Raw genomic sequence first — 60,948 nt, 5'->3', positions numbered from 1 at the left:
GGTTCTCAAACCTGGCCTACGGCAATAGACTTGGGAGCATTGGGATAAGCGGCAGAGACCAGCGGCCGCGACCCGGACTGCAGCGGCTAGGTGAGTATTACTTTCTTTTTTCTCTCTACCTAGCTGGGACTGATTTTCGGGGTAGGGCTTCTATTGCAAGTCCTCAGCCCGAAAATCGGCGAGCGGTTAACGCTGCCGAAAACGCTGCATCAAGTGCTGCCGCGTTTTCAGCAGTGCTAAAACAGCTGCCCATTCATTTCAATGGGCGACACAGGGCTGAAAACGCCCAAAAATGGAACTTGCATTGCTGTCAAAGCGCAGCGTTGGAAGGCGCTGCGTTTTCAGCCCTGTGTGAGCAGCCCCATTGAAATGAATGGGAGTGTTGTACAGCGTTTAGCGCTGGGCTGAAAAGGCAGCGTTAAATGCTGTACAAAACGCCCTGTGTGAGGGAGGCCTTAGCTTGTATAAAGGGCTTATTCAGACAGGCGTATATCGGCCGGGTTTTCACGCCTGTATGATATATGCTGTCCCTCTCTGCAAGGGAGGAGGCAAGCCTGGCCAGGAGCTAGTGCACTAAGCTCCCACCCCCTATCCGCCCATGTTTACAATGGGAACTTAGCTCCGCCTCTGTCGCGCCCCTCCCATTGCAAGCAGTGGCGAGGGGTGGGGAGAGGGCGGAGATGGAGCGGGAGCTTAGTTCACTAGCTTCGGGCCAGGCCCGCCTCCTCCCCTTGCTGAATAAGCCCTAAAGTCCGTTGAAATACTGATTTACTGATTCTACCAGGTGCAAATTTTTTATCCAAGGACCCAACAGAAGGAAGTTGATTTCCTAAGCCTGGCAAGATCACCATTGTATGAAGGGACAGAAGGTGAGGATTCACTATGAAAAACTGTAACCTCCGTGACTCACAATTCATCCACCCAAAGCTCTGGCAGTTGCCATTCACTTATCTCTTATCTCTCTTATCAGAGGAGGAGACATAAGGGACAGGTTTATAATGTGTAAAACATTTTATTACTTTATTAAGTGCACTCAACATTGAACTTCTCTGCCAAAGGCTAAATGGAAAATCCATTTGATGATAGGTTTTTGGCGTGACCTGAGCACGGCTAAACCTCTACTGGAATGCATAACTTTGAGAAGGGAGATGACAGCTTCGTCTTCCCATTGTGTAAGCTTATTTCAATATCAGTGGAATAGCATTTGCCATATATTAAACATGCACAGGGAACGCCTTGCGTAGCCAAAATTGTAATCTTTTTGGAGGTGTTGTCCGGATGCAGGAGCGGATTAAAGACAAAGCACACGTTGCAATATAACTGTCTTGACTTGGCGGCTGAGTCAGCGGTATGGTCACTTTAACTTGGTTCACAGTTTAAGAACGTTGTAATAGTTGCAAATTCTTTGGTAAACATTTCTACGTAGATTCTGGATTCTTGGTAACATTGGCTTAATGGCCTTTATAGGGACTAATACAGTTTCTTACTACTTTGTACTCGCACAGTCTCTTGGTAAATTAGTAATAATTTTTTCCAATGCTTATGGTATACTCTCGACTTCACCTCCCATGCGGGATACCTCACCGTCACTGTATACTTATAGTCACAGATTATTGATAGTCTCTATGTATAGTCAGTCTCTTTACTTACCTCGCGGGCCTTGCACAACTCCGTGTACTCTCAACACATCTTCAACTGGTTCTCACTCAGAATCTGTACAATGCACATCCCTCTCTCTGGCTCAGCACATTAGCTATTGTACATTAATTTAAGTCCTTCAATCAGGGCACACTTCCTCTAGGCGGGGTGCTTCAGGGACCTTCTCGCGGTTCACACATTCAGGTTGTAGAAGGTATTCCAGGGCTCCACTTGTAGCACATGCTTACATGCAGCACCCAACTTCTGCTCTAACCTTGCACACCTCTTGCACACCCAGCACACGCAGTAAACCCTGAACATACTTGTGTGCCTCACCCTATGTCTTATACTATATTTAGACTCCATTTTTGTCTCTTGCAGCCATTTATAAACTTTGAAATAACCTTTTTTCCCGAGCAGAGAGCCAAAATGAAGACATCATGTTTACTGTGTAGGTTTAGCATTTTTGGTTGTGTAACAGGACACAGCTGTGGCCATGAGTTTTGCTTTCTGCCTTGTGACAGTGTATACGCCAGTTAGTTTCTGTCACAAGGATTAAGAAATAAATACGTAGGCATATGTGTTAGTATAGTATAAAGCTTGTATCCTCTCAAAGCGAAGACAAAAGCTCTTTATGACAAGTCTGGGGATGCCCTACCTGCCGATCTAATTTCCTGGAAAAGATTTCTCTGTCTTGGCGCCGTTGAAACAAGCTTCCCGACAGTTGTTATAAAAGTCAAATATTGCTGCTTCCTAGTGATGTAATGTAAGATAGATAATGATGTGATGTAAGTTGCCATCTTTGCCCATTGTATATACATAGTGCTGTGATGTAAGTTTATCCTTTGTATATGAATAATTTGCAAAAGAAGGACAACTATTCACTATGCTCCATTATCCCTTTATTTTGAATAAACTATTATTGCTAAATCTTCCATAATATAATGTCTTACTCTCATTACAGCCGTATCCAAACCTAAGTCTTAGGCCACTTTCACACAGCCGACAAAAATCGCACGATTTTCTCGCGATACGACAGTGTTACAAATCGCATGTATGTCGAGCTCATGCTTTCCAATGGGTTCCTCCACATTTGCAATGTTTTCTCTAAAACATTGCGATTTTTTTGTAGCCCCTATTCCCCCTGGAGCATTTGTTTGTGTTGCATTGCACTGCACGAAAGAGTAGCTTTCATGCGATGCGACTTTAACAATAGAATGCTCTAACCTAATTTTTCGGTATTTTCAGGAGGGAAGGGGGGTGAGTTTTGAAATATAAGCCCTACCCCAAAATAACAGGCGCGGTCCAGGTCCTCCCGCTGGTCTGCTTCACTCCGGCACATTTGCTTACAGTCCTCAGCCCATCGCCTCCTAGTTACGGGGTTCATAAACCCCGGTCCAGGAAGCGATGGCTCTGTTTGTTTTCCGAGCGCCGTGGCTCAGCTAATCAATGCAGCGCTTGATAAATCAATCCCATGGCTGTGATTGGTTCATCATGCGCTGCATTGATTGGCTGAGCCACGGCGCTCGAGAACCAATCAGAGCCAATGCTTCAAAGAGGTGGGATATATGAACTCCATAACCAGGAAGCGATGTACTGAGGACTGCAAGCAAGTGTTCTGGAGAGAAGGAGACCAGTGGGAGGACCCGGACTGTGCCTGTTAGGTAATGTACTGTGTTTTTTTTTTTAGGTAATGCAGCTAGGGGTTATTTTTTGGGTTAGGCTTATATTGCAAGCCCCCCAGAAAATACAGAAAAATTAAGGTAGGTCTTAGGTTTGGGGTAGGTCCTATTTTGGGGGAAAATAAGACCAACCCCAAAATCGCATAACTTTGCCCACGAGAAAATCTCTGTCGCTCGTGTGAAAGAGGCCTCACTCCATGCGGCAAAACAGGTGCATTTATAGGAGCAAGTGCAATATCGGTCTGAAAAACTCAAACTGATATTGCACTTGCAGATCCACGATTTTTAATGCAAGTGAAATGCATTTTGCAAAAAAAACCCCATTATTGCCTTCAGAAGCAATAAAATGAATTGCATCACACTTGCATTAGATTGCATTTACATGAGAGTTCAATGCTTTTCTTCTCTCATAAGGAATAATGGGTTATTCTTGAACAGAATTGCAAAAAATAGGGCATGCTGCAAGAGAAAAATCACACATGCATCTCGCAACATACAGAAATCGTAAATGAAAATCGCATACGCAAATGCAACCTTGGGGCTAATTCACACAGCATATTGTCGCTGCGTATTACGCACGCGTATATCCCGTGTGTAACACCTGGTGAATGGAGGCAATAAAAGTCAATGAACTTTCATTCTTCCATTCACATTGGCCTGTGGACACTGTGTATCACTACACAGGTGAAATAAATCACAGCATGCTCTATTTCTCCGTGTGTCATATGCAACCCTTGAATGGAATGTGTATGAAACGCTGTCAATATGCATGCATTAAAGGGCCTTATTTAGTACAAGAATAATGCTTTTATCCCTCACTCCTATACCTCTTTTAATGCACCCCAAAACTTTTTGGGGTGCCTTCACAGCGGCTGACTGGCATTGGTTGCTCCAACTGAGTCTACAGTCAACTAGTACCACCAGGTCTTTTCCCTAGCTGTACCCTATTTATTTAGTGTATATTGGTGATACCCGTTTCTCCTGCCCATGTGCATAACCTTACATTTATCGATGTTTTAACTTCATTTGCCATTTTTCTGCCCAAGACCCCAGTTTATCTAGGTCCATTTGCAGCCATACATTGTCCTCCGTTAATTATTTAGTATCATCTGCATATATCGATACTTTACTATGCAGTCCCTCTATCAGGTCATTGATAAATATATTGAACAGAATAGAGACTAATTACTGAACCCTGTAGCACTCCACTAGTGACAGTGGCCCAATTAGAGTGTTGTTGTTGTAAGCCGTTTAGTCGTTCTTGACCCTGAGAGACCCTAAAGGCGAGCTCCCTCTATGTTTTTTGGTTTTGCTTCTTTCAGTTGTGTGATATCCATGCCAGTATCAGCTTTGATAGTATCAGCCATCATGTCCTTTGCTGACCAGGTCTTATTTTGCCACTGATCTGGCCAAGCATTACAGATTTTTCTAGCGACTCTGCCAGCATTACATGGCCAAAATCTGTGAGCCTGAGTCTGGTAATCTTGTCTCTGTGAGCCTGAGCCCGGTCTTCTTGCCCTCCAGTGATATATCTGGTCTTCTACGATTCAGGACTTCTCTGTTTGTTACTCTCGCCGTCCAGGTTATACACAGCAGCTTTCACCAGCACCACAGCTCAAACGCATCAATCCTCCTTCTATCAGCTTTTTTGACACTCCAGCTTTCCCATCCATACATTGCTCTGGGAAAAACGGTGGTTTGCACTATCCTGCGTTTAGTTACTATGCCTATATCCCCACTTTTCCAGATTTTGTCCACGTTTTGCATTGCGCTTTGCACCAATGCTATTCTACATTTTATCTCTGGCATTCTATGACTTCATTGTCGATTATGATTTAAATTTGTCCATTTTTGCAGATGTCATAATTTTAGTCTTCTTAAGGCCGCCTGCACACGGGCGGAAATCCCGCGGCGGTATTTCCCGCGGGATTTCCGCCACTGAAAGGTTGCATAGGAGTGCATTACAATACGCACTCCTATGCAGACGGCCGCAGTTTGGCCGCGCGAAATCTCGCGCGGCAAACAAACCGCGGCATGTCCTATTTTTGTGCGGGGGACGCACTCACCCGGCCGCCGGCTCTGGTCTGCGCATGCGCCGGCTGCACGGCAGCCGGCACATGAAAGAGCCGGGGCCGCCAGGCGCGGGTGAGTACGCGCTCGTCCCTGCAGGCTCTCGGGTCGGGTCCCGCGGCGAGAATTCTCGCCCGCTCGTCTGCAGGCGGCCTTAAGTCCAGGTAGAAACCCATTTTTTTCACTTTCAGTTTTAATCTTACATATCAGCTACTTCAGACCAGCTTCTGTTTCTGCAAACAGAGTTGTCTCATCTGCATAACGGAGCTTGTTGATGTTTCTTCCACCTATTTTCACCCTGGTTTCAATATATCTAGGTCCATTTTACACATGATGACTTCCGCATATAGGTTAAACAAGAAGGATGAGAGGATGCAGGCCTGTCGGATGCCTTTGTCAATCCCAAACCAATCTGTGTCCTCATACTGTGTTCTCATAGTGGCTTCTTGTTTGGTATAAAGTGATTTTATCAGTTGATTAGATGTGCCGATATGCTCAGCTCTTGTAGGGCTTGCCATAGCTTGTCATGGTCAACGCAGTCAAAGGCCTTGATGTAGTCGATGAAGCACATGTAGATATTCTTTTGATATTCTCGAGCTTCTTCCATGATCCATTGCAGGTTTGCAGTATGGTCGCGGGTACCGCGTCCTCGCCGGAATCCTGCCTGCGTATCATGGAGCGTCGCTTCAACTACTGATCTCAGTCTTTCCTGTATAATTTTGAGAAGGATCTTGCTTGCATGCGGAATGAGGACTATTGTTCGGTAGTTGGAGCAATTCTGGGAGTCGCACTTCTTTGGCAAAGGAAAAGTCTATTGTAGGCCTGCCACACACAAACCTCACATAAACAGAGGTGGGAGGTGTAATTATACACTTATTCCATGCAGGCTTACTAGCATAATTCTTATTTATTCAATCCATTCTTTGCATTTTCTGCCGCAACGTTTCGACTGCTTGCCACAGTCTTTATCAAGCAATACAGGAAAACGCATACAGCTGATGTATAAATAGTGAAAAGTACCCTCTTAATAAACCAATCACCAACACCCACATAAAACAGACAAATAAATCGGCAACTTCATTGGGACAGAGGGATGAAGACAGATCTTTTCCAGTCCTGTGGCCATTGTGTGGATGGCCATACTGCCTGACACAACGCTGGGATTGTTTTCACTAGTACTGGCAGCAGTAGCTCTGCCGCTATGTTATCTATGCCTGGTGCTTTATTTGAGGCTAGTTGTTTCATTGCCATAACCACTTCTGACTCCATAATGGAGGCTCCAAGTCCACAGGCTCTACGTCATACAATGGTCCAGGTATGTGGTTGCAGTCATATAGTTCATCTGAGTATTTCCTCCACCAACCCTTGATATTCTGTTGGTCATTCAGTTCCTTCCAATTTTTTGCCTTTGATTGTGCTGTTGTGTGCCATGAAGGTTTTCGGGCCATCTTGAGCTCTGAGAATAGGCCTCGCATACGGCCTTTTATGGCTTCTACTTCGAGTTGTTTGCAACACTCATTCCAGTCCATTTCCTTGTCTTTCCTTGCCGCTCGCTGAAAATCGGCATTTAGTTGCCAAATTTCGTCTTAGTTGCCGGCTGCCTTTGCTGCTCTCTTTTTATCAGCTATTCTGAGGGTTTGTTCGGACAACTAATAGCGTAGTTTTTCCTGCTTCTTATATGTGAGATGCTTCCTTGCTTTTTCCATAACTGTGGACTGTATATCACGCCATAGTTTCTCTGAATGCTTTTCTGTTGTGTCAAGCAGTGTGAATTGGTTTGCTACCTCCAGTGTATGATTGGGGGATTTTAGAAGTGTCGAATTTTCTCAATGCAGCGCCTTTTTAAACGTTATGCAATTTAATCTTGATCTTAGCTGCAAGGAGTTCATGATCAGTGCTGCAGTCGGCACCAGAAAAGGTTTTTATTGCAATGGCTGAACTTCGCCAACGATGATTACACAGGATGTAATCAATCTGATTTCGATGGAGGCCATTGGGAGATGTCCACATGGACAGTCAGTGTTTGGGTTGCATAAATCATGTGTTTGCTATCCTCAGCCGATTTTCTTGGCAGAACTGTACCAGGTGATTACCGGCTTCATTTCTATCTACAAGCCCAAATCTTCCTGTGATGGTTGCTTCTGGCTGGCTGCCAACTTTAGAATTGAAGTTGCCCATAATGTAAAGGATGTCCTTCTTTGGTACTTCGTTTAGAGTTTTCTGGACGTTGGCATAAAAATCTTCAATGGTTTCCTCATCAGCATCAGTTGTTGGGGCATAGACCTATAAGATTGAGATGTTCACTGGCTTAACACGTATGCACGTATTATCTGCTTGTTTGTAATAAAATGGGAGTGAGAAAAAAAAATGGTTCAAGGCGCAACAACACCCTGTTTGTAATAAAGGCTGCTCCATTCCTCTTGATTTCCTCATGTCTGGCATAGTGCAACGTGAAGTCATCGGACTTAAAATATCCATTACCTGTCCAGTGCAATTCCCAAGAATATCAATGTTAAATCTTGTAAATTCACATTTCACAATGTCCAATTTCCCCAGACGCATGCCACGCACATTCCATGTTGCGATTATGTGAGCTTTGGTACAGCGCAGTCCTTTTTTTTCATTATGAGGTGCATCAGCAGCTGGGCTTCCCAAGGGGTTTCCCCCACTTGCGTCATGAGGAAAACCCTGACTACTTGTACAAAGACCTTGCTCTTCCCTAATAGCACTTAGAGAATCCTTTGGCCTGGGGGCCTACCATCGAATACCATATCTGAATCACTTGAGATCTCTTTATAGAGTTTCCAAGGCAAAGTTTTTACAGGGCAAGTCGCCTGGTCTTTCCCTTACCCTCCCCATTTATCCTTGGGACCAGCGTATAGGCATAACTCCTCCATGGCTGGGTATCAGATTTTGAACCATTAATGACCACCCTCTGCTTTCTATTTCTGAGCCAGTTCTTTACCCAGCTGCACACGTTTTCACTTAGACTGAGCTGTCTCATTTTACATATTAACCTATTATGCGGCGTGCGTGATAAAAGCTTAGAAAAATCCAGATATACAAGATCAATAGACTCTCCCAGGTCCAGCCTAGAACTTATTTTGTTGTAGAAGCTTATCAAGTTGGTCTGACATGATCGACCCCTCATGAACCCGTGCTGATGAGGAGTTATACCATTGTTTTCCTTAAGGTATTCCAGGAAGGCATTTCCTAGAAACCCCTTGAATATTTTTCCAATTATTGAAGTGAGACTTACCGGCCTGTAGTTACCAGGCTCTCTTCTTGACCCCTTTTTGTATAGTGTAACCACATTGGCAATGCGCCAATCCAGTGATACAACCCCGGTCTTAAGAAATAGCGGTCTATCACGTCACTTAGTTGCCTTGGAACCCTTGTGTGTATTCCACCTGAGCTGTTGTGCCGATTTGTCGATTTTAATCTTTTTTAGCTGTCTCCTGCGTTAGGCAGGTGATATATAGTGGGGGTTCATTTTATCTCCTTGCATCTCGTGTGACATTTCTTTTTCTCTCCTGAATATACTTGAGAAAAAACTATTTAATAGATTCGCCTTCCCCCATCATCTTCTATGCTTTCTCCTGCACTATTTGTTATAAAGGGCCAGTGCTTTCAGTGCAAATCTTTTTACCGTTTATATAATTGAAAAATAGCTTAAGGTTATTTTTGCTCTCTTTGGCAATCAGTCTCTTTGCCTCCTCCTTGGCAGTTTTTATCTTTTCCTTACATGCTTTCAGTGCTTCTTCACTGCATTCTTGTTTTAGTAATTTAAATGCTTTCTTTTTTTCACTTACTATCTTCCTTACAGTCGTGTTGAGCCACATTGGTTTCCTCTTATTCGTAGTTCTTTAATTTTTGTAGGGTATGAACTGCTCACATGAGGTATTTAGGATATTTTTAAACTTCTCCCATTTGTCACCTGTACTGTTATTTTTGAGGACACTGTCCGATTTAATGTTGCCGAGAGGAATTCTGAGCTGATCAAATTTTGCTTTGCTAAAGTTTAGTTATTTTGTCGCTCCCTGATAAGGCTTCCCTATTCAATGACAAATGGAAATTAACTATATTGTGGTCAGTATTTCCCAAGTGTCCCTCAACCTGCACCCCCATGATTTGTCCGGTCTATTAGTTAATAATAAGTCCAGAATGGCCCTCCCTCTAGTTGGCTCCCACACAAGTTGGGTAAGGTAGTTATCTCTAATTATTCTCAAGAATTTATCACCCTTGTGAGTTTTGCAGGTTTCACCTTTCCATATTATATCTGGATAATTAAAGTCCCACATAATAACTACTTTATTTCGGTTTGACACCTCTTCTATTTGTGTTAGTAATAAGTTTTCAGTTTCTTCCGTTATTTATGTTGCCTATAAAACCCCTATCAGAATTTTATTTGTCTTTCCTCCCTGCATTTCTACCCATAAAGATTACGTATGTTCATCTCCTACACCTGTATCTTCTCGTAGTCTCAGCATTAAGTAGGATTGCGGAATAAGTTGGCGCTATACAAATAAAGATTATTATTATTATTATTTACCATAAAGACATACTCCTCCCCCTTTCCGGTTTCCATGGTCTCTTCTGAAGAGATTGTAGCCCTGTAAATTCACCGCCCAGTCGCATTCTTCATCAAGCCATGTTTTCGTTATGCCTACTATATTGTAGTTTTCTTCAGACATTCTCGCTTCAAGCTCACACACTTTACTGATCAGACTTCTTGCAATCATTGTCATACGGTTTATATGGTTGTTGTAATTTGTTTTTATTATGCTACTTATGGTCCTATTAGCTCTGTCAGTTCTATCTGTACTAACATGAATACTTCTGTGAGGATTCCGCCTCCAACACAATGGCAGAAATCCACAGCAAAGCACTTTACTATGGATCCACACACGGATTTAGCCTTTGGGAATGGGAAAAACCGGGGTGCAGAATTTCCAATGTGGATCTGCACCAAGAAGTGACATGTGACTTCTTTTTTCATGCTGCAGATTTCAAATACATGTTGTGAGGACAGTGAGGCGAATTCCCAATCAAATGAATGGAGTGCAGATTGGACACGGAATTAGTATCAAAATCTGCTGTGCAAACAGATCTTCAGAATCTATTCAGACGGCAGAATCCAACACAAATGTTTCCATGTGGATTTGCGGCCAAAATGTGTGGCAGAAATCCTTAGCTGAGTTGCAGATTTCTGCCGCAGCTTTGCAAATGCATGTCCGAGGATCCACACGTGCATTTAACCTTTTTCAATGGACAAATTCATGTGCAGAATTCCCGATGCACATTTAACACATGAACAGTGACAAGAAGTGCGATGTCACTTCTTTTATTTTCCGCAATGCATATTTGAATTCTTTGGTGGAAAATACTATGTCACAATGGGAGTCGGCTGTTAGTACATTACCATTACTACCTTACTAACTACTGAATTAAGCACCATGTACAGAGATCAAAGATTGCCAATGCCACTTACTGCTCCAGTTCGCATGATCACTGATTGCCAGGCAGCTGCTGAGTTTTAAACAATGCCAGTCAGGAGACTGTTTCTGAAATCAGCAATAAAAAAAATCATGTTAATATTAAATTACTAAAAACTAGAGATGAGCGAGCGTACTCGGATAAGCACTACTCGCTCGAGTAATTGGCTTTATCCGAGTATCGCTGTGCTCGGGGCTAAAGATTCGGGTGCCGGCACGGAGCGGGGAGCTGCAGGGGAGAGCGGGGAGGAACGGAGGGGAGATCTTTCTCTCCTTCTCTCCCGCCCGCTCCCCCCTGCTCCCCGCTGCGACTCCCCTGTCAGCCGCAGCGGCACCCGAATCTTTAGACCCGAGCACAGCGATACTCGGATAAAGCCAATTACTCGAGCGAGTAGTGCTTATCCGAGTTCGCTCGCTAATCTCTACTAAAAACCCTTCCTTTTATTCCTGTCTCAGAGATGCATAGAATTATCATCCAAGTACATATCACAAATAATAAAGCACATCAATAGAAAAAAAAATCATATAAAATAAATTGACATAAAAGAAATAAATAAAAACAAAGAACACGACAAAGAAGCCACAGTTGCAGCCCTGTCCCCAAACTCCCCAAACTACACAACTCCTATATGAAAATAACAGCAATGAAAAAGGTCACAATTAAAAATGTATTTTAGTGTACGACTGAAACACAATTATAGAAAATGAAAAAGAGGTACTGTTAGGGTGTGCTGATGAGATCTGTTGTACTACATGGGTTATCAGCAGCCTAGCCCCACAGGTACGGGTTGATTAAGCTGGCTGGGTGGGAATTTCTCCAGCCAACCAATCCCCCAGGTCTGTTGTATATACCAGCTCCTCTGCTAGAGGCTTTGCTCTGTTTGTTCAGTTTGTTCTGTGTGAACAGTGTCATGTTCCTACATGTCTGTGCATGTGCCAGACGTGTGGTGTTAATAGTACTGTCCAGGGTGCATGGTGTTCTGTGTTGTATGCAAATGCCTGGCGTGTTGGTGTGAACTGCGTTCAGCCCTGCTGTGTTACGTTTGTCATCTAGGATTAGCTATGTACCTAGGTTCCAGTGTAGGGCCGTCCCTGTCGGAACGATGGCCTCGCATGCAGGCAGGTACCATGTGAAAGTTGTCTCGTTAGAGTAAGGACCCACGAGACAGCGAGGACCCTTGAAGTGGGCTCGCGGGCTTAAGTATCTTGACCAAAATTTGAACTAATACTTCATACATCCTATAGTTATTCCATCTGACTAAGTGTGCACATATGCAGGTGAGTTTTTGAGCATTTGTTAGTCTTGATTTATGTCTGTTTCTTAGTTATGTCCACTGTTTTCAAGTTCTGCTGGAGATTCGTCAGTTCGTGAGTGTGAATGACATAACACTTATATTGATTATCTATCTTTATGTTCAATTTACATGGGACAAGCTTTCGGGCAAACTATGTCCGGCAAGCCCGTCCCAGTGATGCTCGCTCCTGCGCTGTTACACCGGAGTGAGTATTGCTGGCATTGCTAAGTGTGACGCTGGTATGGAGGCGGGGCAGGCCGGTTCCCCCCACCCGCCGCCTCCATTCACAGTAAGCAAGACAGTCGTTCAAAAATGAACGACTGCTGTTAACACTGAACGGCGCATCATTCAGTTTTCTGCATGCAGAAACAGTATGACTGAACAAATATCGTTCAGTTGTTCAGTCATTGCATGCATTTATTCGTTCAAATTTCCGAGAAAAACTACAGGAATTTGAACAATTCTTAACAGTAATCATCCTGCGTAAATGGACCACCAGGAAAGGTCATCAATATCAGATCGGTGTGTGGCCCACTCCCAGCGCTCTTGCCAATCAGCTGTTTGAAGTGGCAGCGTCCTGGACCTATGATGTCATGCTCTTTGGTCACATGGCCTCTCTACAGCTTAGTCCTATTCAAGTGGGTGAGATTGAGCTGCTATACCAGATACAACTAATTTGAAATGCACAGTGCTGTGCCTGGCATGCAATGAAGTGTCTGCAGTGCTCGCGTAAAGACTGTGGCCCCTTCAAACATTTGATTGGTACGGGTGCTGGATGTCAGAGCCTCAGTTATCTGATACTGATGACTTCTCCTAAGTATAAGTCATCAATTTAATGGAATATTCACATTTTTTTCGTGCAATCCCCTATCTACAGTATAGGGCATAACTGGGACCAGCACCGATCCAGAGATATCTCCACCCAGTACGTTTCTTAATTTTGAAAGCGGTGGCTATGAATGCGCACCACCACTCCATTTACTTCAATGGGAACTGTTGGCTCTAGCAGTCCCATTCACATCAATAAAACACCACAGTCAAAATTTAGGACTGAGCTGGAAAATAGGGGATAACTTGCTGAGAAGGCGATGCCCCTTTTAACACCAGAAAACCCCTTTAAAGTCCCTAATCAGAAATGGATTTACTTCCCAGTTATCCGACAACATAAAGGCACACTGCTCAGAATTCATGTCTTGCTTCTTAAGCTGAGATAAGGGTATGATATACAAGTATATCTCCTGATACCCTCATACACATGCAGGCTGGGCTTGGCAATGCTGGTATGTGTTCTGAATATGGAGTAAACTGCCAGGCAGCTAATGTGTAGGCTTATCTCCATGTGAACAAAAGGATGGGACATATTGAAATCCAAAGGCCTTTTCTTCCCAAACATCTGCCCTCAGGGTAGAATTGGCAGGCCTCCTCCATACACATTAGATTGTGTATACATCTGATTTGTATGGTCAGCTTTAGTGTCCGGAGCATATAAAGAAATAGAAAAGATGAGAGTGAAACCTGAGCCACTCACGAGTCTAGCCGCCAACCACAAAATGTAATCAGATAATTGAGTGTGAACTTCTCCCTGACCTTCATGCAGGCCAGAAATAAGCAGAGGACTCTGCAGCAATCATTACCGTCACTTTCTTGTCCACCCTCAGGAAGTTACAGTGGCTATTTTTACCTGATCACAAGTGACTCAAGGTCTTTGTAGGCCGTCACCTCACATGCTGCACATGGAGGACAACTGTGATTATCTGTCAGGTTCCCACACAGAGATATTTTGTTAACCCGTGAAGCTGTAGGTAATTGTCGATTTTTACAGAATTAGGCTAGGGCCACGCTACAACTTTGGCTGTGGCAAGGGTCATGCGACCAAAGATCATTGCAAAGATCATTGCAGTCATTGAAGTCAATGGGGCCACAGTGACTGCTACGCACAGATCACAAAGAAATCTGCTAAAGCTGCAATAGTTTTGTAAAAAACACTATTCTTTTGCTGTAATTACAAAGACTGGCAAAAAATACCACAACCACAATAGGTCAAGTACATAAATGCTAAGCGTGTCTCTAGTTTGATACTTAAAGAGTGAAGAGGCTGCAGCCCTACCAAACTGCTACGATTCCTTCACAGTAGTACTGCAACGCAGACCCGTTCCCATAGGCTGGGTCCACACGGGGCGGAAATGCTGCGGAATTTCTGTGTGGACCCTCTGCATGGAAATTCCGCATACATTTTTAACACTGAAACTAAGTAGCAAAGTGGACGAGATTTGCAAAAATCTCAGTTACACGCTGAGGACAGTCCGCGTGGAAACTGATATGTGGCGCAGAAGCCAAATCCGCAACATGTCAATTTTGGCACCGCAAACTCTCTTCTCTCTATGGGGAGAGATTTCTGTAGCAGAATACAGGCTGAAGGGCTGCTGCAAACCCCGCAGAATGGGCACGGGTTTTAAAGCAGCCTTTCTGCTGCGGAAATCTTGCGTAATTCCGTGCAGTCCCGCTGCAGACATTCCGAGAGATTTCAGTCCCGTGTGACACCAGCTTTAGGGCTCATTCACATGAACACATGCAGATTTGGTCCATGAATACGTAACGTAATCAGAGACCAAAACCGTGTATTTCCTGCTAAGGCAGGGGACCCTAATGCTATCTCTTTGCTTTCATTGCTGCCGCCCCATTGAAAGCAATGGGATAGAGGTAACCCCTGCAGCAATTATTTTCGGGGGAAGGGGATTTAAAATATAAGCCCTACCCCGAAAATCATCCCTAGCTGAAGAAAAAAGTTAAAGGGGTTGTCTCATGAAAGCATGTGGGGGTATACACTTCTGTATGGCCATATTAATGCACTTTGTAATGTACATTGTGCATTAATTATGAGCCATACAGAAGTTATTCACTTACCTGCTCCGTTGCTGGCGTCCTCGTCTCCATGGATCCGTCTAAAATCGCCTCTTCTGGCGATTTTAGACGCGCTTGCGCTGTGCGGTCTTCTGTCTTCTGAATGGGGCCGCTCGTGCCGGAGAGCGGCTCCTCGTAGCTCCGCCCCGTCACGTGTGCCGATTCCAGCCAATCAGGAGGCTGGAATCGGCAACGGACTGCACAGTGAAGATCCCGGCAGCCATCTTACTAAGGTAAGTAAGAAGAAGGAAGAAGTCGCCGCAGCGCGGGGATTCGGGTAAGTACTACACATTTTTTTTTTTTTATCACATGCATCAGGTTTGTCTCGCGCTGAACGGGGGGCCTATTGAATAAAAAAAAAAACAGTTTCGGCGTGAGACAACCCCTTTAACTCACCTAGAAGCGCTGTCCGGTCTCTTCTACCCGTCCCCATCAGTCAATGAATGGCTGAGCGCTGCCTCTAAATGGTCACAGCGCTCAGCCAATCAAAGGCAGCGCTTTACGGAGGCGTGGATTTTTCCATCCCCGGCCACCAGAATACAGAAGAAGACTGCTGGGGATGGGGAGAAGAGATGGACAGTGCTTCTAGGTGAGTTACATTTTTTTTTTCTACAGCCAGGGATGATTTTCGGGGTAAGGCTTATATTTCAAGCTCCCCCCCCCCCCCCCCCCCACACACACACACACCGAAAAATAATTGCTGCGAGGGTTGCCCTCATCCCATTGCGTTCAATAGGGTGGCAGCAGTGCTGGCCTCATTGAAAGCAATGGGATAGCATTGGGGTCCTCTGCCACAGAAGGCAGGGAATTCTTTCATCCCCGCTGCAGTCACCTCATCACTGTACACTGTGACAGTGCTGTCACAGTGTTCAGTGATGAGGGAAATCCCTGCAGGGATTAACGGAACCCTCCAGGAGTCTCCTTAGTACAGCGGGGACTAAGGGATTAACAGCAGGACATTAAAAAGGTGCTTCTGACCAGAAGCACCTTTTAAATGTCCTGCTGTAAGCACCGGGGAAGCTACTGTCAGCCTAGGAGTTTCCATTAACTCCTGCTCCCATCGGAGTCAATGGAAACTCCTACAAAACGTGCACCTATGTCCTATCTCTTTTAGGTGCGCGTTGTTGTGCGCTTCAAATTCCGCGTCTATGAACGCTTCTATAGGAACCCATTGGATCCTGAGGCCTCACTGTATTAAATGCGTATTTACGCATTTCTATTGAAATCAATGAGCTACTGCGGTCCATACTATGGAACAAAATAGGGCAGGCTGAGTTTTTTTCATGCCAGAAATGCCGGTCTGCATACCACAATGGAATTCTATAGCTGAGGGATTATTCAGATGACCGTATTTGTCATCAGTATTTTGTGAGCAAAAAACAAGGAGTGCAGAGAAAAGTAGAATGGATAGATTTGCATGTCTTGCGTATATTGGACCCACTCCTCGTTTTGGCTTACAAAATACTGATGTAAAATACGCCCTTAGGGTTCCTTCACACGGCCATATGCGTGTATATGTTCGCCACGTATAATCCCATGGATTCATTTTGATACGCTCGACAGAAGTTGCGTATTTAAAGCCATTCACATGTATGCATAATACGTTTGTGAGTAAGGATTATATATTTGCATAAAATAAAATGAAGGGAGGAGAGAGCGAGAAGCAGGCTGATATGCCCGTGCCAGCCGAATGATTGGTTTTGACCATTCCTGTGGATGAGAATGGCAATTAAATGCCTGAATAGGGTGAGCTGCCTTCTTTTCCTAGTCTTGTACGCAGGGTATGGGAACTTGCTGCATAACAGAGCAAAAGATAGGACAAGACCGTATAAAATATACAGCCGAAATAAGGATCGATTGGGTCTTATTTTTTTTTCTCACGCGAATATTTTGCGTGGGAAAAACACATTCGTCTGAACGATGCCATTAAAATCCAATGCTTGGTCGCGTTTTATGTGCCACTTTTTTATGCGCCAAAACGTCCAGGCAAGTACAGTCGTCTGAATAAGCCCTAACGCTATGCAAGACGTACAGCTGGAAGAATTTGAATTGAGACTCACCTGTCATTGCTGTATGGTATAAACAAATGTGCACATAAAACCACGTATAACGGGAGTGACACCGATAAAGGCGAACACAGCCATGATGCACTTGTAACCATTTCATATGAAATGACTGCCACATATAAATTCATAGATGTAATAAAGATAACACATGGACAGAAAAACGTCTCTGGGTCCACAATGCCCTCAGTAGGGAAAGGCTCGGTTGGATGACTCTTGCTATCTTTCGTCTGCTGTTTGGATTGTGATTATCAGAGATTACGATTATCAGAAGGTGGGGTGACATTACATCTATTTGTTATCACTAACAAATGGGCTCATCCAACTCTCTGAAACACGTAATGACCTTACAGATGACTGAGCAGGGGCAAGAAGGGGTTAAGCAGTTTATAAGTAACTTTCCACATAACGAAGTTGATAGTAGAGCTGAGTGGCGCAGATACTACAGGTTGCTGTAATCGGAGCGCTCACATGACGTCCACCATGAGGTCCTGTCTTCTGCTGTGTGTCCTTCTCCTCTGGCTTCCTGGATCTCCAGCAGTAAAGATACAGGTCAGCTTTACTATGAACATCATTCTATACACAGGGAGGGAGACAAGTGTTCTAGATAACCAAATATATAGTATAAGCCAATCTATTGCTAATAAGGCCAGAGAAACTGTGCCAACAGGAGAAATTATAAATGACAGGAACAGGGAGAGCACAAATTACTGAGCAAAAGTCAAACAATATATTACAGCGAGCGTAATAAATACAGGACAACATCATACAGAGTTATTCCTATAGAGACGATGACTAATAACTAGAGTTCATACCTCAGAGCTCTACCTATTGACGGGATGCGTATTAACTAGTGCAGGTCGTAATACAGAGTTATACATATGGAAGGGAGACATAATGACTAGAGGAGGATGTCATACACAGTTATTTCCATAAACCAGATGCGTAATGACTAGAGAAGGATGTAATACAGAGTTATGCCTATGAAAGGGAGGCGTAATAACTAGAGCTGAAGGTCATACAGAGTTATTCCTATACTGTATATGGGATGCTTAAAAACTAGAGGAGAACATTAAAGAGTTATTCCTATAGACCAGATATGTAATAACTAAAACAAAGTCAGTAATTCGTATAGACAGCATGCGTAATAACTAGAGGTGGTTATCATTCAGAGGTATTCTTATAGGCGGGATGGTTAATAACTAGGGCAGGACGTAATACAGAGTTATGCCTATGGCGTAATAGCTTGAGGTCGAGATCATACAGCGTTGTTTCTATATATGGGATGCGTAATAATTAGAGGAGGACATCGTACACAGTTATTCCTATAGACTAGATAATAATAATCTTTATTTATATAGGACCAACATATTCAGCATTGCTTACAAAACAGGGAAGAGCAGATACAAAAAACAAAGATACAAAACCACTGTTTCATGTAGTAATTTATTGATGGAAACAGTAGGGGTGAGGGGGTTCAATAAGCTTACATACTACAGATAATGGGGGGATACAGAAGGTAAAGGGGCTGGAAATGTGTACGGTATGGCTATGTGGAGAGTGTGGGATGCCATACCCATTGACACTGGTCAGACTTAAGCCCTATTGGTATAACTGCATTGGACGGTTGATGGCGGCTAGCAGGGTTGCAGTCACTAGGACAGGGAGCACGTTATCAGGCGGAGTACAGCGGGGTTTCGTTTAGGGGAGATGGTATGCCTCTCTGAAGAGGTCCGTTTTTACAGCACGCCTGAAGTTTTGTGTTAGGGATTGCCCGGATAGTTTTGGGTAGCGCGTTCCAGAAGACTGGTGCTGCTCTGGAGAAGTCTTGGAAGCGGGAGAGAGAGGTTCGAATTAAAATAGAGGAGGACATCATATAAAGTTATTCCTACACATCAGATAAGTAGAGGAGCATGTCATAACATCTTACAAGTTATTCCTGTAGAAGGGATGTGTAATCACTAGATGAGTACGTTATACTGGGTTATTCCTATAGACCAGATACGTAATAACCAGACAAAGCATCATAGTTATTCCCATAGAAGTGATGTGCAATAACTAGAGGAGGGTATCATATAGACATTCCTATAGACTGTATGCGTAATAACTAGAAGAAGATATGAGTTATTTCTATTAATACGAGATGGGTAATAGCTAGAGGACACTACACCAAGTTAACCATATAGTAGGTATACGTATTAAATTGGGTAGAACATCAAAGAGTTAGACCTGTTTCACACAGGTGATGCGTTTTTTACGCTGGCCGTATCGTGCCCAAAAAACACATTAACGAGAGAAAGACGCGGCTAAAACTAGAGCCAGCTGACATGTTTTAGCAGCGCTAGCCGCTGCTAAACTCCCTCCTCCTCCCTTTGCTGGCAGCTTCCATAGAAGCCTATTGGAGCCGCTAGCTGGTCGCGCCCAAAAGATAATGCAAAACCTATCTTTTCTGGCCTCCTATAAAAAAACGGCCGGCGCATTCATCTGCTGATGTCCTATCTTCGCCGGCCAAACGTTTTTACGCAGCTAATAATCGCCCATCTGAATGAATGCACTGGAGTCCAATGCTTCCGATGGTCTCGATTTGTTTATTGCGGCTAAACTAGCCGTGTAAAAATGCTCATGTGAAAGAGGCCATATTCCTATAGAAGGGATGGGTGATAACTAGAAGAGGACATCATAGAAATCTATTCCTGTAGAGGGAGTGAGTAATAACTAGAAGAGAATATCATACAGAGTTATTCATATAGCCAGGATAAATGATAACTAGAAGAGGACGTCACAGAGTAATTCCTGTGGAGGAGATCCAGAACAACTAGAGGAGAACATCATACAGAGTTATTCCTTTAACCCTTTTAATCCACTGTCTGACGTCTGAAGACTTTCTGACTGAAGGCTGTACAGCTCCCATGTCAGAAGATGTCCGGCAGGGTATTCTTACTGTATATTACTGGTTGCTCTGTTGTCAGGGGGCCTCTCCAGCATGTCACATACCGCAGTACTGGCTCTAGCCAGCAGATGGCGCCATTGTATAATGACAGAAAGAGAAAGCCCCCTAGGAAACCCTGAATCCAAAATTGGATTGCAAAGGGTTAAAGGCACAGTTAATAACTGTGTATTCGGTAAAGGAGACACTATGAAGCCAAGCTGGTGTTATATACTGAAGAATGGGGATCCTATACAGAGTATAGCACACAACATACAGAATCATCCCTGATGCTAAACATAGAGCATGGTCCTTTACAGAGTTTGGATAATAAGGTATGATGGTTTTCAGGTCGGCAAGTTCACCTATTTGTTGGATCAAGTCCTGAAGTTGATGGATCTTCTGTTTGAAAATGGAAAGGACCTGGAACTTGCAGCCAGTGAAGCCTGTCATAACCCAAAACTCCCAGATGAATTTCATCCAGTGTGTACGGAGAATGACGCTCCGGACATCTTTATCAAGCTCGGTATGTATAATATACAACCACCAAAGATTTAGTATACCAGTATATAGTTTTATATAAAGAGTTACAGGTCCTCCACCGCACACTGAGCCCCCTTTATACTTGCAGCATACTGTAGCTGATCAGACAGGAAGATTGTATCTTATTCCAGTCAGATAATATTAGGCTGCGTATCACATACACAAATGGATGTTTCCCAGATGGACCGTGTATGATGGGAAATGCATCTCTGCATTACCCCATACGGATAAAGCAAGCGCTTCAAAGGTATTGCACCACAAACAAGAGACAAATCGTAAAGCCTGAATAAAAAGCATTCTAGATGACGGAGATGAAATCGAAGAAAAACACCCAGCACTTCCGAGGATGGACCACAGAGTTCTTCTTTCATATATTATATGAACTTCTTTTATTAAATATGGAATGCGTTTCGGCTCGTGGAGCCTTTGTCAAGCATAATGTTTGACAAAGGCTCCACGAGCCGAAGCGCTTCCTCGGAAGCGCTGGGTATTTTTCTTCGATTTCATCTCAGCTATTCACCATTGGGCCCCCTGTTTTATTGGGGCATCCAAGCACCCTGGCAAGCTCTCCTGATTTGAAGGATTGGGGAAAGAGGATCGTGGAGGAATATCGATCTATTATTACAAGTCTGCCGGGACATGGAGGTACTAGTGGGGTGCCCTCATATGGAATCCTACTAAGTCCCGGGTAAGTCCCGCTATATTTGCTTATTTCCTTTACTTTTCATTCATTAGATACTGTGTGGAGCGCTAATCTGACCCTTGTTTTATCTATTCTAGATGACGGGGCAGATTTCTTTTGGTCCGGTCCGTTACTACCGTGTTTCCCCGAAAGTAAGACAGTGTCTTACTTTCTTTTTATCCCCAAAAGCCCCACTATGTCTTACTTTCGGGGTATGTCTTACTTTACTGTATTTTAAGCAGGAGGCGGCAGTGACAAGTGCAGGGGACGGCGCGGTGACGTATGGAGAGGGGGGCACACGAGCGGAAATCCCGCCGCGGGATTTCCCGCGGGATTTCTGCCGCTGAAAGTTTGCATAGGAGTGCATTACAATACGCACTCCTATGCAGACGGCCGCGGTTTGGCCGCGCGAAATCTCGCGCGGCAAACAAACCGCGGCATGTCCTAATTTTCTGCGGGGCACACACTCACCCGGCCGCCGGCTCCGGTCTGCGCATGCGCCGGCTGCGCGGCAGCCGGCACATGAAAGAGCCGGGGCCGCCAGGCGCGGGTGAATACGCGCTCGTCCCTGCAGGCGCTCGGGTCGGATCGCGCGGCGAGAATTCTCGCTGCCGGATCCGACCCGCTTGTCTGAGGCGGCCAAAGGTGGCAGACGCGGTGACGTATGGAGGGGGGCGGCGCGGAAGTGGGCAGTAGGCGGCGCTCATTAAGATCAGAGGGAGGTGGCAGACGCGGCGACGTATGGAGAGGGGGACGGTGCGGACGTGGGCAGGAGGCGGCGCGCAGCTAGATGAGAGGGAGGCGGCAATACCCACGTGTTTCCCCGAAAGTAAGACATATGTCTTACTTTCGGGGTACGGCTTACATTGGCCGACCCCCCTGAAACCCCCGATACGTCTTACAATCGGGGGTGTCTTACTATCGGGGAAACACGGTAGTAAGGGCTCATTCACACGGGTGTATATCCTTCACATGTAATATACAGGAATACAGAGACAATTTACCTCATAATATCACAGTTATTACGGCTACACGGTAATATACAGAAGATATTCCCTCATAATAAGGACTCATTCACACCACCGTGATTTCGGCGCACACAGTGAATGGAGTCAATGAAAGGCCATCCACATTTGCGTCTAAACACCCACCTGGAATCGCGCCGTGTGAGCCCTAGTCTATTCTATGGGGAGCGTATGCAAAGCTGTCCATATGCAATACATTGTGTATGGGCGACAATGCAAACGCAACCGCGATATAAACAGAGCGGGGAATAAAAAAAAAGGCCAGTCACACTGCAGATGAACGCATGCGTGAGATACGAGGTTATCACAGTGCGCTCGCTGCCATACGCAGTATCTGCTGGCTCACACAGACCGGTAAGACGCAAACGGCCGCATGAATGATCCCTAATAATAATGCATGTATCACTGGATAATATCTAATAACCCGTATCATCCATCAAATACATGCAGCAATAAAGAGATAATTTACCTCATAATATTACAGGTATCACTGGATAATATCTGATAACCCATATCATCCATCACATACATGCAGTAATAAAGAGATAATTTACCTCATAAAAAACAGGTATCGTTGGATAATATCTGATAACCCCATAATCCATTACAAATATGCAGCAATAAATAGATAATTTTGCCTCATGATATAGCAATATTTTAACTCAAAATACCACAGATATCGCCGGATAATATCTGATAACCCCATCATCCATCTCATATATGTAGGGGAAAAAAAAGACATAATTTACCTCATAATATAAACAATTTACCTCACAATATGACAGGTATCGCTGTATAATATCTAATAACCCCATCATCCATCTCATATACGTCATAATAGAGACAATTTTCCTTATATCACAAGTATTACTGACTAATATCCGATAGCCGTCGTCACCCATCCCATATATGAAGTAATAAAAAAGATATTTTACCTCATCATATAGACATAATTTTCCTCATAATAGCACAGGTATCACTAGATAATATCTGATAACATCTTACATATATCGTATTATTACCTTATAGTATCACTGGATAGTATCTGACAGCCGCTCATACATATCAGACAGAGAAAGAGAAAAATCACCTCATACTAATAGTATCACAGGTCTCATGTTATAATATCTAATAACGCCCCCCCCCCCCCCCCCCCTCCATCATGACAGTAAGTTATTCATACACTACATAATATTATCGCATTTCCCATTGCATAATATCAGATAACAGTCTCACCTGTAATATACAGTAATGACGTACCTCACATTTCCCGCCTCCGCTGCTGACATGCGCAGTTGGCTCCGGCTGCACTGTTGTATGGTAGATGTAGAGGTCTCAGGGACCTCGCCCCCATGGAGCTCCCAGGTCATGTGATCTCCTTTGTCAGCTGTGATTGGCTGAGAGAGCTACAAGCTCTAGTGTTAGAGCATTGCTCAGCCGGCAGCTCCAGCAGTAGCGGCCGCTCCGCAGTGTGTGTGGTGTGTAGAGTAACGGCCTCTGCTGAGGGGAGGGGCACGTGTCATTCACGATGTGTATGGCGCTCTGCTGCCGAGGCTTTATACAGAATATACCGCAGAGGGAAGTCGGTAAAAGCTGACTGCCTCCAGCAGGGCGAACTGCCGGCGTGTGGGGGTCCTGACTGCTTCTACTGAGAGCCCCTCATAACTTCTCAGCAGCCCCTATAATTACAGCCCAAAGCAGCCCCTCATAACTACACCCTGCAGCAGCCCCTCATAACTACACCCTGCAGCAGCCCCTCATAACTACACCCTGCAGCAGCCCCTCATAACTACACCGCACAGCAGCCCCTCATAACTACACCCCACAGCAGCCCCTCATAACTACACCGCACAGCAGCCCCTCATAACTACACCGCACAGCAGCCCCTCATAACTGCACCCCACAGCAGCCCCTCATAACTACACCGCACAGCAGCCCCTCATAACTACACCGCACAGCAGCCCCTCATAACTACACCCCACAGCAGCCCCTCATAACTACACCCCGCAGCAGCCCCTCATAACTACACCCAACAGCAGACCCTCATAACTAACCCCACAGCAGCCCCTCATAACTACACCCCGCAGCAGCCCCTCATAACTACACCCTACCGCAGCCCCTATAACTACACCCCACAGCAGCCCCTATAACTACACCCCACAGCAGCCACTCATAACTACACCGCACAGCAGCCCCTCATAACTACACCCCACAGCAGCCCCTATAACTACACCCCACAGCAGCCCCTCATAACTACACCCTGCAGCAGCCCCTATAACTACACCGCACAGCAGCCCCTCATAACTACACCCCACAGCAGCCCCTCATAACTACACCCCACAGCAGCCCCTCATAACTACACCCCACAGCAGCCTCTCATAACTACACCCCACAGCAGCCCCTCATAACTAAACCCCACAGCAGCCCCTCATAACTACACCCTGCAGCAGCCCCTCATAACTACACCCCACAGCAGCCCCTCATAACTACACCGCACAGCAGACCCTCATAACTACACCGCACAGCAGCCCCTCATAACTACACCGCACAGCAGACCCTCATAACTACACCCCACAGCAGACCCTCATAACTACACCCCGCAGCAGCCCCTCATAACTACACCGCACAGCAGCCCCTCATAACTACACCCCACAGCAGCCCCTCATAACTACACCCCGCAGCAGCCCCTCATAACTAACCCCACAGCAGCCCCTCATAACTAACCCCACAGCAGCCCCTATAACTACACCCCACAGCAGCCCCTATAACTACACCCCACAGCAGCCACTCATAACTACACCGCACAGCAGCCCCTCATAACTACACCCCACAGCAGCCCCTATAACTACACTACACAGCAGCCCCTCATAACTACACCCTGCAGCAGCCCCTATAACTACACCGCACAGCAGCCCCTCATAACTACACCCCACAGCAGCCCCTATAACTACACCCCGCAGCAGCCCCTCATAACTACACCACGCAGCAGCCCCTCATAACTACACCCCACAGCAGCCCCTCATAACTACACCGCACAGCAGCCCCTCATAACTACACCCCACAGCAGCCCCTCATAACTACAGCCCAAAGCAGCCCCTCATAACTACACCCCGCAGCAGCCCCTCATAACTACACCCCGCAGCAGCCCCTCATAACTACACCCCACAGCAGCCCCTCATAACTACACCCCACAGCAGCCCCTCATAACTACACCCCACCGCAGCCCCTCATAACTACACCCCGCAGCAGCCCCTCATAACTACACCCCACAGCAGCCCCTCATAACTACACCCCGCAGCAGCCCCTCATAACTACACCCCACAGCAGCCCCTCATAACTACAGCCCAAATCAGCCCCTCATAACTACACCCCACAGCAGCCCCTCATAACTACACCCCACAGCAGCCCCTCATAACTACACCCCGCAGCCGCCCCTCACAACTACACCGCACAGCAGTCCCTCATAACTACACCCCACCGCAGCCCCTCATAACTACACCCCGCAGTAGCCCCTCATAACTACACCGCACAGCAGCCCCTCATAACTACACCCCACAGCAGCCCCTCATAACTACACCCCACAGCAGCCCCTATAACTACACCCCACAGCAGCCCCTCATAACTACACCCTACAGCAGCCCCTCATAACTAGACGCCACAGCAGCCCCTCATAACTACACCCTGCAGCAGCCCCTCATAACTACACCCCACAGCAGCCCCTCATAACTACACCCTGCAGCAGCCCCTCATAACTACACCCCACAGCAGCCCCTCATAACTACACCCCACAGCAGCCCCTCATAACTGCACCCCGCAGCAGCCCCTATAAATACAGCCCAAAGCAGCCCCTCATAACTACACCCCACAGCAGCCCCTCATAACTACACCCCGCAGCAGCCCCTCATAACTACACCCCACAGCAGCCCCTCATAACTACACCCCACAGCAGCCCCTCACAACTACACCGCACAGCAGTCCCTCATAACTACACCCCACCGCAGCCCCTCATAACTACACCCCGCAGCAGCCCCTCATAACTACACCGCACAGCAGCCCCTTATAACTACACCCCACAGCAGCCCCTCATAACTACACCCCACAGCAGCCCCTATAACTACACCCCACAGCAGACCCTCATAACTACACCCCGCAGCAGCCCCTCATAACTAGACGCCACAGCAGCCCCTCATAACTACACCTCACAGCAGCCCCTCATAACTACACCCTGCAGCAGCCCCTCATAACTACACCCCACAGCAGCCCCTCATAACTACACCCCACAGCAGCCCCTCATAACTACACCCTGCAGCAGCCCCTCATAACTACACCCCACAGCAGCCCCTCATAACTACACCCCAAAGCAGCCCCTCATAACTACACCCCACAGCAGCCCCTCATAACTACACCCTGCAGCAGCCCCTCATAACTACACCCCACAGCAGCCCCTCATAACTACACCCCACAGCAGCCTCTCATAACTGCACCCCACAGCAGCCCCTATAACTACACCGCACAGCAGCCCCTCATAACTACACCCTGCAGCAGCCCCTCATAACTACACCCCACAGCAGCCCCTCATAACTACACCCCAAAGCAGCCCCTATAACTGCACCCCACAGCAGACCCTCATAACTACACCCCACAGCAGCCCCTCATAACTACACCCTGCAGCAGACCCTCATAACTACACCCCACAGTAGCCCCTCATAACTACCTCTCACAACATCCCTAACTGCAGCAGCCCCTCATAACTACCTCTCACAACATCCCTAACCGCAGCAGTTTCCCATAACTACACCCTGAAGCAGCCCCTCATAACTACACCCCGCAGCAGTTCCTCAGAACTACACCCCGCAGCAGTTCCCCACAATGATAGGTGGCATATCTCAGCTCTGCCAGCTTCCGTACCATCATGGACGTTCAGTGCCCACTGTGGTTTTCAAAAAGCTTTTTCTATAAATTGGCGGTTGAGGGCGTAGCAGACAGGCCTTCATCCCGATCTAACTCACAACTTGTATTTTCCTTCAGTACAAGCTGCTATGGACGAATGTGAAGTCTGCGCCAACGCGGCCTGCCCTGGATGCTTGTGATCGCCATTACCACCTCATCTTTAAAGATCTCTGTGCATTCTTTCTCCGACCTTATTTGGACTGTGATGTGGAAGCCAACTCACCTGGAATTGTCCATCTCCTGCCATCTGCTGTCATCCTGGGAATTGACCGGACACATGGTGAAAGCAACACGCAGACCAATGATGAACATTTATGTAGACCATGCACTGTTCAGCTTCAAATAGCTGAACCTTCCATCAGCTACATGTGGATTGTATAGGGGAAGTAGGGGGTGAAGTTAGAGTGATTCACAACCATATCCACAGCCCCTTCCTCAGCCACATTCACAACCTTTTCCACAACCATATCCACAACTATTTCCACAGTCATACCTTCAGTCACTTCCACAACCAGTTATCCTTAGCCATAATTCTTCAGCTTTAACAGTCCAAAACTATATCTACAGTTGTATCCTCAGCCACAACCTTATCCACAGCTGTATCTAGCCATATACTCAGCTACTTCTACAACTACATCAATAAACTCATCCACAACCATATTCACATCTGCATTCACAATTATGTCCAGAGGAGTATACATAGTGATATTTCATTTACAAACAGTGTGCGATTGTTTTCAATCTAACAAAAATGTATGATGTTACAGCGAGCAAGCTTTCGGGGATATCTCGCCCCCTTCGTCAGGCTATTGAATGAAACTAGTTTGGATGGCACGTAATTATAACATACACATACAGAGGGGAGGAGAACAAATTGTTATTGATCTTCATAAATGTTCACACACAGAAATTTGAGACTGTTTTCACTCAGAACTTAAAACAACAGAAAAACAGAGCTAAGACATACATAGTAAATCAGTCCACTGAGCTCAGGACAGTTTTATGATGTGTTTTATCTCTCCTTCAACCTGAACATGGAAGGAGATGCAGCACCACCTAGTGGATGGCAACATTGTTACAAGTCAAGTTATGAATTTTTATGAAATTTTAAAACAAAAAGAAAAAAAAATATGATTCAGAGGAGGACATCCCTCTTGACCTCCTTCAGACCTTTCATATTTTCCACTTATGCAAAAATCCCGGGCTGAGGTTCAATCCATTCTTGAGGGTATCAAACATGACCATAAATTTGTACTCCCAAATTCTTCTGTGATGCAGCGACTTGAAACTGCCCTTCAGTATGATAACTCTCATCTGCTCTATGCTGTGTCCATGACCACAAAAATGTTTTGCCACAGGTAGTTCAGTTTTTTCTTCTGTAATTGAGTGTCGATGAGATCTCATCCTGGCTGTCGGTTTTTGTCCTGTTTCCCCGATATAAAGCCTCCAAACAGGACATTCCCTGCACAGAATCAGGTACACAACATCAGACGTGGAACATGTGAATGTCCCTGGGATCTTGTATTTCTGCTGTGTGTTGGGGATCCGTATCCTGTCCACGGTCCGTACATTTCAGCAGGTCTTACAGCTCCTTACCTTACAGGGATAAGTTCCTTTGTGTGTCAGAGGGCAATGCACTCCTGATTATACATTTCCTTAAATTTGGAGGTTGCCTGTAACACAGAAGGGGAGGGCCTGGGAATATGGTTTTCAGATGGTCATCCTTGTGTAGGGTATGATGGAGTTTCTTCGCAGTCTTCCTTACTACCTCTAGATGTGAGTTGTAGGTCACTACTAGAGGCACACGTCCGTTTTCTTCTTTCTCCTTGTATTGGACTAGTTGATTCCTGGGTATCCTAGTGGCTCTGGTGATTTGGTCATCAGCTGAGGTGGGATGGTAGCCCTGATTTATAAATGTCCTTTTGAGATGGTATAGATGTTCCTCTCTGTCTGTTGAGTTGGAGCAGATCCGGTTGTATCTGATGGCCTGGCAGTATACAATGGACTTTACAACCAGAGACACAGTCATATCCACAACCACATACACAACCATATCCACAGCAGTTTGCAGTCATATTCTGAGCCACATCTGCAATCATATCCATGACCATGCTTATATCCACAACCACATCTGCAACTATACCCACAGCTGTATTATCAGCTCAACCATATACACAGTCATATCCTCAGCTCCATCTATATCCATATCCACAGTCATATCCTCAGCTCCATCTATATCCATATCCACAGTCATATCATCAGCCCCATCCATATCCGCAACCATATCCACAGTATTATACACAGTTACATTGTGAGCCACATCCTCAACCATAACCACAGCAGTGTACAAAGTCAGATCCTCAGCCACATCCACAACTGTATCCATAGGCATATCTTTATCTGCAACAATAACCACAGCCATATCCTAAGCCACATCTGCAACCATATCCACAAGAGTATACACAGTAATATCCTCAGCCACAACCATATCCATAGCAGGATACATATTTAAACACAGCCGTATCCACAACCGTACCACAGTTATATCCACAACTATATCTGCAACCGTACTCATATCCATTTCCATGGTCATATCCTCAACCACATCCGTAGTAATATACACAGTTATATCCTCAGCCACATCTATAACCACTAGGGTTATAACCACATTAAAAGCCATATCATGAGACACATCTACAACTACGGTATATCCACAGCAGTATACATAGTAATATCCTTGGCCACAACCATATGCAATAATCACAGTCATGTTCTCAACCATCTCCACAATCATATCCACAGTAGTATACAGTTACATTGCCAGCTACGTCCTCAACCATAACCACAGCAGTGTACAGCGTTCAACCATATTGTCAGCCACATCCATAGCCATATCCTCATACGCAAGCATATCCACAGCCATATCCCGAGCAACGTCCGCCACCGTATCCACAAGAATATACACAGTAAAATCCTCTGTCACAACCATATCCACAGCTGTATTCACAGTCATATCCTCAGGCATTTCCGCAATCATATCCACAGTAGTACACACAATTACATTGTCAGCCACATCCGTAACCATAACCACAGCAGTATTCACATTCATATCCTCAGTCATGTCCTCAACAACATCCACAGTAGCATACACAGTCATAGTCAGCCACATCCAAGAGCATATTGACAGTAAAATACACAGTAATATCCTCATTCACAGCCATGTCTGCAACTGTATCCACACCTGTATCCATGATCATAGCCTCAACCACATTTGCAAAGATATCCACAGTAATATACTGTATACAATCAGCCATATCCTTAGCCACATCTGTAACCACATCCACAAGAGTATACACAGCCGCATTGATATCCTCAGCAGTATACTCAGTCATAATATCAGCCACATCCACAACCATATCCACTGCAGTGTACACAGTTCTATGTACAACCAGATCCTTAGTCGTATCTACGGCCATAGACACCGCCATATATCAACAACAGTGTCTATGGCCATTCTCGCCCCAGATCTGGGTAATATATTCTTGGAGGCAGTTTGATTGCATAAGGACATTTCATAGGCCCCATATCTTTGACTGTATAATAAACCCCTGTATACTATATGTACATGTAAAATAAAATGACACAGACTTTCCGTTGATCCTTCTTGTGTGTTCAAGTCATCTGTGTAACAAATCTCCTCATAGTCTGCATTTATAACTGCCCAGTGCGATGCATGGAAACTGGAACATACTTTCATGTCTATGTAGCACAAGAGCACCTGAGCATGGAGACAAGGTGGTATCGCGTCCAAACAGGACACGCTGGCTGGACACTTAAGATACTACACAAATGTACACCAGAACACCAAAGGGAAGAACTGCGTACTGGACTCACGGGCAGACATAACATAAGGACTGAACTGATGTTCAAAACACGCACCAAGCATACCTGCACACATAGCCAGATGGAATAGCTATAAAAGTACAAGGTATTGGTTCATAAATTGGCCAAGACACTTTTAAGGGGTTTTGTCATGAAAAACAAACTATGCTTGCCTATTTCTCCCTTGTCGGTCTACTTACCAGATCTTCACCACCCCTATCTTCTCCTGTTTTCCGCAGTCAGGGAGGGGATCACTTCACCTCCAGCTGGCTGATTCCTCTCCTTCCTGTGAGATTACCTACATTGGCTGTCAGTCTTCTTTCTGCCAGCCAATGTATGTTATGTCACAGCTCACAGGCCAGCAGAGGGAGTGCCGATCTACTGCAGAGGTTGCTCATGCAAGCTATCTCGGCAATAGATTAGAATTCCTAGCCAGTGAACTCTACAGCACAGAGACGTGACCTTGACTGACCCAGCCAGAAGGAATGTGAGGAATGCAGCCTTCATAACAAGCCAGCTAGCATGCGGTGAGCTGACCCAGGGGCACTACAGCAGCTCAGCCAGGGGAAGAAATAGCTGAGTATGCAATTTTTTTTTAATGACAAAACCCCTTTAAGCCCACGAGCCGCTGACAAGGGTCCTCGTTGTCTCGTGGGTCCCTACTCTCACAAGAAACCTGCCCACATAAACGGGGCGATCGTCCCAATAGGGATGGTCTCACGTTGGAACCTAAGGACTTACTTTGCCCTTAATAGCAAACGTTCCAAACAGATAGCACACAGTTTGCACCAACACACCTGGCATTGCATACAAGACAAAACAGGACTGTTTATACACCCAGTCTCGCCACCTGTGCAAACCCAACAAATGCATAACAGTTCACATGCAGAAAACAAATATACAAGAAAGCAAAACCCTAGCGTGAAAGGAAATCAGCATCCTATAGCCAGAGGGGCTGGTATATATGAGCAACAGACCAGGGGTATTGGCTGGCTGAAGAAATCCACACACAGCCAGCTCAATTATCCCACACCTATGGAGCTGTGCTGCTGGAAATCCATATAGAACAACAGATCCCAGCAGCACAACCTGATGCATACCTCATATCTCCCATGAGGCATTGATCAAGTTGCGGTGCTTGTACTGAAAACAAAAGCAGTTATAATGCAGCAGTAGTACATAAAAGGAAGGTGGTCGTATTATAAAGATCAAGATGCCCCAGATTATGGTGCCAGGGTTTAATACTCAGGACAGAAAGGCTTACACCCCTTCATTCTTTTTCCATGACACTTGTATGCATCATGTGTGCTACCAATGTACTTCCTCTGTCCTATATGTTCTTCTGTGTGTTCTACATACGTACTATTCTGCATGACATTCTCAGAGGTGCCCCAAGCCTTTATGCTTCCTGTGGGAAAGTGTGAAATGCCCCCTGCAAAAAAAAATAAATTTGACAGGCCAATACACAAGATACCCAACACATTGAGATTTGTTTGAAGTGACAAAATAATAGTGGTAGCCCCAATAGTAAGTGCCCCTCTTGGTGGTCTCAATAGAAATAGTGACCCTGTTACTGGCCCCAGTAATAATAATGATCCTTATAGGGGTCCCAGTAGTACTAATATCCCCCCATAGTGGCCACAGTAGTATTAGTGACTCCCATAGAGGTCGCAGTGGTATTTGTGTCTGCCATAGTGATCCCTGTAGTAATTGGGGCCCCAGTTGCAATAGTGTCCCCCATAGTGCTCCCAGTAGTATTAGTGCCCCCCATAGTGGCCCCAGTAGCAGCAGTGTCCCCCATAATGGCACCAATAGGAACAGTGTCCCCATAGTGGCTACAGTAGTAATCGTGGCCCCCATAAATGCCCCAGTAGCAATAGTGGCCACTGTAGTAACAGTGTCCCCCATTGTGCTTGCAGTAGTAATAGCATCCAACATAGTGGCCTCAGTAGTTATAGTGGCCCTCTCAGTGGCCCTAGTACTAATAATGCCCCCATCAGGAATAATAATGCTTCCCTTTATTGCCCAATCATTAAAAATTCTCCCCTTGTTGCCCTGTCATTAATAATGTTGCCCTTTGTTCCCCTTGTCAGTAGTAATGAGCCCCCTAATTGCCCCACCATTAATAATGCTCCCTCTTGTTGCCCTGTTAGTAATAATGCTGCCCCTTGTAGCCTTACATATTATAATATCATCGCATATTGCGCGCACATACTACACGGTGAATGGAGGTAATTAAAGTACGTTGATCTTCATTGACCCGCTCACACTTGAGTTTTTTATTACGTATAATACGCGCATAATAAAGAACGCAGCATGTCCGTTCTGCAGCATATTATGCGTGACAGAGCCGTATTGTTCACTATGGGCACGTAATAAACACCGTACGTACGAAATGACATTGTGTAAGTGCGGCATTCATACACATCGCTAAGCGACAGCCGGAAATAAAAAGAAGAAACAAGTCAGGCTGACGATGACAATGTGCGTCAGATACGCTGTAATGCGCAGTGCAATATCGCTGTCTTATGTTCTCCATTGCCACATATGGGCTGCGGGTATATCTGTCATCGTCAAGCCATGGTGCAGGAAATATATTTTAAAAAAAACAGGTAAGCTGTGCATGACCGTTTGTTTGAGTACCCTTCATTTTGCCGCCATAGGCGGTCTTACGTAGGGTCACAGCCGGGTTCACAACTGTAAAGTGTTGCAAGAGCCCCGCTTATGGCCGTGTGAGCCCAGCCTTAGGGGGATGCCTGTAGCAGCCGTTACTGCAGCGGTAGTTGTGGGGGTCCAGGAATGAGACCAGCCCAGCAAGGACTGAATGGTCAATCCGTCACTGGTGTCACAGCACTCCTGGCAGGCTCTCACAGCAGACCAGCGTGCCACACTACGGTTGTGAATCAATGCTCCATGTGGTCCTGCATACTGTCCTGCGTCTTCTGTATACCGTCCTATATATTGTCTTATTAGTAGTCCTGTATACTGTCCTGTGTCTTGTTCTGTATACCGTCCCGTATGTTGTCTTGTTAGTACTGCTGTATACTGTCTTGTATACTGTCCTGTATGTTGTCTTGTTAGTACTGCTGTATACTGCCCTGTGTCTTGTTCTGTATACCGTCCCGTATATTGTCTTATTAGTAGTCCTGTATACTGTCCTGTGTCTTGTTCTGTATACCGTCCCGTATGTTGTCTTGTTAGTACTGCTGTATACTGTCCTGTGTCTTGTTCTGTATACCGTCCCGTATGTTGTCCTGTTAGTACTGCTGTATACTGTCCTGTGTCTTGTTCTGTATACCATCCTGTATGTTGTCTTATTAGTAGTCCTGTATACTGTCCTGTGTCTTGTTCTGTATACCATCCTGTATGTTGTCTTATTAGTAGTCCTGTATACTGTCCTGTGTCTTGTTCTGTATACCATCCAGTATGTTGTCTTATTAGTAGTCCTGTATACTGTCCTGTGTCTTGTTCTGTATACCGTCCTGTATGTTGTCCTGTTAGTACTGCTGTATACTGTCCTGTGTCTTGTTCTGTATACCGTCCCATATATTGTCTTATTAGTAGTCCTGTATACTGTCCTGTGTCTTGTTCTGTATACCGTCCCGTATATTGTCCTGTTAGTACTGCTGTATACTGTCCTGTGTCTTGTTCTGTATACCATCCTGTATATTGTCCTGTTAGTACTGCTGTATACTGTCCTGTGTCTTGTTCTGTATACCATCCTGTATGTTGTCTTATTAGTAGTCCTGTATACTGTCCTGTGTCTTGTTCTGTATACCATCCTGTATGTTGTCTTATTAGTAGTCCTGTATACTGTCCTGTGTCTTGTTCTGTATACCGTCCTGTATGTTGTCCTGTTAGTACTGCTGTATACTGCCCTGTGTCTTGTTCTGTATACCGTCCCATATATTGTCTTATTAGTAGTCCTGTATACTGTCCTGTGTCTTGTTCTGTATACCGTCCCGTATATTGTCCTGTTAGTACTGCTGTATACTGTCCTGTGTCTTGTTCTGTATACCATCCTGTATATTGTCCTGTTAGTACTGCTGTATACTGTCCTGTGTCTTGTTCTGTATACCATCCAGTATGTTGTCTTGTTAGTAGTCCTGTATACTATCCTGTGTCTTGTTCTGTATACCGTCCTGTATCTTGTTCTGTATACCGTCCTGTATGTTGTCTTGTTAGTACTGCTGTATACTGCCCTGTGTCTTGTTCTGTATACCGTCCCGTATATTGTCTTATTAGTAGTCCTGTATACTGTCCTGTGTCTTGTTCTGTATACCGTCCCGTATGTTGTCTTGTTAGTACTGCTGTATACTGTCCTGTGTCTTGTTCTGTATACCGTCCCGTATGTTGTCCTGTTAGTACTGCTGTATACTGTCCTGTGTCTTGTTCTGTATACCATCCTGTATGTTGTCTTATTAGTAGTCCTGTATACTGTCCTGTGTCTTGTTCTGTATACCATCCTGTATGTTGTCTTATTAGTAGTCCTGTATACTGTCCTGTGTCTTGTTCTGTATACCATCCTGTATGTTGTCTTATTAGTAGTCCTGTATACTGTCCTGTGTCTTGTTCTGTATACCATCCTGTATGTTGTCTTATTAGTAGTCCTGTATACTGTCCTGTGTCTTGTTCTGTATACCGTCCTGTATGTTGTCCTGTTAGTACTGCTGTATACTGTCCTGTGTCTTGTTCTGTATACCGTCCTGTATGTTGTCCTGTTAGTACTGCTGTATACTGCCCTGTGTCTTGTTCTGTATACCGTCCCATATATTGTCTTATTAGTAGTCCTGTATACTGTCCTGTGTCTTGTTCTGTATACCGTCCCGTATATTGTCCTGTTAGTACTGCTGTATACTGTCCTGTGTCTTGTTCTGTATACCGTCCTGTATGTTGTCCTGTTAGTACTGCTGTATACTGCCCTGTGTCTTGTTCTGTATACCGTACCATATATTGTCTTATTAGTAGTCCTGTATACTGTCCTGTGTCTTGTTCTGTATACCGTCCCGTATATTGTCCTGTTAGTACTGCTGTATACTGTCCTGTGTCTTGTTCTGTATACCATCCTGTATATTGTCCTGTTAGTACTGCTGTATACTGTCCTGTGTCTTGTTCTGTATACCATCCAGTATGTTGTCTTGTTAGTAGTCCTGTATACTATCCTGTGTCTTGTTCTGTATACCGTCCTGTATCTTGTTCTGTATACCGTCCTGTATGTTGTCTTGTTAGTACTGCTGTATACCGTCCTGTATGTTGTCTTGTTAGTACTGCTGTATACCGTCCTGTATGTTGTCCTGTTAGTACTGCTGTATACTGTCCTGTGTCTTGTTCTGTATACCGTCCTGTATGTTGTCCTGTTAGTACTGCTGTATACCGTCCTGTATGTTGTCTTGTTAGTACTGCTGTATACCGTCCTGTATGTTGTCTTGTTAGTACTGCTGTATACCGTCCTGTATGTTGTCCTGTTAGTACTGCTGTATACTGTCCTGTGTCTTGTTCTGTATACCGTCCTGTATGTTGTCTTGTTAGTACTGCTGTATACCGTCCTGTATGTTGTCTTGTTAGTACTGCTGTATACTGTCCTGTGTCTTGTTCTGTATACCGTCCTGTATGTTGTCCTGTTAGTACTGCTGTATACTGTCCTGTCTCTTGTTCTGTATGTTGCAGTGTCTATTTCTCAGGGTGTATTTTTATGCACTCCTCATATATTTTACAGCCTGTAGCGGGGGGGGGGGTGTCATTTATTTCTCTGGTCTCCCGGATCTGTGCGGCATCAGTGATCAGTAAAGACAATAAGAGGTGATGACATTACAGCATTTATTAATATATCACTTCACACGTCACAGAAGCTTCTCCATAATGAACATGGAGAACAGAAGACCGGCAGCGGCGGCAGCGGACGACTAGCAGCCACTGCAGCCCGGCAAGGCACAAACTTCACATACATCCATGTTATATGCCACGAATTCTGGAAGGAAACATATAGATCATGCTCATTAAAAGATTTACATACTAATTATATATAGACAGAAGAGACACAGTATAGGAGATTACAAATTGATACAAGGAAACATCAGGAGCAATGATGATCAAGAGTCTGGGCTCCCAGTCTGATCCCATCCAGGGGCCACAACTGATGGAGTCTATGGGTTTTCTCTCACACTCTGAATACAGACTGATAGTCTACTAAGAATTATCTTAACGCCAGTGTATGGTATTGGGAGATTAGACTGTGAGCTCATCAGGTCAGGGATGATGGGAGTGATACATTGTGTGTGAGATAGAGAGATTAGAGTGTGCTACCATGCCCGGACATAGGGGACCTTGCCCGATCTTTGGGCCAGGAGCAACTTCACTTGGCTGTTTGCAACCCCAGAAATATAAATGGAATGGCAGGAAGTTAAGTCCGAATTCCAGTCAGCTCAGGGAGCACAAGAATGTAACTTCAGCAGGAAGCGGAGCAGGGTGCTCATCATGGGGACACAGTAGGGGAGTTTCCGTTTTTTAAAATTTCAATTAGCACAAAGGGGGCACTAATTGCCTATGTGAGCACTAGTACTATATGAGGGTATTATCCACGGTATGAGGGTACTAGTATAAGGAGGCACTATTACTGTATGAGGTGTAAAGGTGCACTACAGAGAACGGCCTGTAGGGGGCAACAGACAGGCAATCTGGTCCCTGAGAAAAGGGAAAACACCGATAGGTGTGGTTAGGAAGTTGGATATAAAAGTACATTCCTGCTACACCCAGGGAGATGTTGGCTGAGAGAGCCAGAGAGACAGCTCAGTGGAGCTGGGAGGGCTGCTAACCCCAGGGTCTAGTGCAGACCAGGAAGGCAGGAAGTTGACAGGGTTGACCACCCTAACCTCAACACCCAGGTGGGCTGTGTATACGGACTTTATGTTTTTACTGAAGTACGTTATATGGACTCTGTTTACGTTGTTTGTGCTGTGAATAAAGACTGGCAGGAGCTACGTTTAAAGAAAGTCCACGTCTCCAGAGAGTGTTTCTACGCGGCTGGAGCCCATTCAGGTCTGGAAGTTGGCGATCCGCAGGGAAGTAGACCCCAGCTTGCCACAGAGGGTATGAAGGCACTAATATATGGGGCCACAATCTACTATATGGAGACACTAATATTATATGAGGGCACTATCTACTGTGTGCGGGCACTATTATATGGGGCAACTTCTATATTTTTGTATTATTTAATATATGGGACATTAATACTCTATGGAGGCACAGTGGGGAACTAACTGTGTTCAGGCAACAAGGGGGGTGTACTATTACTATGTGAGACCTAAAGGGAATATTGTTATTGTCAAGGGCTCTTTGGATGGAATTTTATGTAAAGGTGGGGTGGGTTTTGGAAAAGCAAAGAGCCAAAATTACATGTGAACTAAATTCTGCAGAGATGACTTGCTGAAAGAAGTTGTCACAGTGGTCTGCACCAGATGGAGAAGAAAAGTTAAAGTGAATGACACCAAACACAGATAACACCACCTGGAACCCATAGGACTCTGGGTATGCCTCTGACTCAGCTGTGCTAATTAGGATTTATTCTTTAGTATTGGGCTTCAGTAAGTGATTGTTAATCACTGGATCACAGTTTTGCAATTTACCATGGACTTTCTGTAGGAATTTTTGATAGTTTTCATGGTTGCTATAAGTACAGTTAGGAAAGTTCGAGCATCATCATCACCTGAAGATTCCTAGTTACTAACAGCAAGCAGGGAACATGTAAACTATGAGGAATTAAAGGGGCTGTCCAGTAGTAAACTATCGATGGTCTATCTATAGAATAGGCCATCAATAGTAGATCAGTTGAGGTCTGCAGCCCGGGATCTCTGCAGATCAGCTGTTTGCTGGGCCAGTGCACTGAGCTGATTTCTTCAGGAAGCAGACAGCTCCGTTCTTTCTGCAGTGGCAATACTTGGTATTACGAGCAAGGTTCCCATTCACATCAACCCCTACAATACCGAATCTGTAGAAAGTGTCATTATACAATGAGTTCCCTTCATTTACTGAAACAGTGGTAAATTGTGATAGGACAGGAAATATCTTAGTACACTTCATTCATACCAAGTCCATGCAGAGTCTCTGTAATGAGGTTTGCCTGTTTGGTATCACACAGATCCTGCAGTTCTGGTAAAGCGTGCTTGCTGCAAATCTTCTCATATATGTCATCACTTTGTACATGTTCATCAGCCATTCCTTTGCCAACCACTGCTTCTTTAAACTTCTTGACAGTCTCCAGAGAGAAGGTGAAATCTCCAACCTGGATAATATACAGAAAACAAGTAATCCCAAACTATAAAGGCTGCACATCCATGTGAGGATATCCCTGCTTGCAAAGTATTCTTCAAAGACACAACCTTCCACTGAGCTCCGAGCTCCTTGTACAATACATCTGTGGAGCCGCTCTCCAGAGCTCAGATGCTGCAGACATCTCTACCCCCCTAATTCACCAACAGGAAGGTATGATTATTACCTGCCATTTTATACATACAGTGGAGGTGCAGCCCGGTCACCAGTCACTGTCTCTACAGGTTTTCTAGCCCTCATTACACTTCTTACTCCTCCTTTTTTTCTTTGTCCGTCTATCGTTCTCTTAAGAGAGAGAGAGAAACCCAGTTCTCTGCTTACTAGATCCATCCACACACATAGGGCGCAGGTCAGTTATTACAAGAGGGGGCAGAGATGGAGATCTGAATCACCACAGTCCTTTACTTCCTCCCTGCTCAGACAGATGGTCTCTCTCTAAGCAGGGAGGAAGTAAAGGACTGCAGTGATTGAGATTTCCACCTCTGCACCTGTTGTAATGATTAGAGTGTCCCCCTGTGTGTGGATGAATCTAGTAAACTACATTTTTAAGTATCTGAGGTATTCACTTTCATGAGCATGGACTCCTGCACTCCCTACAGTTTTAGGTTGTCCCTTAATAATGTTAGCTGCTGTATGGGTAACATATGGTAACATATGGGGAATGATAACCACTACTGGTTTCCATTACACTGCCAGGTCTGACCATGGGTATCCTGAGCAGAATTCCGGGCATCATAGAAATCTCTGGTATTTGGAGTTTGGGGCAGGCCGTGACACTTTTCTGCATAATGGACGCATAAATGCGACTAGAATATGCTTTTGTATCACTGCTGTAACTTTTTTCCCTTTCATCCCCTTTCTGTTAGTTCCCCACTAAGGTAAATATCTTCACTGTAGGTCTGGGATTCAAGAACCAGAGAGCCCTGGATGAACATAGCTATAAGCCCCTTTCATGCAGGCAAGTGCTGCAGGGACCCAGTGACTATGAATGGTCTGTAATAACGCTAATAACGGATTCTATGGGGGGGCTCCTGGGATACATATTTATAGGATAAAAACTATAGGAAAGTCCATTGGACCTGCATGTACCCCTCAGCAAGCCCAAGAGGTCACAATGAACCACCAGACCCACCACTATACTCCATTTCAGTCCCCACCACTGCACTGAGAGTCGTTCAGCCAAATCTGCCTGCTGCAGGTAGACTGATGGTTCTCCAACCAGATCTAATAGTCCTGCGGCTGCAGCAGGTCTTACCTTCACCGTAACTTGTGTACTGATGTGGATGAGGACAAGCAGGCACATGACCCGGGTCCACATGTTGAGGCTTTGCTTGTTCAGCCTGGGCGCCCGCTGGTATCTGGCTTATATGCTGTGTGCTTACCTTCCAAGGGATGGAGCTTGGCAGCAGATCACTAACATCACCATAAACTTTTATGGTTCTCACAAAGTCACTGATGTTTATTGGCCGAAATTACAAAATATTGAAGTGATCCAATGGTCATCATGGAGGAATTATTGCAAATATTGGGACTATAAAGTGGGGGTTTAGGGAGCGTGCACAGCACTACTCTTCGCCTCTGCACCCACAGAACCACCACAGCAGGAACTGAAGTCAGTATACATGGTCACCAATGTATACTTGTTCACCGATGCTGTATAGTGTACAATGATAATTGCTACACCCCAGAGAGGTGACCCAGGGCACCTGGCTGATGTGAAGAACTGGGAGGGTTAGGTGCTGACTTGTCATGGTGGCAGTTACCATGCTCTGGTCCCGGAGGGATGACATGCTGCCAAGGCCAGTGTAGATTGCAAGCCAGGCTTCGACACTCCTTTTCTGTGAGTGCCTATAAAGTGGATGAGGGGGGTTGTCGTAGATATCACTCGTGATGCCACCGTTCCCACACACCGTTATTCTATGTGGCGGAGTAATAATCACAGAGACTTGTGTATAGTACCTCAGGTCCTTAGGAACGGTTATGGCCCGGGGTATTAGCCACCGGAAAGTAGGGGTGTGACAGGGCTTAAAAAGAAGGATGGCCCTGTCACACCCCTACTTCCACATTGGCTTTTAGTCACCCTGTTGGGCTGTGCCCCCGCAGCAGTGTTACTCACCAGCCAGCCACCTCGTTGGTCTCTACGTTGGGTGCTGTTTTTGCTGCGACAGAGGCCTTCTCTGAGGGCTGGCACTGCAGGAGCGGAGAGGCACATCGGCGGTGGGGAGCAGCGCCACGGTCATACCAACGGCAAAGGCTGCAGCAGAGCACAGGGGAGACTGCAGCCGGCCCCACCTCAGAGTCCGGAACCTAGAGGCGGAGCGTCCAGCGTGCAGCGCATTGGGTGACAGAGCGGCACACTGCACAAGATTGGGGAGACCGGCGCAGCGCGAACAAGTGGAGGCAGAGGTGAGCTGAGAAAACCCTGTAAGTGCAACGCCGGAGGCTGCAGAGCAGGCGGTGGTGAGGTGAGCAGCGCGATCGGCTAACCACAGAGCTCAGACAGGGGAACATGAGCCTTTACGTGCAGCGCTGTAGCCCGCAGCACAGCCGAGGGAGGTGAGCATCGCGAGCTGGGGGCAGAGACGTGGGGGGAACAGAACGTAGGCTATTTCGCTGAGCCTCGCCGGCTTCTGTCACAAATCCAGGGTACAGATCTTGAGCCAATCCAAAGCTAGGGGTGTGAGAGGGGCGTTTCCCGTCAACCCCCCAGCTTCAGGTGGCGTCAAGATACACTAATACCATGGCCCGGTATAACTTTTACTTGAATTAAGCTTGAACAATAGGTATTACAGGTACAATTCACGTACTGACAGGCTAGAGCTCAGAGGTAGGGAGGATACACAGGATGAATGCGGTCCTAAAATCTACGTTATCTATATGTCACCGGTCCTGGATTGGGAGCACTCCAGAGGAGGAATGCGGGTCGGTGTCACTCCACAAGCACTCTCATAAAAGCCTGGACAAGGCAGCATTCAAATGAATAAAAATCAAACTTTATTCCTCCATAAAATATCTGGCGACGTTTCGACCCAACCAAAAAGGGTCTTTATCAAGCTCAGTTAACATAGACGATATACCATATACATACATATCTATATATATCTATATACACACATATATATATACACACACACATAAAAATGCACAAAGCCTCTCCAGCTGGACATAAACACGTCACTGCCCATCATTTGCAACTAAAAGTAATAAACATAAAAGTAGTTATCAGATTGATAATATGGTACACAATCTGCCTACATAATAAAGCACTAGAAGGGACAAATAACCACAATATCATATATATGGTGCTAAATGAGTGTTTGCATTCCATAAAATGTTTAACAATGGGCAACTCCTTTACTTCTGTCCTAATTGTGCTTTAATGTTTACCTCCTGCACCGTCTCACCTACATATGCTTTGCCACAAGGGCATGTGATCAAATAGATCACATATGATGATCTACAAGTATAACGGTCCTTGTCATTAAAAAAAATGTATCTAAACTTACCCATTCCTTCCCTGTCTGTCTCCTTATCACATCTTCTCCTGGTTGAGCTTCTCCAGTGCCCCAGGTCAGCTCACTGCAGGCTAGGCCCAGCTTGTTATGAAGGCTGCTTTATCACAAACTCCTTCCTGCTGGGTCAGTGAAGGTCACATCCCTGTGCTGTAGCTTCACTGCCTAGGAAGGAATTGTAATCTATTTCAGAGACAGCTCGCATGAGCAATCTCTGAATAAGATAGGCAGTCCTCCTGCTGACCTGTGAGCTGTGACATAATGTACATTGGCAGACTGCCAACCTAATGTATGTAACCTCACAGGAAGGAGCAGAATCAGGCAGCTGGAGCTGAAGTGAGCCCCCAGACTGCAGGAGACAGGAGAAGATAAGGGAGGTGAAGATCTGGTAAGTAGACTGATGGGGGAGGAATAGATAAGTATAGCATTTTTCTTTTTTTAGTGACAGAACCCCTTTAATCTTAAACATCAGGTGATGTCGAAACATGTCACCCCGTACCATGTTGCCACAGCATGAAGAATTCAGACATGCAAAATTACCAGTTAGTTACTTATCTTGCTTGGACGACAAGGGTCCGTAGCGCCGATCTAGAATGACCACGACCAAGAGCATTGTTCCATTTGGTGTTGATGTCAGAAAAGGTACCGTTGCCTATCTGTTGCACCCACTAGTGCCGCGGACGACCAGGAGGCCTCCGCGATCCGGCAGGGGGTCGTCTCTCAATTTTCCTAGCAGTTGCCACAGTTAGAGCACCGTGGGCCGGAACAGCTTCTGACAAGCGCGCAACATGACCAAACAGTGCAAGTCGAATCTTGGTCCTGAGAGCAATGTTCTGCCTCCGCCAGAGTTTATCCATGGACCTCATCGCTGAGGCTGCCAGTGCTATTCTCCGCAGGATGTCTGGAAGCGCCCTTCCATCTGTGTGCTGAACGCTGCCGAAGTACACGAACTTACTGACAGCCGCGACTCTCTGTCCATTTACGTATAGGTCCGGAGGGATTGCGCCTGCTCCTAGATTTTGCAGCTTCGTTTTTTGCCAGGAGATGTGAAGCCCAAGACAGGACGCCTCAAAATCGAACTGTTCCAATGAGTGTCTCAGATTATTAGATGTGACATCCAAAAGTGCAACATCGTAGTCCAGGTCGGTAAAGTGGTACTCCAGAAGAGTGACCCCATTACCTTGGACAATACGCTGAAGAGTCCAGTCCGTGGCCCTGCAGAAGAGTGCAGGAGCCAAGAAGCAACCTTGTCGAACACCAGACGAGGTCGCAAAACTAGTAGAGGTTGAATTGTTGTTACGGACTTTGGCGGATGTGCCCTGATGCATGTCTTTTAGTAGGTTTATAAGAGATGTGGGGACGCCAATGCCACGCAAGGCCTTCCAGAAGGCTTCTCTGTCGACCGAGTGGAACACCGCCTCGAGATTGACATACGCGACGAGGAGCGGTTTGTTAAATTTTCTTTGTTTCTCTAAGAGGAGCCTAAGAGTGAGTATGGCATCCATGGTGGAGCGGCCAGCCGTGAAGCCTGACTGCTGGGGTCTCCGCTTGGAGGTCAGGAGTGGTTGCACCTTTGAGAGTAGAACATACGCAAAGACCTTGCCGAGAACCGAGAGGAGCATTATCGGCCTGTAGCTAGTGCATGTTGTTTTTGGGCCCTTTCCCTTGTACAGGGCGAGGATGATGCCCTCCTTCCATTCGATGGGGACTTTCTCACAAGACCAGACACGCAGAAATAGTTGATATAAAGCAGTGCTTATCGGCTCAATTGCACATTTCAGCAGTTCAGGTGGAATGCCATCTGAGCCAGCGGCGCATTCGTATCTAATTTTCTGAATAGCAGAATGAACCTCTTTCCATGAAGGAGCATCCGTAGGCACAGAATGATCATCCACAGCAACGGATGCGATGTCATCAAGGTCATGGCACGGGTTAGCCGGTGGATCGTTTAGGGCGAATGAGAAACGTTCACTTTTTCTACTACTGATACGGAGGGGAAACACTAATGAGAGGAATTCCTCTAGTTGCAGTATATCTAGCCCGGAGCCGGGCACTTCAGGAGTTAACATCAGACGGAAGGTGCAAAAAAACTAGGGGATTCAAACAAGGAGGGACAAGAGACTTTAAATAACAATGTGATTGTATTAACTCCTTATGTCATCACTGAACATCAAATACGTGTTCTGAACAAGGGACTAAACTTTTCTCCTGAAAGTGATTTCTCATTGTTTGAAACACTATTGGATGTGAACAAATTTATTAGGACACTAACCGTAAAGAAAACACTTTTACAACAAGACACAAGAAGAACGGAGAACTTCCTTAGCCAATGTGGATGACCACTATAATAATGAATTTAACAACAGAACATTTAACCCTTTCCAATCCAATGTCGGGCCTGCCCCCACATCATCATTTCCCTCCACAGCTCCGATGTCGGGGCAGGCCCGACACTGCAGTGCAGGAGTGCATCTGCACCCGATCATCAGACACATCGGGTGCAGATAGACTCCTGCACTGATCCTCATCAAGCACCACCGAGGAGAAGGCAGAAAGGGTTTTTAACCCTTTCTGCCTTCTCCTTTACACATTACATAGCGCTCAATTAGCGCCATGTAATGCAGGAGATTCCGCCTGGCAATCGTGTGAACGCCGGTGTTACCTGACCCCCAGCGGTCACATGAACGCCGAGCCGGGAGGCAGAAGGGAGAAAGTGGAAGACGCCGGACAGGTAAGCAGGGCCCTCCACGGTGCAGTGAGCACCTGCACCCTCCTGAACTCTGTCAGTTCAGGAGGATGCAGGGAAAATGTATTTTTTCTCATCCATTCTCCCCAGCTCCAATTTATTTGGAGCTAGGGAGAATGGATGAGGAAAAATAAATGGATTGGAAAGGGTTAATGAGATAATGGCCTTAAAAGACCTTATGGGTTTGGAAAAAGAAGTTAGTAACACCATGAAAATTGACTTTTATATTCCTAACCCTAAATTCTATCCATTAGCTTCAAGGACAAAACACATGGAAGAGTTTCAGCAAATTATGGAGAGTGAGTTGATGAATATAAAAAAGATCAATGAAATAACAGAGAAGAAAAAGGATAATCTTAGTAATAAAGAAAGAAGGGATTTAAAAAAATGTAATGTCAAATAAAAATTTGGTGATATGAAAATCAGATTGTGACCCATATGCAGCGCTTATTAGAAATATATTATATGACACTAAAGTCTATAGATTAATCAAGAATAATCCACTGCAGGATTGTCTTGTAGAATTACATAAATTGCTGCATGTGGGTTTGCAATTAGGTGTTCTGGATGATAAAGAATAGAGATGAGAGAGCACCAAAATGCTCGGGTGCTCGTTACTCGAGTCGAGCTTTTCGAAATGCTCGAGAGCTCGTTTCGAGTAACGAACCCCATTGAAGTCAATGAGGGACTCGAGCATTTTTCCAGCTGACCGATGCTCCGCATGGGAGAGGTTGTGTGAAACACCTGAAAAGATCAGAAAGTGATGAAAACACCACAGAAACTGATAGGGAACGACAGGGGCAGCATGAATGGGTGCATCTGAGGCTCCCAGGTCCCACTATTAAGCCAAATTGGGGGCAAGAGCCTGGTGGTCACCCCCCCTAACAATTTACTTGGGACAGACCATAAGCAGCAAGGCACACGCTCTGACACATCTTAGCTAAGCACCACACTAGCTGCAACCAAGGACAATCACCGCCTGCGGGTGACACCGCTGCCTCATCTCTTGGGTTACATGCTGGCATTGCCATCCAACCCCCTGCACGAGCCTGCGTCCAAAGCGCACACAAAATTTTCCCTGCGCAGCGTTCAGCTGTCGACGCTCACTTGATAGCCACACCACCCTCATGTCTATTTATAAGTGCGTCTGCGATAAGGAGGAACCAGAGACACACACTGCAGAGGTTTGGCAGGGCCAGGCAGCGATCCTCTTTGAAAGTGTGGGCGATAGCCCACAATGCTGATGAGAATTGATGATAAATTGACGTACGATCATCATTCCAATCCCGTGCCACCTCTGTCACAAAATTGTCAGGAGCCGCAATCGTGGGCATAAAGGGGACTCAGGAGCCAGTACTTCTACACATCTCGACAATACAGCAGCGCATACTAACACCAAAGATTGGTTTAAAGCAGGAGGTGTGGCAAAAGTAGCCATCAGAGGTATACAGTGACCCTGTGAAAGTCTCATGAAATCTGTTTCGCTTCCTGTGAACGCTCCAATCCAGTATCTCGGATAACTGTGGTAGTTTGTAGCATGAGAGATAATACATGCCGAGCAACGTTGATCACCAGACCCCAAGGAGGAGGAGGTGGCATAGTAATACCGAGAAACCGTGATCGAGGTAAGACCCGCAATCCTCTGTGTGGGAAGCATGTGAGCGGTCCCAGGGTCAGGCTCGGTCCCAGCCTCCACCTTGTGTGACCCAAGGTGCCGTGAGTTACATAGGTATGGGAAACCCATGTGTCCCCACATAATTCATTCTGTGTATGTGTCAGATAGCTGAACACCGCAATGGGAAAGCCTTCTGCACCCTACCCAAGTCATTAAGTGTATTTGTGCCAGACAGCTGGACATCGCGCTGGGAAACATTTGTGCATCCACAGCATAGGCGGGTCCCAGGGACAGTATTAAATATGAAGAAATCAGAGTGCCCACAAATGGCAGAGTTTCACCCCGCCAAGGACCTCAGGCTCTGCCCACACTTCTGCCCAATTCATTCTTTGTATGCGTCAGATAGCTAAACACCGCAATGGGAAAGCCTTCTGTGCCCTACCCAAGTCATTCAGTGTATTTGTGCCAGATAGCTAAAACACTGCAATGGGAAATATTTGTGCACCCACAGCATAGGTGAGCCCCTGAAACATTTCTGTAGCAAGAGTATAGGTGAACCCCTCAAACCTTTCTGTAGCAAGTGTATAGGCGGACCTCTGAAACATTTTAGTAGCAAGAGTATAGGCGAACACCTCAAACCTTTCAGTTGCAAGAGTATAGGCGAACCCCTAAAACATTTCTGTAGCAAGAGTATAGGTGAACCCCTCAAATCTTTCAGTAGCAAGTGTATAGGCGGACCCCTGAAACATTTCTGTAGCAAGAGTATAGGCGGACCCCTGAAACTTTTCAGTAGTAGGAGTATAGATGAACCCCTCAGTCCTTTCAGTAGCAAGTGTATAGGCGGACCCCTGAAACTTTTCTGTAGTAGGAGTATAGGCGAACCCCTCAAACCTTTCAGTAGCAAGTGTATAGGTGGACCCCTGAAACATTTCTGTAGAAAGAGTATAGGCGAACCCCTCAAACATTGGTGTACCAAGAGTATAGGCGAACACCTGAAAAAATTTGTTTACCCAGAGTCTAGGTGAAGCCCGGAAAAATTAGTTGGCTAAGAGTATAGGCAAAACTCTGAAAAATTGGTGTACCAAGAGTATAGACGAAGCCTGGAAAAATTAGTTGCCTAAGAGTATAGGCGAGGGTCTGAAAAATTGGTGTACCAAGAGTACAAGTGTACCTATGAAAAATTGCTTAACCCCGAGGGCAGGTGAAACCCATAAACATTTTTTAAAGATAGAGGTTGTTGTTGCTTAATTTGTAACAGAGCCCGGAGGCAGCCCTCCCAAAACATTGGTTTTAACAGAGCCTTTTGGCCTGCAGAAAAATTGGCGATTCAGTGTGATGACATGCTGTTTGAGGAGGAGGAGGAGTAATATCCGAGCGGGATAGACCAAGCTACTTTTCCCATTTTTGGGGTGATAGAGGATGCATATTTCTCCTGTTGCAACGAAAAGAATCTTTAGAATCTGCTGCTTTCCACCAGTGGAGAAGAGAAGTCTGGGGAAATCCAGCCTTTGCTCATCTTTATGAGTGTAAGCGTGTCGGCGCTAGCAGTTGACAGGTGGGTACGCTAATCTGTGATGATCCCCCCAGCTGCACTAAACACCCTCTCTGACAAGACACTAGCGGCAGGGCAGGCCAGCACCTCCAGGGCATACAGCGCAAGTTCGTGTCACGTGTCCAGCTTTGACACCCAATAGTTGTATGGAGCAGAGGCATCACGAAGGATGGTGGTACAATCGGCTACGTACTCCCTCACAATCTTTTTACAGTACTCCCTCCGACTCAGCCTTAACTGGGGAGTGGTGAGCAGTCTCTTTCCCCTCCTCCTCCTCCAAAACATGCTGAGATATAGATGTGAGGGTGGTCTGGCTATCAAGCGACATACTGTCACCCCCCGTCTCCTGTTCTAACCGCAAAGCGTCGGCCTTTATGCTTAGCAGCAAACTTTTCAGCAGGCAAAGCAGCGGGATGGTAACATTAATGATGGCCATATCGCCGCTCACCTTTCTGGCAGACTCCTCAAAGTTTCCGATGACCTGACAGATGTCTGCCATACATGCCCACTCCTCTATAAAGAACTGTGAAGGCTGACTACCACTCCGCCGCCCATGTTGCAGCTGGTATTTGACAATTGCTCTACGCTGCTCTTACAGCCTGGCCAACATGTGCTGCGTAGAATTTCAGCGCATGGGCACGTCGCACAGCAGTCTGTGCTCTGGCAGCTGAAACCAACGTTGCAGTGTCCTGAGGGTGGCAGCATTTGTGGTGGACTTGCGGAAATGTGCGCAGATGCGGCACACCTTGCCAAGCAGGTCAGACGAGCGGGGGTAGTTTTTCAGAAACCGCTGAACCACCAGATTGAAAATGTGGGCCTGGCATGGCATGTGTGTGAGGCTGCCAAGCTGCAGAGCCGCCACCAGGTTATGGCCCTTGTCACACATGACCATGGCCGGTTGGAAGCTCAGCAGTGAAAGCCAGAGGTCGGTCTGCTCTGTCAGACCCTGTAACAGCTCGGGGGCCATGTGCCTCTTGTCACCTAAGCTGATTAGTTTCAGCATGGCTTGCTGACACTTGCCCACCGCTGTGCTGCCGTTCCACGCTCTACCGACTGCTGGTGATGTGCTCACACTTCTTAATTGAGAGGTGGCGGACGAGGAGGGGAGGGGGCTTTGGAGGAGGTGGCATAATACGCCGCAGAAACCAGCATCAAGGTAGGACCCGCTATCCTCGGTGTGGGTAGCTCATGAGCGGTCCCAGGCTCTGACTCCGTCCCAGCCTCAACCAAGTTCACCCAATGTGCCGTCAGGGAGTTATAGTGTCCCTGCCCGCCAGTACTTGTCCACGTGTCTGTCATTAAGTGGACCTTCCCAGTACCTGCGTTGGTGAGGGCACGGTTTATCTTGTGGGAGACGTGCTAGTGTAGGGCGGGGATGGCACACTGGGAAAAATAGTGGCAACTGACGACCGAGTAGCGCAGGACCGCTGCCGCCATCATGTTTTTGAAAGCCTCCGCTTTCACAAGCCTGTTCAGCAGCATCTCCTGGCTGATTGATTTGGCAATGTGCAGGTTTAAAGCTTGTGCATGCGGGTGGGTGGCGGCGTATTTACGCTTTCACTCCAACGCTTGTGTTAGCGACAGCTGAACGCTGCGCTGAGAGACATTGCAGGATGGAGTGGAGGACCGTGAAGGTGAGGGTGTGGGTGCAGGCCAGGAGGCACTTGTGCCTGCGTCCTGGGAGGGGGATTGGATCTGTGTGGCAGGTTGTAGCACAGGGGAAGAGGCAGTGGTGTGACCCGGAGGCAGTGAATGGCCTTCGTCCCACTTTGTGGGGTGCTTGGCCATCATATGCCTGCGTATGCTGGCGGTGGTGAGGCTGGTAGTAGTGGCTCCCCGGTTGATCTTGGTGCGGCACAGTTTGCACACCACTGTTCGTCAGTCGTCTGTGCTCTCGCTAAAAAACATCCACACCTTTGAACATCTAGCCCTCTGCACAGAGGCTTGCCACGAGGGGGTGCTGTGGGAAACAGATGTGGGACTGTTTGCTCTGGCCCTGCCTTTCCCACTGGCCACCCCATTGCCTCTTCCAACCTGTCCTGCTGCTGCACTTGCCTCCCCCTCTGAAGCCCTGTCTTCAGTAGGCTTAGCAAGCCAGGTGGCGTCAGTCACCTCATCGTCCAGCGGTTCTTCCTCCGAATCCTCTGTGCGCTCCTCCCTCGGACTTACTGCCCTTACTACCACCTCACTGACAGGCAACTGTGTCTCATCATCCTCATCCACGAAAAAAGCTCTTGAGACAGTTGCCGGAAGTCCCAGCCTCATCACCTGGACTCTGGGAACTTTCCAAATGTTGGTCATCGGTTACGACAAACTCCTCAGGTGAGAGAGGAACCGTTTTTTTCCCACTCAGGACAGGGACCCGAAAACAGTTCCTGGGAGTCTGCCTGCTCAGAATCTGTCATTTTCATGGAGTGAGGAGGCTGGGAGGAAGGAGGAGCAGCCAGAGGATTCAGAGGTGCAGTCCCTAGGCCGGGAGTAGTGGACTGCGTAGATGACTGGGCATTCGATACATTGCTGGACGCGTTATCTGCGATCCACGACAGGACCTGCTTGCACTGCTCTGCTTGTAATAAAGGTCTACCACGCGGACCCGTAAATTGTGATATGAAGCTGGGGAGCTTAGAGACTTGCCTCTCTCCTAATCCCTCAGCAGCTGGCTATGATTCACCCCGCCCAGGACCTCGGCCTGTGCCCACACCCTTACTTGGACGCCCGCGTCTCCATCCTCGACCCTTACTCCTACTCCTCATCATATCGGATGAAGGATAGAGCAGGGCCCAAATAAATTACCCCACTGTATAGCACTGAGAACCGTGGCTAAATCACCGCACACAGAGACTTGTAGATACCGGAGTCTCAATGCTGTGTACGGAAAAAATTAAACCGCTGTCTTGCAGATACCTAGGGGTCATTTACTGCTCACAGAGACTTGTAGATAAGAGAGGCTGTATGGAGTGGCAGAAAACTATAAAGCCAGTGGACAGTGCTAAGAACTGCGGCTACTTCACCGCACCCAAGAAAAGGGTATTGTGAGACGCTCTGCCCAGGGGCAGAAAACTATAAAGCCAGTGGATAGTGCTGATAACTGTGGCTCCTTCACCGCACCCAAGGAAAGGTTATTGTGAGACGCTCTGCACAGGGGCAGAAAGCTATTAACCCAGTGGATAGTGCTGATAACTGCGCCTACTTCACCGCACCCAAAGAAAGGGTATTGTGAGACGCTCTGCACTGGGCCAGAAAACTATAAAGCCAGTGGATAGTGCTAATAACTGCGGCTACTTCACCACACCCAAGGAAAGGGTATTGTGAGATGTCTGCACAGGGCAGAAAACTATAAAGCCAGTGGATAGTGCTAGTAACTGCAGTTACTTTACCGCACCCAAGGAAAGGGTATTGTGAGACGCTCTGCACAGGGGCAGAAAACTATAAAGCCAGCGGATAGTGCTAATAACTGCGGCTACTTCACCGCACCCAAGCAAAGGGTATTGTGAGATGTCTGCACAGGGCAGAAAACTATAAAGCCAGTGGATAGTGCTAGTAACTGCAGTTACTTTACCGCACCCAAGGAAAGGTTATTGTGAGACGCTCTGCACAGGGGCAGAAAACTATAAAGCCAGCGGATAGTGCTAATAACTGCGTCTACTTCACCGCACCCAAGGAAAGGGTATTGTGAGATGTCTGCACAGGGGCAGAAAACTATAAAGCCAGTGGATAGTGCTAATAACTGCGGTTACTTTACCGCACCCAAGAAAAGGGTATTGTGAAACGCTCTGCACAGGGGCAGAAAACTATAAAGCCAGTGGATAGTGCTAATAACTGCGGCTACTTCACCGCACCCAAGGAAAGAGTGTTGTGAGACGCTCTGCACAGGGGCAGAAAACTATAAGTCAGTGGATAGTGCTAATAACTGCGGCTACTTTACCGCACCCAAGGAAAGGGTATTGTGAGACGCTCTGCACAGGGGCAGAAAACTATAAAGCCAGTGGATAGTGCTAATAACTGCGGCTACTTCACCACACCCAAGGAAAGAGTTTTGTGAGACGCTCTGTACAGGGGCAGAAAACTATAAAGTCAGTGGATAGTGCTAATAACTGTGGCTACTTTACCGCACCCAAGAAAAGGGTATTGTGAGACGCTCTGCACAGGGGCAGAAAACTATAAAGCCAGTGGATAGTGCTGATAACTGTGGCTACTTCACCCAACACAAAGAATGGTATAGCTGAATTGCTCTGCAGTGGCTCAGAAATATTAGCGTACTGTTTAGCGATGAGAACTCTGCCTAATGCACTGCACACATAGAAAGGTATAGCTAAAATGTTCTCCAGTGGCCCAGGAAAAATTAGCGTACTGTTTAGCGATGAGAACTCTGCCTAATGCACCGCACACATAGAACGATATAGCTGAAATGCTCTGCAGTGGCTCAGGAAAAATAAGTGTACTGTTTAGCAATGAGAACTCTGCCTAATGCACTGCACACAGAGAATGGTATAGCTAAAATGCCCTGCAGGGGCCCAGTAAAAATTAGCGTACTGTTTAGCAATGAGAACTCTGCCTAATGCACTGCATACATAGAACAGTATAGCTGAAATGCTCTGCAGTGGCTCAGGAAAAATTAGCTTACTGTTTAGCTATGAGAACTCTGCCTAATGCACTGCATACAGAGAATGGTATAGCTGAAATGCTCTGCAGTGGCCCAGGAAAAATTAGCGTACTGTTTAGCGATGAGAACTCTGCCTAATGCACTGCACACAGAGAATGGTATAGCTGAAATGCTCTGCTCAGGTCTAGATGCTTTAAAAAAAAATTGGTGCACTACTACTTCCAGCCAGACACAACAGTAATGCACACAATGAGGATAGGCCCTAAGAAGGACCGTTAGGGTTCTTGAAGACAGGATCCTTACTCTAACACTTTCCCTATATCAGCAGCAGCACTTTCCCTAGCCTCTGCTAGCATGCGTCTGAAGCGAGCCGCGGGCGGCACCAGTTTAAGTTTTCGGCGGTCACCTGATCGGCCCAGCCACTCACAGCTGTAGACATGCAGAGGGCTTGCACGTCACAGCAGGAAGTGGTAATGCCTTCCCCGCATGTTTACTGGCAATAAAATGGCGCTAAACATGCGGGGAAAGGAAATGAAATTTTCTCGAGTACCACGTGTTGCTCGACTGGAGTACCAAGCATCTCGAGTAGCCTAATGCTCGAATGAGTATCAAGCTCAGACGAGTGTGCTTGCTCATCTCTAATAAGGAAGTGTCCTATCTATGCCCCACTAGTCTGGTTATAGCCGTGTTCCACGGCCTTCCCAAAATTCACAAAGGAGTGTTTCCACCTACCCTACGCCCCATAGTTGCAGGGAATCGATTCACCCTGTGAACATCTTAGTTCGTAGGTGGATCGATGCCTGCAACCATTAGTTCGGAAAGTCCCAGGACTCTTAAAAGATAGCAAACATGTCATTCAGCAACTGCAGCATATTAAATGGAAGAATAACTATCAATGGATAATATGTGATGTTAAAGACCTTTACTCTAGCATACCACACCATGCGGCACCAGAAGCAATTCAATTTCATTAAAACATTTTAGTAGAAATGCATTCCGGTAGTTTAAAAAGCTTTACTTTTAGACTCCCCTTTAGCTTTTCAAAATTGGACAAATAGAGGTATTACCAAATTACACCATTTACTTTCAAAGGAACGTGTGACGGCGTTTCCCATCCTACAGAAGAATAAGAACTTACCATCCTCAGAAATATTTCGCTATTTACAGTTTAAAAATTGGTCATCTTCCTTATTGAGGAACGCAAAACCTCCATATTCCCTCACCCCCTTCGAATCCTATTGTCTTAAACATCCTCAGGCAAAAGGTCTCATCTCCCAAATATACTCGAAGCTTGTTCACACCAAGTTCCACACACAATTATCTTATGTAACTAGATGGGATCTGGGGGATGTTCTGAGTGAGGAGGAGTGGTCTCAGATTTGGAGATCTACCAACAGCGGTGTCCGTAACATATTAATGTTGGAAACCTCATATAAAATTCTTCTATGTTTGTAACTAGTCCCCACCCGAATTGCACTTGCGGTCCCTGGTTATTCAAAAGAATGTTTCCGAGGTTGCTCTTCCCCTGGAGACATGCTCCACATATGGTGGTCCTGCCATAGGGTCAAACGACTCTGGATCAGGACGTACTCTTTAATCTACATTTGCAATGAGAGGAGGCGGGACGGGGGTGGGGCTAAAGTCCGGGAATTGGCCCCGCCCCGTCCCGCCTCTCCCCATTGTAAATAGTGCAGAGGGGCGGAGAGGAGGCAGAGAGGGGGCGGGAGCCTCAGTTCCTGGCCCTGGCTTTTCCATCCTCCCCCCTCTGCACCCGAGGACAACGTATATCGGCTCGGCGTGAAAACCGAGCCGATATACGTTCGTGTGCATGCACCCTTAATGAGGCTTTTTTAATGTCAGATCTTACGGGAGGAGATAGACTGAAAGGCACTCAGGATTAGGAATTAATTAGGGGTTAAATCACAGTTGGTTTTAATTAATTAATTAATTAATTAATTAATTAATTAAGAATTAGGTTTCAAGGATGATGTAGAAGTGAGCAAGGTTCTAGCAAGAACTGAGACGTGTACTCCATTATATCTGTGAATTGCACATTTTTATTGAATAAAGCAGGAAGAATAACATCCAAGTAATACTCCTGTCTATGAAATTCATTGGTATGAGAAATGTTCACGCCAGCGTTGAAGTTTCTCATCATGGTTGGTACAAGGGCTGCCATAGGATTAGTGGATTGGCATATGCCGGCTGGTCCCTGAGGACCCTCAGATTCTGGCGACTGCTTTGTATGCTGCTCTTAGATTGACTTTAGACCCTCCTCAGCTTCATCAGCCAGAGCATTATAGTACCGCTCCCTGTCCTTCTCGGCCTTTGCCCAGAACACACCCTTTAGGCCTCCCTCACACAGGGCGTTTTGTACAGCGTTTAGCGCTGCCTTTTCAGCCCAGCGCTAAACGCTGTACAAGGCTCCCATTCATTTCAATGGGGCTGCTCACACAGGGCTGAAAACGCAGCGCCTCCCAACGCTGCGCTTTGACAGCGATGCATGTTCTATTTTGGGGCGTTTTCAGCCTTGCGTCGCCTATTAAAATGAATGGGCCGGGGTTTCAGCACTGCTGAAAACGCAGCAATACTTGGTGCCGCGTTTTTGGCAGCGTTAACCGCTCACCGATTTTTGGGGGGAGGGCTTGCAATAGAAGCCCTTCCCCGAAAGTCAGTCCCAGCTAGGCTAGATAGAGAAAAAAAAGAAAGTAATACTCACCTAGCCACTGCAGTCCGGCTCGCGGCCGCTGGTCTCTGCCGCTCATCCGGGCTTCCTCTGCATTCACAAGTCTATTGCCGTAGGCCTGGTTTGAGAACCCCGCCTCCAGCAATAGAGTGCTGTGATTGGTTGTCGGCGTGCTCGATGCCCAATCACAGCCCTTCATTGACTGTCTCAGCCAATGAGCGCCGGCAAGCAGTAAATGAAGAGCTGTGATTGGGCATCGAGCGCGCCGACAACCAATCACAGCACTCTATTGCTGGAGGCGAGGTTCTCAAACCTGGCCTACGGCAATAGACTTGGGAGTGCAGGGGAAGCCTGGATTAGCGGCAGAGACCAGCGGCCGCGACCCGGACTGCAGCGGCTAGGTGAGTATTGCTTTTTTTTTTCTTTTCAGCATCCTTGGCTGCGTTTTCAGCACAGCTAAAAACGCAGCCAAAACGCTGGCATAAAGTATGCCAGCACTGCTGAAACCGGGCGTTGGAAAACGCTGCGTTTCTGCAAACGCCCTGTGTGAGGGAGGCCTTAGTCTCTTACATTCTGCTTGGTCGTTTTTAAGGCGGGCTTTCACCTTCGCTTCAAGGACCTGCATAGTGTCGTCCATTAGCCAGGGCTGCCTATGGTGACGCCAGTATCCAAGAACGATCTTTGCAGTTTCACAGATAGCGTCTCTTGTGACATTCCAAGCTGCCTTTGGTTTATTTGGAAGATTGGCCAGAGCGTGGAACCGGTTTTCAATTGCGATATTATATGGACATTCGAGTGCTGGATTTTCCCTCAGGGCGTCAACGTTTAATGAAGGTTGTGATCTGGTCTTATGAGGTGGATGAAGTGGAACTGCTATTTCGGCAATAAGGAAACGGTGGTCTGTGTTTGCTGGAGCTTCTGCCCCGCGGTATACTTGACATGATTTGACAGAATTGCGGTGACGAATGAGTATATGGTGCAGTTCCTATTTTGTACGTCCATCGTTGGATATACAGGTAAACCTATGAATGCTACATCTCTGGAACCAGGACCCTGCCACTGTGAGGCCTATTGAGGCATAGAATGACAGCATCCAGTGTGAATTGTCATTGGTTGGGCCTTCGCCAAAGGGTCCAACGACGTCTTCGTAGCCAGGAGTCCGGGGACCCGGGTTTGCATTTAGGTCGCCGAGCACTATGAGTACATTATGTGGGGGGACGGACTGCACGGTGGCGGCGAGCTGGTCATAAAAGGCATCTTTATCTGTAGCTGTGTGTTCTTCAGTTGGTGCATATGCCACAATGATGGACATGTGACCATGACGATGAACAAACCTGGCGTAAAGAAGGCGCGGAGAGCTCAGATGCCACACATCCATGGACTGATTTATGGGAGGGTGAAGGATCAGTGCCACTCCCTGGGTGTGGTCAGTGCCACCAGAGTATAATATGGTGGCGCTATTAACCAAAATGGTTAATGTTATTGGTTTAGACATAATGTTCTTTGAGTAATTGCAAACCCGCAAAAAGTGGCAGCAGCATGAGAACAAGATCAACAAATCGACACCTACCTCCGAAGTTCAGGAATTAAAAAGCCTGATGATGGATTGGTGGTAAATATATCATCTAAAACTTTATCGGCCGCCGAGATATCATTATTATCAAAGGGATTGTCTGTTTGTCCAAGGAGTAACACCAATTGGTTTCAGATGGACTTGGACTTGGAAAGGTTTTTTAGACACTTACGCCTGAAGTCCCATTTCTTCTGTTGCGCAGTCCAGCCCCCATGGGGATTTTCCCTGGTTGGTGTTGGACTGCACAACAGGAGTAATTTCAAGCCACCGAATACCAATAATGCTATTGAACGGTAGGGTTTCAATAAAAAAGCTATGCGCTCACGAAGATAGCAAACAAGTCAAGCGGAATGTATACGATATCCGTCCTGTAAGGGACGGAAAAGGAAATAAAATAGAAAAGCACTTACTCGAAAGGAGGGGGGTGTATGAAACAAGAAGCCCCTTCCTCTAAGTGCTGACTCCTCTAGGTCCTCTTAGTTGCCGATGGAATTTGCAGGAAGCAAGTTGATTTGTTCGGTTTTATTTGTCTAAAAACAAATTTACAGGAAGGCAACGCGTTTCGGTGCAGCATGCACCTTTCTCAAGCCTATGCATACATAAATATAAAGCATACATTTACTCACATTTATAGATCTCTGAGTAACACTTTCAATTTGTGTGTGGCTCCATTTTCTGGGTGGGGTTATGTGATCTAGAGGGAGGAGACTGTGGTGATAGGTCCGTATGTGTCACATGTTCAATATGGTGACGTGGCCGCATTCACCGGATGTGCTACGTGGCACTGTGTGTTTTACTTTCGCTTCGGTAGTAGCGTGGTAACGCTGCTCAAGCGTGCCACGTCATCACCAAAGGTGATTGGTCACATGACCCGATGACGCGATCGCGCTGTCAGTGTGTTCTGCGACATCCTGGGAGAGCCGGTGGATTAGTGATGCGGTCACGTCGGACGTACGTACCGCCTGTACTGTGAGTCACATGATTCTGAGTTAGAGTCTAAGCTTCTTATGTTGCTATGGAGAGCGGTCACGTGACTGTTCGGTGTAGTAGAATGCTATTCTAGCATTCTCTGTCTCTATAGAGACTGTGCAGTATAATCACTATAGAACGTGTAGCCGTTGTTTGTAGGGTAAGTGTGCGTTTTTTGCACCATAGCATTAAGTCCTCATATTTAAAAATACATATGCATTCTATTTTAAAAAAAAAAAAAAACAGTAAATTTTTCTTGTTCTATAACATCCAATAAAAAATAGATACAAATGAATATAAATATAAATTTATATTGATTAATAGGTTTTACATAAAAGAAACTTATTTTTTGTTAAAAACAAAAAAATAAAAAAATAACATATAGTGTCATCATATATGTTTTTTATATATATACCAAATTATATCTTATGGCATGTATTATAAATAATGCTATTGAGACTTTTGTAAAATTGACAGCCCTTCACCACTGTAGCGACTACCAGCTGGGGTGCCGCAGCTTCCTGCTGGTAATCACGCTGGCAGCGCTTATCCCGGCACACACTCTGACGACAGTCCCATGCTCCTCAGTTCCGAACAAGAGGACTCAGGGAGGAATATTACTGATGTGGGGGGGTTAATATTACTGAAGGGGAATCAATATTACTGAGAGGTGTTAATATTACTGACGAGCTAATATTATTACTGAGGGGGGTTAATGTAACTGAGGGAGATTAATATTGTTTTGGGGGTTAATATTACTGAGGAGGGTTAATATTACTGACAGGGATAATATAATTACTGAGGGGGGTTAATATTACTATGGGGGGGTTAACATTGCTGAGGGGATAATATTACTGTGAGGTTATTACTACTGAGGGGTTATTATTACTACTGTGGGGGTCGCTATTACTACTGGAGACACTGTGGGGTAACCTGTTACTACTGGTGCCACTGTGTAGTACCCTGTTACTCCTGGGCCACTGTGGGGGTCGCTATTACTACTGGGGCCACTGTGGGGGTCGCTATTACTACTCGGGCCACTGTGGAAGTCGCTATTACTACTGGGGCCACTGTGGGGTCGTTATTACTACTGGAGCCACTGTGGGGGTCACTATTACTAATTTGGCCCCTGTGGGGGTCGCTACTGCTAATTGGCCTACTATGGGGGTCAATATTATTACTGGGGCCACTATGAGAGTCACTATTTTTACTGGGGCAACGATATGAGTCACTATTTTTACTGGGGCCACAATGAGAGTCACTATTTTTACTGGGGCCACTATGAGAGTCACTATTTTTACTGGTGCCACTATGAGAGTCACTATTACTACTGCGACCACTATAGGGGTCACTATTATAGGTCGTTCACACGGGCGTAATCGTATTTCAGTCGCACAAATACGCTGAGTATTTGCGCAATACAAATCGCTAATGCCTGTATATTTGGGCACGCAAAAAAGAACGCAGATGGGCCCACTGAAATTGTGTGCAAATATGCAGTGAATACATAGGTTTCCTGCGCATTCACCACGTATTTGCGCGGCCCATTCACTTCAATGGCCTATTGGGGTGCGTAGTACGTAACAAAACAGGTCCTGCTGTGTGAAAATATACATCATGTGAAGATTAGAACTCACTGAAATCAATGGCTTCTATTCACTGCATATTATGTACGCAAATACACTTGTGTGAACAGGCCCTTACTGTACTGTCCTACAATCGGCCCTTTGAAGGTCACCATAAGCCCTATGTGGCCCTCGGTGAAAATGAGTTTGACACCCCTGATCTATGTGATAAACTAGTGAGTCCGCTAAGTCCAAAGCTGCAATTACTCAAAGAACATTATGTCCATCTAAACCTGGTCATTTTGCATGTCTGAATTGTTCATGCTGTGGCAACATGGTACGGGTGACACGTTTAAGATTAAGGACCGTTATATTCCTAGATCATCATATGTGATCTATTTGATCACATGCCCTTGTGGCAAAGCATATGTAGGTGAGACGGTGCAGGAGGTACGTGCAAGAATTACCAAACATAAAAGCACAATTAGGACAGAAGTAAAGGAGTTGCCCATTGTTAAACATTTTATGGAATGCAAACACTCATTTATCACCATATATATGATATTGTGGTTATTTGTGACTTTTAGTGGTTTATTATGTAGGCGGATTGTGTACCATATTATCAATCTGATAACCGCTTTTATTTTTAG

General features: G+C 46.0%; 1 protein-coding gene across 1 annotated transcript; it reads left to right on the top strand.

The window, feature by feature from the left end:
- The first annotated feature begins 746 nt into the window (after positions 1-746).
- LOC136571983 (guanylate cyclase activator 2B-like) lies at positions 747-27,962 on the top strand. Its single transcript, XM_066572606.1, has 3 exons — positions 747-869; positions 20,422-20,596; positions 27,349-27,962. Exons 1-3 carry the CDS (start codon positions 855-857, stop codon positions 27,408-27,410), a joined length of 252 nt encoding a protein of 83 aa, XP_066428703.1. The 5' UTR covers positions 747-854; the 3' UTR covers positions 27,411-27,962.
- The last annotated feature ends 32,986 nt before the right edge of the window (positions 27,963-60,948 follow it).

Source organism: Eleutherodactylus coqui, chromosome 6 (assembly GCF_035609145.1).
Source record: "Eleutherodactylus coqui strain aEleCoq1 chromosome 6, aEleCoq1.hap1, whole genome shotgun sequence".
Classification (NCBI taxonomy): domain Eukaryota; kingdom Metazoa; phylum Chordata; class Amphibia; order Anura; family Eleutherodactylidae; genus Eleutherodactylus; species Eleutherodactylus coqui.
This window is presented reverse-complemented; position numbering and strand designations above follow the sequence as displayed.

Coding starts and splice junctions, on each gene's coding strand:
- LOC136571983 (XM_066572606.1), top strand. Junction 20,597..27,348: donor GGACATCTTTATCAAGCTCG/GTATGTATAATA, acceptor ATTTTCCTTCAG/TACAAGCTGCTATGGACGAA.